The sequence below is a fragment of the Apium graveolens genome, chromosome 1 (assembly GCF_009905375.1).
Source record: "Apium graveolens cultivar Ventura chromosome 1, ASM990537v1, whole genome shotgun sequence".
Lineage (NCBI taxonomy): Eukaryota > Viridiplantae > Streptophyta > Magnoliopsida > Apiales > Apiaceae > Apium > Apium graveolens.
This window is the reverse complement of record NC_133647.1, coordinates 21339077-21411165: the sequence shown is the minus strand read 5'-3', so window position 1 is coordinate 21411165 and position 72089 is coordinate 21339077. Positions and strand designations below refer to the sequence as shown.

The following is a 72089-nucleotide window of genomic DNA, read 5'->3' as shown; positions in this document are numbered from 1 at the left end:
AAATATAAAGTATGTGTGATTGAATGAACTGAATGTTTGAATAAAGTATTTCATCCTAAGTGACGTGTCAATTGATAATGATAATGAGAAGCGTAATCGAAACGCTGAGCATCGGGCCGTCAGGCTGAACGTGACCCGGTACGCGTAAAAGAGGATAAAGATTAAAGAAGGATAAATTCTATGATCAGACCTGAGTCGTTATGTGATTATATATGAGAGATTGTTGTCTGTGTGCATGGCTATGTGTTATGTGACAATTTTTATGAATGTAAAAGGGATTATGTGATTTAAATAAATGTTTAATTAACCTTCGCGCATTTTTATAAAATAATCCGAGTAAAATAAAAACATGGGATTTGTTCTGATATCTTCTTAGTAGTCCCAGAGACTTTTAAAAAAAATGATGAGTGAATTTAATTGTTGGTCCTCGCATTTTTAAATTAATTTTATGTGGAAAATGTTATTATTAAAGCAAGCTTGTGAAATTCATATAAAATCAACCGTCTGCTCAAAAATCTATTATGAGTAATGGTTAAAAAGCTAATTTCGAGGCCTACGTATTAAAATTGTCATTTGCAATAATTTCCGACTTCCCGAGAGAGATATATTTTATATTTAAATTTCATTGCATTTGAGTAAAAAGAAAATGGACAATGAGCAGAAAATGGAATTAGTAAATTACAAGTTTAGCCTTGTTTTTAGTGGTATATAAACCCACTTCCCTTTCCCCTTTTCTTTTTTTCCTCCCGTGCACTCACTCTCCCCTTCCCTTCTCTTTTCTTTTATTTCTCTCGAACACTCTCACTCTCTCTCTCGGCTCTCTCCATCTCTCATCTCCTTCACTTGCATGCGACCCTCGAATCTCATCCAAACTCAAAGATATTGCTACCTTTAGACTTTATTTTCGGTATACTCTTTGATTCCTATTTGCATGTAAGTGTTTATAGAAGTTTTGTTGGTTAATCACTATGGTGGTGTTCAAGGAAAACAATTTCTTGATGCAAAACCATGAGAGTCAATTCAAGCACTTTTGGGGTCATAAACTCGAGAGGAGACCCGTTATGGGCTCTCTCAAGTTCGACCACCACCGGCCATGATCCAAAGGAGAGCCGGTGGAATTTCTATGATATGATAATTTGATTTTAGCTTTGCATGTTATGGTTTCTTGAAAGCTTGAAGAAGGGTTTTGTTTTTTTGTGTTGAAACTCGAATATGTGATTGATAAAATGATTCCATTAATTGTTTTAGGAAGTAAATGGATGTGTGTAAATGATTGTTGCTTAGAAAATCAAAAATTAAGGTTTGCATGTGAGTTTTTACTTCGGATATATGCTAATTAAAAGAGGAATTTGATTTTTGTAAGTTGATCTTGGTGAACACTAAGCTTATATAGCCTAAAGAGTGATTGCATGATAGTTCTAAAGAAGATCAAGTTGTGCATGTCTATGTTTAGTCCTTGAGTTGTAAATCATGTTTTTGCCGAATGGAAAATAAACTTAAAAGGGGATAATTTGGTGATTAAGTGGATGCATGTTGATTGAATGAATTGATTAAAGCTAAAGTCACTAGGTAATGCTTGGATTTGGTGTTTAAGTGAATGGAATGATCTAGTTATGGACTAAAACAAGTGGGAAATGTGATAAATAACCTTGCATGTCAAAATCCATTCTTGCATGTTTGATTTATGGAAAAACCCGAATGGGTTCTAAGGAATAAAAGAGGAATTAAGTTGGTTTTTGTCAATTATATTAACGGCTAGTGAGAACTTGATTGCATGATAAAGATGGGGTAGTGTTTATGTTCGAATTTTGATGATTAAAAGAAGTTGTTGATTTTGACTCTTAATGTGTTTGCGATTCGGATTTTTGATTAAAAAGGATAAGGTTAAAGTGAGTAAATGAATCTTGTAAATTGCATTAGTTGTGCATGATTGTGTGAGATTGAAATTGAATATATGTGGATGTGTTTTGTATGTTTGGTTCGAATTAAGGAGTAAAAGAAAAAGAGAATTAAATCGTTTGATATTAAAAAAGAGCTATAAGGGATAGCTATGGTCGTAAATGTTTGGTTGTGAATAAATCATGTATTCGTAAAGTTATATTAGTGTGATTTGAGAAATAGCTAAGATTAAGCAAGTGCGCTTCGATTATTAAGTATATAAAGATATAAAGGTTACGAGAAGGAATGTGTTATGTGTTATGTGCTTATGTGTATAAGCTATCTTTGTATACTCGAGTCAAGGATATAATCGAGTTATCATATAAAGTGATCGTTCCGAGAACGAGAGTTGAGAATCTGATTAAGGTTTGGTTTTATTATAGATTCGGAGCGTGATGGCATTCAGGCTAGGAAAGGAAAGGGTTTACTAGGTGGCAGTAGTTCAACCTTCAGGAAAGCAAATCCAGGCAAGTAACTCTGATTACTTGTGTAAATGGTTATAAATAGAATGTGTTCATACCATGTAGAGTATCGAACTGTTTAATTATGAAACCCTAATATTGATTTGAAGTACCCTTGTTCTTGATAATCTGTTATTGATAAGCTTATTGATTCCACCCTTTGATAATCTGTCCTTCCTGTTCAAATTATGTATTGAGCCATGAAATATATTGAACCCACTTATTATCCTTGTTAACCCTGTCTAATGATACCCTGTTCTCCCTGATCACCCTATTGATCCATAAACAAATGTTGATCCTTCTAACTTAAGTGCTTTGTTATCCCTGATACAGAATTCTTATGAATTTTTCCTAGCGTATCTTTGAATCACTCCCTGAACTTTGTTTCCTTAAAATCTGATTTAAGAATGAGTTTCGACTTGAAAGAGTCCGAATGATTTCAAATTCTTGGTAATGATAAAATGAGTTTTAGAAAACCTAATTGTTTTTCTAACTCAAGGTTTTCCAAATCAATTCCTGATGGATTGGATTGGGACGTAAGAGGCTAGTGGGAGTAGTCCAGTCATGGTAAAAGGCTAGCGGGGTTAGTCCAATTTAAGGCTGAAATTATACCAATTGGTACCTTAAAGACCGGATGGAGGTCGGTACGGGCTGATCACCCGTATTATAACGAACTGGAAAGAGGAAATGATCCAACCAAGGGTTCTAAATGATTATTTAAAAAGGGAACTGAAACTTCCTGTTCAGTAAATTGATTCTTGAAAATGAAAATGGTTTATATTGCTTTGAAAAGAGTTGATTATGTTAATGTGAAGCTTGAAGCACGAGAACCCTGATTCTTGCATTTGTTGATCATATGATTGATTCCATATAATGAAATATTGTTGCTTTCCTCTATTGAGAGATCTATTCTGATCCTTTAATGATTTGTGATGAATGTCGGCTTTCCTCCTGCTTTGAGCCTTGTTCCTTGAAAGCCCCACATTATTCTTCAAAAAAAAAACCTTTCCTTAACCCAAAAGATGGAAATCTGCCACCTATATCAAATAAAGTAGAATGCCCTGAGTTTGGTAAATCTGCCACCTATATCAGGCTGCATATTGTTTCCAAGAGCATTAGGGCCTAGACTTAGCCATTGAATATTAGGAAGGCTACCCAAATTATATGGTATAGGACCAGTAATATTGTTTTCTGAGATGTCGAACTTTACAAGATTGGACATATTAGTCATTGATGGTGGAAGAGGGCCTGTTAATCTGTTTCCTCCAAAGTAGAATTCTCGCAAGTTTAGAAGGGTGAGGCCCAAATCTGCTGGAAGTGTTCCTTCGAGTTCATTCTTTGCTAGACTGAATTTATAGAGGGATGAAATGTTGTAAAGCGGCAAGGGAACCATGCCCGAGAAATTATTTACAGGCAAATAAAGTTGCTTAAATATGCAAATACATATGTACTTGTTTTTAGAAGAAGAATAGAGAGAAGGAAGAATCGGAAAATCATGCTTGTACAAAAAATAAGTGAAAATGGTGAGAGGGTCAAGTATGGGTACTGAGAATGGGTACTGTTGCACATTCACTCCGCTAAATTCCAGCAAAGACGACTTCTAAGCTGACGGCTCATGTTCGAACTTGCTTACTATCACTCCGCTATAGGAAACGACGACTTCGTAGGTGAAGAAAAGTCATGCAGGTCATCTTCAATGCATATCTATTGCTTGTGAAAGCTGTAATAACTAATAATATCCACCATTCTGCAAACGAAGACTTATATAAATTTATAAGATATTCTGTGGGGTGTTTTGACACCATATGATATTGAATTTTCAACTAAAAAAGATATTTATAATTTTTATTTACTAGAAAGTTGACACTTATTAATGTTCCATATTATGTGTTTTGAGTATTGTGGAAAATGTATTCAAATCTTTGAAATGCTTTTCTTTTCAACAAGGGAGATTGAACAAATTTACTGTAATATATGTGAAAATGTATTAAGGTCTTTGGTATTTAATGTATTCAGAAAGAGAGATTCATCAGATTTTACATTTTAGAATGCTTCAACCAATATCAGATGATACTGACCGTAGACTATATAGACAACACATGTTCCGCTGAACTGAATAAGGCATTGAATCCAAGCTGTGACCATCAAGTTGGCTAGTAACTTGCTGATTACATAGAATCGAGCATTAGTATTGACTATTGAGAGTACAGGTCATGGATTAGACATCAGAAAAATCAAGTGATCTTCGTTTAACTTGTGTTCAATCATCTTGGGGTAGTATGGAATATGCATGATCAGGGCTCATTCAAATTTAATATGATCATATATAAAGGGCTATGTTAAATGTATGAACTTTAGCAAGCTTGGTTTATGTATCATCGTCTCATCGATGGTTTGCACCACATAAAGATATGAATTGTCTTTTAATCGATCTGTTGAGGTGATCTGGGCTATACCAGGGACATAATTAGCTACAGAATATTTGTACACAATGATATGGAAAGGTCAGCTCACCACTGTATTAATGTTCTTTGTCGACCACTATAATTATACCTACAATTCATTTTCATCTTTTTATTATTTATTTCTTACATTCTTTTTTCTTTTTATATATTACTATTAAAATTTCACCAAAATTATCTATTTACAAGTAATCAAGTTCTACTCACAAAATTAAAATATTCTATATCAAGAAAAAAAATATAATTTTTTTATTTTAATAATAAGACGGTACTTGCAAAATAAATTATAATATTATATATTATAAGAAAGGTTACAAATATTATAAATATTATGTTGTTTAACATATATTATATTTTTGAAATAATATTCTCTATCATCATTCTTCTCTATATACCATCCTTCTATCCTCGTATTTTAGAAATCAAAGAGAATAAATATAATGAATGAGATGTTTTAAGTTGGAAAACTACTAAACATGTTCTTTTTTATTTGATCCAAGTTGGGTATTTTTGATTGTGAACACAAATATACTATGATTTTTTTATTAAGACTTATTGTTGATTTCTTGAGACATATAATTTTACTATTTAGTCGGTTATTCTTTATATTATAGTGTTTTGATTAATTTTTATCAATCTTATTTGTTGTGATTTTTATAATGAAATTAATTTTTTTAAGAACTTAATTTAAAAGGTTAAACATCTAATCATATTTAAAATAAACTATACTAGTATTAAAATATAAAATTAAATATATACTACAAGAAAATATATAAAACATAAAAATAAAGATATTTTTATTAAATAATAAAAAGTAAATACTTAGTAATAACTTGTATTAAATAATAAAATTTTAGTAAGTGCATAACAAAAAAATCTGTACAATTTTTAAATAAATAAATGAAAATAAGTATAACAATAATCATGATGACCGACAAAGATCATTAATATAGTGTACACAAGTAATTCCGTACACAATTTTGTACATATAACATTACTCTATGCGACTAAAGGTTGTACATGTGAAACATTTATTGGGCGAGTAGATGAGAGAACATCAAAATTAAAAAAATACGGAGTAACAGCTTGTATAATGCACAGAGTATATTAGGTTGAGAATCACAAATTTGGTTATTTTACAGCAAATCCAAGTTAAGATCATAGTTAAGCTGACCATAAATCGGTTTAATTGTTTAAAGACGGCATAAAATCGAGAACTATACTAACCATACTGTTAGAGATTAGGTAATATACATTCCCAGCTGTGAACAGGGAAATGCTCGTTGATCGGGCTCGTTTCCGAGCAGATTTTTTCATATTCAATATTGACTTATTTTAGTAAACAAAACAAATCGAGTTCATTTAAACCAGCCAATTTCAAGTTTTGTACACGAACGTTCATGTGCAGCCCTAATACTAATATAATACTAAACATTGATTGTATAATAGCAAAATGTTACTACCCCTCCCAATTGTTATCTTTTTGGGATAATATCGATACGCATTTTAAGATGAATATAAAGTATAGTTCTATAATTTTTTTAAAAAATTTTCTTTTTCTGAATAAAAATAGAATGTTTAAATTTTTATTCAGCAAAATAAAATTTTTAAAAATAGTTAAAGAACTATACTTTCTCTTCATCTTAAAATACGTGTGTCAGACACTCTACAAGAAACAATAACAATTGGGAGGTACGAAGGAGGTATAATTTAAGCTTTATACGGAATCAAATATATATATGTTATTATAATTATCGTTTAAGCTTGTCCTAGGTAAATGAATTGATAATGTAATAATGACATGTATTCTTCAAGATTACATAATTAAAATATATATAATTTTGAAACTAGACCGTAGATTACAGATTATATTTTAATATCAAAATTCACGATTTTGTTTCAAAATATATATAATAATAGCTTTACGTTTTTTAGCAGGGCAACTACATGCTTTAACAAAGTACTCCATATCTATTCCTTGTTTACGCTTTCCTTGAGATATCATATCCAATTATTTACATTTCAAAATTTTTCAAAAATAGTAAAATTTTTGTAATTTTTAAAATAACTAAATCTACTATTTCTCTCTAATATATTCACTTTATACATATAATATTAATATTTTTAATTTTATTTCACTACTTTATCATAATGAGGGAGTACAAAGCTAAAAATTGTAAAGCAGGTACATTTAAAGGTTGAAATTTGAAATACAATGGCACAAAAACTGCAGCTACGATCAGAAACTTAAAATGGACTCGACATTTAGAGGGCATTAAAGTTTTATCAACCTTATCGCTATCATATCTCAGGCCCGGGGTGGCCTGCCTGCAGTTGTACTGTTGTTTTATAAACAAAATAAGCATTTGATAATTTTCTTCAGTATGTAGAGGCAGAGACGAATAACAAGAACAAATAAGGAAAGAGCAAGCAATAGCACCCATGCAATTACTGCGAATGCAAGTGCTTTAACTGTGTTGGAAAGCTGTGTCAAATCATGAGTTGGACTGGTGGCTATAACTGCACAAACATAGGCGACTGTCATCGACGACAGAGTTATCCACATAGCCACCCGGATTATCCAAATTTGAAATTTTCGTTTGAGACTAAAACCGCTGACGTACAGAAAGATCACACATAAAGAAGCCATAAGCGAGATGGTGTTAGCTATCCAAAACACGTTACTTATATCTTTGTAGAAGTAAGCTAGAACCGAATCTCCAGGTCTAAGGTCATCAAGACCATCAGGAGAAGGAACTGGAGCTGCGTGGCGTCGACTGAAGCAACGCCACCCGGAGGGCTAAGAGCTGCTTGGTACGCCATGGCAGCTATAACAGTTGCTGCTACCAGTAGATTCTTGTCTTTCTTCTTATCTTGTTTTTTAAATATGCTCAACTTCATCTTTGTAATCTTAATCCTTACCTTTTTTTTTTCTTATCGCTGCGTATACATGCAATATTATGTAGGATGTTAATTATGTACTGACCATTTTTTATAGCATGCTAGGGAAGAATATTATACCATGATAGTTGGAATTTGGAAGCAGCTCTGAAAACGGAAAGAAAGTTCATTTTACAATTCATTGACTCATGCTAGGGAAGAATATTATACCATGATAGTTGGAATTTGGAAGCAGCTCTGAAAACGGAAAGAAAGTTCATTTTACAATTCATTGACTTTTCTAAAGTAGCAAATTCTGACATAATAACATTCTTGTAAATACAATCTACGATTAATATAAATCAAATAAGTGTGTGCGTGAGTAAACAAAATCAAACAGAGAAAGAAAGTGTGTGCCGGAGATCCTCGAGTCCAGTTGAAACTGTATCCTTAAAGTTATTTCGCCTCTCACCGTATGTGCGAGTCGATAGCCTCCGAGGATAAAACGAGGCAGCGGCGGCGTTACGGATAACGAGCACCTTCAGCGAGCTTGGACGGGTACGAAACTATCACCGACAGAGAGAGGTAGGGTTTGTGTTTAGGAGGACGGTTGTTTATTATGAGTGAGTAAACCCTAAACCATATAGCGAAAATATATAGGCTTAGAGAAACGTGTGTACTACTTCTCTTATTTAATTAAACGCGTTAATTAAATTTAATTCGAGAGTCAATTATTATCCGTAATTGAATGGAATTATAACTGTCAAATCAATTCATATTTATAAAAATAAATACCGAATAATTCATATTTATTTAAGAGCCCAAGCCCAGTGGAAATTAAATTAGCAAAACTAGTTTGTGATTATTCGGGCTAATTTTCTACTACATTCGTGTCCGCACGTCGCACACGCGGGCAAGCCCGAAAGCTTCGCAATCCTCGGATTACCCCTCGAAATCCCACAATTTGCACCCCCGCTGCGCGCGCACGTAGGAAATGGAGCAACACCTTACTAACACTTTTAAACACTACTAATGTGTTGTGCTATATAAAGCAATGGAAACCCCTTTTCCATTTCAATGTGGGATACAAGTTTTCACATCTACATTTCCACCTTCAAGGGACCAACTTTGTATGATCATATCTCATTCATCCCTTAACCATTTTGAATGTTTCAAAGTACCTCGGAAAGCTCTCACGGAGGAGAACATACTCCAAGCGTCACCCACTCAAGAACGGCTCAAAATGACTTGACAATGTGGGGTTCAATACCCACAATTTCCAACAATCCCCCACATGGATGAGATTGATATTTCAGTAGCACACACCAGACAGACAGACACGGAGTTTGACTTGGTGATAGTTTCTTCGATCAGATATAGCATACGATAGGTAGAGAATGCTCCTTGAACCTTCGCTCGACTAAGCATACCGACTTTACTGGTAGACAGTAGACGTGCTTGTCCTTGAACTGTTCGACCGTTTGTGTAAACGATGATATACTTATCATTATATCGTTTCTGACTCGTTCAGCTCTCATGAGTATGTCCATTTTGGCCATGGAACATCGTCCTGGTTCTGCAGGAGTTTCTAAAGAATTGTGCCTCGTAATTCTCCTTTGAAGCGGCCCCACTTCTCTCCCACATAGGTGATCTTTATCTTATAGAGTAACTCACGTTTACTCAACTGAATTCCATGCGTTCACTCCTGAACTCCATGTATTCATCAAAGATCATTAAAAGCTCAAAGCTTAACCTCGTACCTTACGGGTCTCACTGTTTCCTCATCATAGGAACAGGCCAGGGGTTACCCCCACAGTGATTTGGTCATCATGATTTAGTTGTCCCATTGAACCAAGTTCTTGGGATCTCTAGTCAGCAATGGTTAGGTGTCCACCATGATGCCGTTAAGCCATAGGCTTAAGTCCCATCCCTCTCGATGATTTCTAAACCACTTCTCTTGATAACCCTTTGGTTAGTGGATCCGCGATATTATCTTTTGACGGTATATAGTCAATAGTGATAATTCCGGTTGAGATTAATTATCTAATGGAACTGTGTCATAATCGTATATGACGAGACTTTCCATTATACATCGTGATCTGTGCTCTGCCAATAGCGGATTGACTATCACAGTGAATCCCTATTGCAGTTATAGGCTTTGGCCATCTTGGAATATCCTCCAGAAACTGACGTAGATATTTAGCCTCTTCAGCGCATTTATCTAGTGCCATAAACTCAGCTTCCATCGTGGAATGAGTTATCACCGTTTGTTTTGAGGATTCCCATGATATTGCCGCTCCAGCTAATGTAAAAACATAGCCACTCGTAGACTTAAGTGCTTTCTTGTTAGATATCTAATTTGCGTCAGTATATCCTTCTAATACTGCTGGGTATCTGCCATAGTGCAGTCCATAGTCTCGAGTTCCCCTCAAGTACCTTAGTACCCTTATGATTGCTTTCCAGTGATCAGCTCCCGGATTACTCGTAAACCTACTCAACTTGCTAATTGGGTATGCAATGTCTGGTCTTGTACAGCTCATGAGGTACATCAGACTACCAATTATCCTCGAGTATTCCAATTGGGAAACAGCTACACCTTTGTTCTTGGATAGGTGCAAAGTCATATTCACAGGTGTCCTACCTTTCTTAAAGTCATCCTTAAGAAACTTCTCAAGGATCTTGTCAACATAATGTGGTTAACTTAATGCGAGACCCTCTGATGTTCTAGAAATTTGAATTCCCAGAATTACATTTTCTAGTCCCATGTCTTTCATGTCGAATCTTGATTTCAACATGTCCTTGGTAGATTTGATCACTTTATCATTGCTTCCGGCAATAAGTAGATCATCTACATATAGTGTCAGCCACTCTCGTTATCCTTGTAATAGGCACAACTATCACATTCATTGATTTTGAAGCCATTGGCCAGCACGACCTCATCAAATTTTTCATGCCATTTCATAGGCGCTTGCTTCAAACCATACAATGATTTTACCAATATACAAACTTTCCTTTCTTGTCCTGGGACAACAAACCCTTTGGGTTGTTCCATATAGGTTTCCTCATCTATGTCTCCATTTAGGAAAGTTGTTTCACATCCATTTGATGTAAATTTAGATTATGCATTGCAACAATAGCAAACATCATCCTCATGGATGTTATTCTCATTACAGGAGAATATGCATCAAAGTAATCAAGACCTTTTTGTTGATTGTATCCTTTAATCACAAGTCTGGCCTTATACTTATCATTAGTGCCATCAGTTTTCAACTTCTTCTTGAAAACCCACTTGCTACCTAATGGTTTGCAACCAGTTGGCAAGTCCACTAGTTCCCAAGTATGATTCTCCATAATTGAATCAACTTCATTCTTGATGGCCTTTTTCCACATAGGCCCATCAGGTGAGGTAACCGCCTCCTTATAGATTTTTGGGTCACCTTCTTCGAGCAAATAGGTCATAAAATCAGACCCATAGGATTTCTCTGTTCATTGTCTTTTGCTCCTTCTCACTACCCCCACATTTTCGTCTTCACTTTCGTCACTCTCATTATCATCATATACAAACTTATGAGATCGTTTAGACGTCGTAGGTTGTTGGTTTCCTGGATTACAGGGAAACATCGTCTCAAAGAATGAGGCATTCCTTGATTCCATAATGGTATTCTTTTGAATATCAGGAATCTTGGATTCATGAACAAGAAACCGATATGCAGTACTGTGTGGAGGATATCCGATAAAGATACAATCCACAGTCTTAGGACCTATCTTCACCTTTTTCGGTGTAGGGATCAGTACCTTTGCAAGGCACCCCCACACTTTCAGGTGTTGGTAACTTGGTTTCTTTTTCTTCCACATTTCATAAGGACTTACATCCTTATTCTTGTGCATCGTAATATTTAAAATATTATTTGCGCTTAAGATGGCTTCTCCCCACATCGATTGTGGAAGCCCAGAGCTTACCAAGATCGCATTCATCATCTCTTTCAGAGTGCAATTTTTCCTTTCAGCCACACTATTTGACTGAGGGGAGTATGGTGCAGTGACCTCATGGATTATACCATGTTGTGAACATAATTCCCCAAATGGTTCAACATATTCACCTCCACGATCACTTTGTATCATTTTGATTTTCTCAGTTTGTTGTGTCTCAACTTTTTCTTTATAGATTTTAAATTTATCTATCATTTTGTCTTTGCTTTTCAACAAATATACATAGCAGTATTTTGTACAATCATCAATGAATGTAATAAAATACTTGTTTTCTCCTCTTGTTGGAGCAAATTTTAAATCACATATATCGTTATGTATTAGGTCTAGCACTTTGGTGTTCCTTTCCACACGTTTAAATGATGATCTCGTTAATTTTGCCTCAACACAAGTACCACACTTATGTTTTGAATCAATAGTAAGTTTTGGTATGTATTCTTTTGCACTTAAACGTCGTAAAGTGTCATAATTTACATGTCCTAATCTAGCATGACATAAATTAGGAGACTCAAGAAAGTAAGCAGAAGAATTCTTCATTTCATTATCGTCCTTAACGGACATCACATTGAGCTTATAAAGCCCATCGGTTACATAACCCTTGCCTACAAACATACCACTCTTAGACAAAATAAATTTATCTGACTCTATTACAATACGAAAGCCATGCTTATTCAATAGAGAACCTGACACAAGGTTCTTGCAAATATCAGGCACATAAAATACAATCTTCAAAGTTAGATTCTTCACAGAGGTCATCTTCAGGATCACCGTGCCTTCACCCTCAATGGTAGAAGTTGCTGAATTCCCCATGTAGAGCTTATCACCAGCATCGGAAGCTTTGAGGCTAGAGAAAACCGCCTTATCTGATCAAACATGCCTAGTAGCACCAGTATCAATCCACCATTCACGCGGATTGTAACCGACCAGGTTCACTTCAGAGATCGTAGCACAGAAGTCTATATCACCCATCTCCTTGGAGATATTATCAACCATGTTTGCTTCTTTCTTCTTGTTGGGCTTCTTGGGCTTCTTGCAGTCAGAAGACCTATGACCAACCTTATCACAGTTGTAGCACTTCCCTTGAAATTTCGACTTCGAAATCTCTCCCTTGGGTGCCAGCTTTGCCCCTTTACCAGAACTAGTCTTCTTGGGCTTGGAGCTTTGAGCATGCTCCACCATGTTTGCCTTCTCAGTGGCAACATTAACTTTCTTCTCGGACCCTCTATTGACTTCTTCAATATGAAGTCTAACAATAAGATCCTCCATAGACATCTCCTTTCGCTTGTGCTTAAGATAGTTCTTGAAATCTTTCCATCCAGGTGGAAACTTTTTAATAACAGCAGCGACTTGGAAAGACTCACTTATGACCATTCCCTCAGCATGAATGTCGTGAATGATCACCTGCAGTTCCTGCACCTGACTGACCACAGTCTTAGAGTCTGCCATCTTATAATTAAGAAAGCGGCCAATAATCCACTTCTTTGCCCCAGCGTCCTCGGTTTTATACTTTTGGTCAAGTGACTCCCATAAGGCCTTAGCTGTTGGCTTCGTACTGTACATGTTATTCAACGAGTCGGATAAACAATTTAGCAAATAGTTCCGACATATATAGTCGGAAAGCTTCAAAGCATCCACAGCATACAAAATCTGCGTGTTACTCTCGCCAGTGAGTAATGGTACCTCTTCCTTCAGGAAGCGATCCAGATGCAACGTGGTCAAATAGAAGTACATCTTTTGCTGCCAACATTTGAAGTTCATTCCGTTGAACTTCTCAGGTTTTTCAGCGTGTGCAGCAGGCACAGTTGGCATAATAGGTGCAGCAGGCACCGCTTGTGGGACAGATGGTATGTGCGTCTGTACTACAGGTGTATGCACACCAGTAGGCATCACAGGTATAATCGGAGGAGTGAATCCAAGAGGAACACTAAACTGCCCAATGACAGTGTGTCCTACAGGCACATGTACCGAAGGCACATGTCCAACAAGTATTTGACCCCCATCAAATTCTACGATATGTGCGTTAGGGTTAATCGCCTGCTGGTGAACCCCATCAGATATAGTGATCTGTGCGTTCGGATCAGCCGTCATGTTCATCGGATCGTTCACAGTTTGGCTCTCCATAGATCTGTTACTCAATAAAACAAGTAGATATAGATGTATCAGTCACAGATGTATAAAAAAATATAGCTTTAAGATTCTGAATACAATCTGCGATTAATACATATAAATCAAATAAGTGTGTGCATGAGTAAACGAAATCAAACAGAGAAAGAAAGTGTGCGCGGGAGATCCTCGAGTCCAGTTGAAACTGTCTCCTTAAAGCTATTTCGCCTCTCACCGTATGTGTGAGTCGATAGCATCCCATGATAAAATGAGGCAGCGGCTGCGTTATGGATAACGGGCACCTTCAACGAGTGTGAAAGGGTACGAAACTATCACCGACAGAGAGAGAGAGAGGTAGGGTTTGTGTTTAGGAGGACGGCTGTGTATTATGAGTGAGTAAACCCTAAACCCTATAGCGAAAATATATAGGTTTAGAGAAACGTGTGTACTACTTCTCTTATTTAATTAAACGCGTTAATTAAATTTAATTCGAGATTCAATTATTATCCGTAATTGAATTGAATTATAACTGTCAAATCAATTCATATTCGTATTTATAAAAATAAATACCGAATAATGAATATTTATTTAAGAGCCCAAGCCCAGTGGAAATTAAATTAGGAAAACTAGTCTGTGATTATTCGGGCCAATTTTCTGCTACATTCGTGTCCGCACGTGGTACACGCGGGCAAACCCGAAGGCTTCGCAAGCCTCGGATTACCCCTCGAAATCCCACAATTTTAACAGGAGCAACACCTTACTAACACTTTTAAACACTACTAAAGTGTTGTGCTATATAGAGCAATGGAAACCCCTTTTCCATTTCAATGTGGGATACAAGTTTTCACATCTATATTTTCACCTTCAAGGGACCAACTTTGTATGATCGTATCTCATTCATCCCTTAACAATTTTGAGTGTTTCAAAGTGCCTCGGAAAGCTCTCACGGAGGAGAACATACTCCAAGCGTCACCCACTCAAGAACGACTCAAAATGACTTGACAAAGTGGGGCTTAATACCCACATTCTCCAACAATTCTTAGTATAAATATTCCACCAACAACTAGACACTATAGGCGTGTAAACACAACATTTGATATTGATTTATATATATATATATATATATTTGGTGTTGATTATGATCAGAGGCGGACTCACCTTGTGACCAGTGGGGGCTTTAGCACCCACTGGGATTTCAGGTGTTTTCCATTTTTTTTCATATATTATACGAGCTTAATACTCCTAAATATGTATTTACCTAAAAAGATACATGTATAATTACATAATTTAATTAAAAAATATTAGATCTATCATTAAATAGAATATATATATATATATATATTCTTTTTTATTTGATTGTATTTATTTATAAATGTATTATCTTTGTACATGGTATAGTTAGTGATGACAATGGGTCACATCGGTTTGAATTTCGTAATATTTAAATCCGATTCGTTATATTTCGGCTCTGTTCAGTTTGGGTTCATATATTAAAAAGAATTCATCAATTTTTTTCGATTTACAGGTCATCAGGTAGGGGTTTAATTCAGATACTTTAAAAATAATAAACTAAAAACAAATAAATTTATATTATCATAACAATATGATAGGTAAATTTTTTTTAATGTTAAAAATATAAAAGTAGTATTTTATACAAGAAAATGTTATTTTCAGAGTAAGATGGGCTGAAAAGACGATAATGAGGGGAATTTTTTTTAACTTAATTTTTCTCTTGTACATGCGAAAAAAAATTTCAATAGCCCCCCTTGAACAAAATTCACGGGTCCGCCTCCTATTATGATTATATATTATCGATAAATTTATTTGACTTTGATATTGTTTAAGTTTTGATGATGACACTAATAATAAACTCACAGTATCGTTGCAATTTTTATATATACTGTATCTTGTTTTACAGACAGATAACTTCATCCGTCAACAAAAAATGAACATATTTGATTTTTGGTCTTTGATTTTGATTTTTTTTCTCCAAACGAGAATAAATATAATTGGTTTTGATTACGATTAATTATATATTATCATATATGATTTGTCCGATAATCATGCATGCATGCCTATTAAATAATTTCATATTAATGAATTAAATATACATTTCGTGTCATATATCAAATAAATAAATTATATTTTGATTAGTTAAAGTATTTTAATATGAATAATCTATTGTGTACTGTATATAGTATTTTCGTTTCGTCATAATCAACAAGTTTAAAGAAGTTACAGAGTGACAATGTCAAAATAAAACAGAGGTCTACGCACGTTATATATACTATGCACAGTGTACTCTTTATTAATATTCTTTAATATTTTATGTATACTTTTAATAAATAAAAATCTAAGTCTTTTAATATTGAAATTACTTAATATAAAATTATAATTTTATTATGAAAATTTCTAGTTAAGATAAAATCATTTAAAATAGTATTTAATTGAGAATATTTGAAAGGTCGATCTTATTTGTATTTTTATAAATTACAACTTAAATAACTTTTTGGATATTCCAAAGACTATACTACCACAAATGAAATGGTGGCATTAGAAGCACATGGACATTTGCCTATACAGAAGAAGCTATTGATAGCTTAACAAAATAAATAAGTCAACCTTTAGTTAGATTGATCAAAATTAGTTCTATTGATTTGTTTGTATAAATACAATTGATATTGTAATATTTCCTTTTATGAAAGATACAATTCAATTATATCTATCTCTCTCCCCCTCCCTCTCCCTTCTCTTAAATCTTTTGTTGTTATATAGTTTCTACAAATCATCAAGTAGAAATACATGAATGCATAGATTATCTTTATTAATATGGTATCAGAGCCACCTGAAAGAGACTAAATGAGCTTCGATTTCGTAATTATGCACTCATTTTGATACTTTCAGCCACATTTTACACAGAAAACACAGGTTTTTCGATTTTCTTCCGTTACTCTGATTAATATTGTTTGTTTTTAGAATCAATCAGTTGTTCCTTATTGATTATGAAAGGATAATTGATTATTTCTCCATACTCTGTGTGTTATCAATCTGATAGATTCACATAATGGCATTTCTGATTACATAATAGATGGGGTTTTATGATTGATTATTTTGAGAAGGTTAGCTTTATAATTAGTTCAATTTTGTGAAGATTATAAAGGAAAATGCGGCGTACTTCTTATGTGAACGTTGTGATGGGAGATACACATCAAAATGATGAATCTCATTCGGATAATAGTAATAATGCTAGTTGATCTGACGAGATTTCTATTAAATCAAATTTACATCCTCTATATCTACAAAATATCGACCATCCAAGTCTTGTTCTCATTTCTAAGAAACTAACTGGAACGGACAATTTTGGTCCTTGCAAGAGGTCAACTACTATTGCACTTTCAGCTAAGAATAAGCTTGGAATGGTAAATGGGACTTATGTAAGGCCTGATGAAGATTCACTATAACGAGCTCAATGGGACAGAGTTAACGATATGGTCATAAGTTGGATCATGAATACCGTCTTAGATGAAATACGCAATGAGATGGATTTTGTAACTTTTGCACAAGATGTTTGGACTGAGTTACATGATCAGTTTTTGAGTGTTAATAGCCATCGAGTGTATCAAGTTTTAAGGGATATTCATGTTTTGGAACAAGGTGATAAATCAGTTGAGATTTATTATCACACGTTGAAGAATTTATGGGATGAATATCCATCTTTGGAAGCAGTTCTTGCTTGCAAATGTGGCTGTAAATGTGGTTTTCATAAACTTCATGAAGACAGGGAGCAAAGAAAGAAGTTAATGCAATTTTTAATGGGTTTAAATGACAGTTTCTCTGTGGCTAGGGGTCAGATTTTGATGATTTCTCCATTACCAACAATTTCACAAACTTTCTCTCTTATTAAACAAGATGAAAAGCAAAAACAAGATTCTCATATGGCTCTTTCTTTTCTTGGAAATGTAAACAATAATTCTGCAACTAATGTCAAGAATATTGGGTTCAATGGGTCTTTTGGTGCTAATAATGCTGGCACTACACCTTCAATCGGTAGTCAAGGCACCAAATCTGTTTTGAAATGTACCTATTGTAATAAAGAAGGTCACGCTAGGGAATTCTGTTTTAAACTTATTGGTTATCCGGATAAGAGGAAAGGTAAAGGCAAGCAATCAATTCAGAATTCTGGTTTTCGACCTTTGCCTCCTACAACTCAAAATGTTGTTAGTAATAATGCTGTCAATGTTGCTTCTCCCAATCAGGGTAACTCTCTTGCTCAGTAATTTTAATGGCATTTCTTTATAACAATTGCAGAACCAGGTCTCTCACATGTATCCATTAATGATCTTAATGATGGATAAAAAAGGGCAAGGAAATTTTTCTTCTCCGGAGGATCAGGTGAATTCTATGGCAGGTATGACTACTTGCTTACTTTCTTCTGTGATCCCTGCCTCACTTACTCACTCTTGAACCATGGATACAGGTGCCACTCATCAAATATTTTGTAATACAGAATTTTTTCTGCTTCTCACTTTCATAACAATACCTTTTACTGTGGCACTTCCTAATAAGCAAGTCATTTTAGTAACTCAAATGGGTGATATACAGCTGACTGAGAATTTACTTTTAACAGATGTGTTTTTTGTTCCTCTCTTTACATGTAATCCTTTTTCCATCTCTAAATTTACACAACTTACCAACTATTTTCATCATTCTATTCCAATCAATGTCTTTTTTAGGGCCAGACTCCAGTGAGAGTTCTAGCTCTTGGTGACCACCTTAGTAGTCTTTACTTCTTCAATCAATCTTCTATCAAACCTGCATCATCTCAATCTGTTCATGGTGCTCAGGCTTCTGTACACACTCTTTTATCATCTTCTTTTGTTTCTAACGTCTCTAATGCCAAAATGTGGCGCCTCAGATTAGGACACTGTTAAGTGGCATTTATATCCACTTAGAACGTCCTATAAAGGCTTGAATTGGTGTTTTGTACTCAAGTTATTTGTGTTTTTGATGTGTTTTGTAGTGTTTTTGCATTTCAGGCATATATAAGGGATCAAGGAGATTTAGCATTTCTTTAGTGCTAAATAAAAATCAGAGCTTTTTGGGAGTTTGCTCGTAGAATGCCATCAAGAAAACAAAAATCAGAGCTTTTTCCAGAAGGTCAGCGCTGTGAAGTGCGCGGCCGCGCCGAAGTTACAGAAGGATAGCGCGCCCGCGCTGATGAAGCGCGCAGCCGCGCCAGGTCGGGATCACAGAATCCTATTTCTACTACAATTTTGATCTCTTGGACTTCTCTTCTGATTGGGCTGCTATATAATGACAACTTAAAGATGTTTTTAATAATAGAGCTTAAGGAGAAGACACCAAAAAGACCTATAGCATAATTCAACCAAGGCGAAGAAGATCTATTTTATTCTTGTGATTCTTTGTTCTAAGTTGTAATCTTGGATGCTCATTTCTTGTTTTGTTGAACCTAATACTCTTGTTTGACGTACTTTGTTTATTATTCGTATTTATAAAGACCTAGTTTATTATACCATGCTTTCATCGGAACCCACGGTGATGATGAGTTCGGTTATGGGCTAATCATTATCGTGGGGTTCTAACGGATTTACTTATAGATTTCTTTAGTTAATTTTTTCGATACCTTAGTGTGTGGTCATTGTATGATATCCTAGTATTGGTTGTGCTTATTCTTCTTATGAGCGTCACGAACTTATAAGATAGTGTGTTAATCTCTAATGAAGCGACATTGAATTTAGAGGTTTAGAACTTGCCATTCTAGCATAGGTTCATGTATTTGTTATGCATGATTCGTAGGTAATTTTAATCATCTTACTTGCCCTATGTAATCATGATAGATAACTTGCACATTAAACCGTTATGTTGTCAAATTCTATTCACATATAGGGTCTTAATATAATTGGTGTCTATTCAGCTTCTATCTCTTTTGTGGATGTCTGGTATTAGGATATTCGTACAATGAAAGTTGGCATTTACTAGTTTCATGTTATCTGATTAGTGTCATCACCATTACATGCTAAGGTTAAGAACAAAAAGGCTATTGAATGAGGTATATAATGAAGTTAGAATCCCATGTTTGTGTTATATAAGTTAATGAACCTTAATTCTCTTAATAATATTAATTAGTATAATCTCGTAGTTAATCATAGTTATAAACACTCTCAATTTGTTATCATCTTAGCATTGAATAATAACCATACCATCGTTGTATAAGTACATTAATTGAAATTAACCTAAACCAGTCTCTATGGGAATGAACTAGAATAAATTTTATATTACTTGCAATCGCGTATACTTGCGTGAATATTAGCGCGTGTTTTTATCCTAACAAGTTTTTGGCGCCGCTACCGGGGACTCGGGGTTAATTTTTAGTTTATGTGCTTGACATCAGTGGTCGTTAAAGTTCATTGCTCGGATATCTTACTTGTTTATTTGTTGCTTTTTCAGGTACTCTAGAGAGCGTGTATGCTAACGCGTTCTCAACTTTGAAAGAGAACACTGGAAATAGCAGAGGAGGAAATAGTAGAAGAAGTTCTTATAGAGGAGAAAGTGGAAGAAGAAATCTTCGTTAGGAAAGAAGAAGAAGCTCTTGTTGTAATGGGTGAACCGGAAGCGAATACAAAGGCTTTGATGGACTATTCTCAGCCGAAGATCAATGATATTCAGTCTAGCATTGTCAGACCAGCCATCGCGGCTAACACGTTTGAAATCAAGGCTAGCACGATTCAGATGGTGTAGAACTCGGTTCAGTTTGGGGGTTCTTCGACAGAAGATCCCAACATGTACATTAGGGATTTCATCGAGATATGTGACACTTTCAAATTTAACAATGTGTCTGAAGATGCTATTAAGCTAAGGTTTTTCCCATTCTCTCTGATGGATAAAGCTAAGTGTTGGTTGCATTCTCTACCACCAGTATCTATCACCAAATGGGAAGATCTTGCTCAAAAGTTCCTTACTAAGTTCTTTCCTATGGCGAAGACAACTGCAATCAGGAATACGCTTACTCAATTTGCGCAGCAGTCTGGAGAGTCTTTGTGTGAGGCTTGGGAGTGATATAAGGAGATGCTTTGAAAGTGTCCTCACCATGGGATGCCTGACTGGATGATCATTAACTGTTTCTACAACGGGTTGGGTGCCACTTCTAGACCCATGCTTGATGCAGCATCAGGTGGAGCCTTGTGGGCTAAAAGCTACGATGAAGCTTATGAGTTGATTGAACTGATGGCTGCTAATGAATACCAGAACACAACTCAGAGACTACTTCAGGGCAAGGTAGCATGAATTCTGGAGGTAGATGTAGCTACTGCTATAGCTGCTAAGCTTAAGGCTTTAATGATGAAGGTGGATTCTTTGGCTAATTATGGAGTTAATCAGATCGCTAGTGTCTGTGAGCTTTGTGCTGGTGTCCGTGAGACAGAGCAGTGTGCTATTTTTATTGAATCATCTCAGTTCGTGAGCAACTTTCAGAGGTCGCAACAACTATTTCCAGCCACCTATCATCCCAATAACCGTAATCATCCTAACTTCAGCTGGAGCAATACTCAGAATGCGGTGCAACAGTCTTATCAACAGTATGCTGCAAAGCAATACAACAATCCTGGTTTTTAGCAACCGCAATATGCACCAAGACAACAACTTCAGCTGCAACAATCTAATGAAAAGTATGGATTAGAGGAGTTGAGGCTCATGTGCAAGAGACAAGCGGTTTCTATTAAGACCTTGGAGAATCAAATTGGGCAGATTGCCAATGCCTTGCTGAATCGACAACCTGGTACACTCCCTAGTGACACTGAACTGCCAGGAAAGAAGGAAGCAAATGATCATGTTAAGGCAATTACATTGAGGTCAGGGAAGGTTGTAGATCCCGAAAAATCCAAAGTTTTGGAAGATGAAGCTGTGGCTGAGGAAGAAGTGCAGAAGTAAGCAGAAGTGGAACCAAGGAAGACTAATGTGGAACACACTCCTCCTGAGGGTAATACATGGGAGAAACAGATCTATCCTCCAACTTCTTTTCCTAAGAGGTTGCAGAAGAAAAAGATAGATAAGCAGTTTGAGAAGTTTCAGGAGGTGTTCAAGAAACTTCATATCAACATACCTTTCGCGGAAGCTCTTGAACAGATGCCTAGTTATGCGAAGTTTATGAAAGATATTATCTCTCGAAAAGTGAAGCTTGATGAAATAGAGACAGTTGCTCTCACAGAGGAATGTAGTGCTGTGCTGCAACAGAAGTTGCCTCCGAAACTTAAAGATCCAGGAAGCTTCACTATTCCTTGTACCACTGGAAAAGTGTCATTTGAAAAATGTTTATGTGACTTGGGGGCTAGCAAAAATTTAATGCCTTCGTCTATCTTCAAGAAGTTGGACTTGATAGGAGTTGTCCCACATCGTTTGTGGGAGGAGCAGTTTGCTAGAATATTAGCAGCCAGGCAACTTCAATTAGTATGAGGCCTTTTGGGAGCTGCCCAAAAACAAACCCGTGCGGGCTCTGCCCAAAGCGGATAATATCATACTAATGTGGAGTTAGGTCTGCTTAGCAAGCCCAACAAGTGGTATCAGAGCTATGGTTGAGACGGTCCATAACAATCTCACGTGGGCTCTAGAAGTGACCTAGGAAGAGGCAGATGGGCTTGCCCCAGAATGGCTCAAGGAAAAGGCAGACTGGCCTTCCAGTATGGGCCTAGGGGGAACAGATAGCCAGATGGACTTTCAGTATGGGTCGAGGGGGAGCCTGGTCACACTGAAGGAGGCAGAATCGACAGGTTTCGGGCCCGATGTATGAAGGGGGAGATTGTTAGGAGTCGTCCCACATCATTTGTGGGAGGGGCAATTTGCTAGAATATAAGCAGCCAGATAACTCCACTAGAATGAGGCCTTTTGAGAGGTGCCAAAAAAAAAACCCGTGAGGGCTCGGCCCAGAACGGACAATATCATACTAATGTGGAGTTAGGCCTGCTCAGCAAGTCCAACAAGTGGTATCAGAGCTTCAGGTTATAAACGGTCCATAACAATCTCAGATGGGCTCCAGAGTGACCTAGGAAGAGGCATATGGGCTTGCCCCAGAATGGGCTCAAGGGAAAGGCAGACGGGCCTTCCAGTATGGGCCTAAGGGGAGCAGATAGCTAGATTGACTTTCAGTATGGGTCGAGGGGGAGCCTGGTCACACTGAAGGAGGCAGAATCGACATGTGTCGGGCCTGATGTGTGAAGGGGGAGATTGTTAGGAGTTATCCCACATCGTTTATGGGAGGAGCAGTTTGCTAGAATATTAGCAGCTAGACAACTTCAATTAGTATGAGGCCTTTTGGGAGGTGCCCAAAAAAAAACCCGTGCGGACTCGGCCCAAAGAGGACCATATCATACTAATGTGGAGTTTAGTCTGCTTAGTGTTAGGCACAAAGCATGCGCTAAATAAATCATGCAAGTATACGCGTTCGCAAGTAATATAGAATGATTTCTAGTTCATTCCCACAGAGACTCTGATTAATTATATTCAATTAACAATTACTCACCAATGTATGATTATTCTTCAATGCTAAGACAAATAACAAATAGTGTTTTGAATAAATTAAGAGATTATACTAAATAACATTAACTAAGAAAAGTTAGATTGAATTTCTATATATGACAAACATGGGATTTTAACTTCATTAAATACTTTATTCAATAGCCTTTTCATTCTTAACCTTAGCATGTGATGGTGATGACACTAATTAGATAACACGAAATGGATAAACGCCAACTTTGCACGAGTACCATTCTACAAAACATCCACAAAAGAGATAGAAGCTGAATAAGCACCAATTATATTGAGACCCTATATGTCTATAGAATTTGACAACATAACGGTTTAAGCACAAGTTATCTATCTTGATTACATAGGGCAAGTAAGATGGTTAAAATTACCTACGAACCATGCATAACAATAACACATGAACCTATGCTAGCATGGCAAGTTCTAAACCTCTATATTCATTGTCACTGCAATAGAGATTAACACGCTATCTTATATGTTAGCTACGCACATAAGACGAATAAGCACAACCAAAACTAGGATATTAATCAATCACCACACACTAAGCTATCGAAACAAATTAACTATAGGAATCCATAAGTAAATCCGTTAAAACCCCAAGATAATGATTAGCCCATAATCGGACTCATCATCAACGTGGGTTCCGATCAAAGCACGATAATAAAAAATATAAGAGTGCTAAGGTTTAAGAACAAATCGAAAACGAGCATCCAAGTGTCAACTATATTGAAGAAAATAAGAGTCTTCTTCTCCATAGCCTTCTTGTGCTCTCTAGGTCTTCTTATTGCTCTCCCCTTGCCTTTGAAAACGTCTTCCCATAAGGGTTATATAGGAGTCCAGTAGTCACCGCGCCAACAGAAGCCCAATTGTACTTGAATTAATAAAATCCAGATTCTGATATTCCGACCACATGCGGTCGCCTGCTGCCTCCATGCGGACGCCTGCTGGCACGCGGTCGCCTGCTCCTAGCGCGCGGCCGCCTGCAACCTTTCTGGAAACTTCCATATTTTGCTTTTATTTTTGTTGATTTCTTCGCTCATCACCCCTAGACTGATTCCAAGCACTTAAGCTTTATTTGATGAAAACCACCTATCTAGGCAAGTTATACCTTGAAATGCAAAAACACTCGAAAATGCGTCAAATACACAAAATACTTGAGTCCAATACACCAATTCAAGCCGTTATGAAACGCTCTAAGTGGTATAAAATGCCACTTATCACACCCCCAAACTTGAATCGATGCTTGTCCTCAAGCATTACAGACTCAAATATAGAATAAAACATGCATGAATGCAACTTAAATGAATGCAGCGATCCCCTCGCGATGACTAAACCAACCAACACATGACATATCAACAAATGCAATTAGGCGACTAAAGATCAATCAAATCACGCAAGCTAACACATAACTAGAAACGTGGTGTGTGCGAATGCTTAACAGATATGCTTCGAAACTAGATCAATCACCATAACTTAATTATCCTCAAGGAAATCACACGCTTATACGAAGAATATATTCTAGACACAAAATGACTTATAACACTTCAAAATTATTGGAATTTATTACGGAATCATGCTTTTATTCAACACATAAAACAAATGCTTATTTGATCGTGCAATGAGTGAGGTCCACAAAAGACTTATGCAATGGTACCCATTTAGCGAGCGTTAGGTCTGCGGATCCCAGACTATAAAAGCCTTAGGTCACTAGGCACAAAGTCCCCAAAGAACTTAATAACTCGAATACTAAAGAGCCCACTCATGATCAATTGTGCATTAAACCATATTTTTTTCTTTCTTTTTTCTTTTTTTTCCTTTTTTTTTAATTTCTGAGCAAGTGCATTTCGCTCCATCTTGCTCAACCCTAGACTACTCATATACAATACGAGCCGGCTACTAGCCATTTGACGCCTAGCCACAACTAGCAATGAATTCCATTTTTTTCCCAACTTTTATCTTTTCATGTCTTTTATCATTAAGAGCCTATCATGCATTCTATGCATAAGCAATAGACTAATCTCAAAAACCATCAAACCATGACAACGATCTAGTCCTTAAGCATACTCTAAGGCTTAGTGAAATTACAAGTGTTTCTAGCATGTATATCAACCTAACAAGATTCAACATCACTCTAATGCTATCACTACACTCGCATCAATATCACATATTAATCGGTAAAGCAGCACAAAGGGATCATGGTATATGCATGAGCTATATGACATAATAAATAAAGTTATAAATAAAAAAAACTATATGGCAAAAATATGCAACTATATGAACTAAACTATCATGAATATGCAACTACATGACACACACACAAACATGTCCCTTAACTACCACCCCCAAACTTAAAATCTTCACTGTCCCCAGTGAAGGTAATAGAAATGAACACAGGGTATACCTACTCAGATGAATCATCATCATCGCCCTCAGAGGGTGGAGTGTCAGGAGGCCAATCAACCTTGCCACCAGTGTCTCGGATAATAGTACCAAAAACGTGTGTCAAATCTTCAGCAAAATATTGGTGGATGTTATGCATGGCCTCCCTACGCTTAGTCAATCTTCTATACTGTGCATCACCAACACCAGTCCTATTAACTACCTGTTGCCCATGAGAAGAACCCTATGTAGGCACTGGAGGATTCGTTCGGCTACCCTCTACATCATCAAAAATATTTCCCAAGCCCCTATCATGTGGTGCACCTAAGAATACATAACTCAAGTGATATGGTAGTGGGTGAAGCTCAAGTGTGGAAACATCTTCAATAGACGGTTCGAGATGCTCCTGAGGAATTTTCAGCTCTGCTAACCCATGAGAATCCAATGGCATATCCAACTTCCTCTCCCACAAAGGTGCATTCAAAACCTGCAGTTGCCCTGCTCCTTCTTCATCTTCAATAATTGATTCCCCTATTAAGGATCTCTCTAAGGTATCTGACTTTAGCATTTGCTCAGGCTCTGAATTTACTGCAGAGTCGACCCACTCTACTTTAAAGCACTCCTCTTTAGCTGTGGGTAACTTTATTTCCTTGAACACATTAAAAGTGACCTTTTCATCGTGAACCTTCATCGTAAGCTCTCCTTTTTGCATATCGATCATAGTTCGGCCTGTAGCCAAGAAAGGTCTTCCCAAGATTACGAGAATCTTCTTATCTTTCTCGAAATTAAGAATGACAAAATCTGCAGGAAAGATGAGCTTGTCCACCTTTACTAGCACGTCCTCCACAATGCCTCGTGGGTATGTAATCGAATGATCAGCCAATTGTAGAGACATGTAGGTGGGCTTTGGATCAAGTAAATTCAGCTTTTTGAAGATAGACAACGGCATCAGATTAATGCTTGCTCCCAAATCGCAAAGGCATTTGTCAAATGACAACTTGCCAATGGTGCAAGGAATGGTGAAGCTACCTAGATCCTTAAGCTTTGGAGGTAACTTTTGTTGCAGCACGACACTACACTCTTCCGTTAGAGCAACGGTATCAAGATCATCCAGTTTCACCTTCCTTGAAAGAATGCCTTTCATGAATTTCGCATAACTAGGCATTTGCTCAAGAGCCTCAGCGAAAGGTATGTTAATATAAAGTTTCTTGAACACCTCCAGAAACTTACCAAATTGCTTGTCCAGTTTTTATTTTTGCAATCGCTTAGGAAAAGGTGGTGGAGGATAGAGTTGTTTCACCCCTATATTACCCTCAGGCAGAGTGTGTTCAACAGTAGTCTTCCTTGGTTCCCCCTCTTTCTCCTTTTACTTTTGTAATAACCCCAATTTTTGGAATTTTTGAAACCCTTATGAATAGTGTTTTGCTGAATAAGAAAACTTTTCATGCCACACTATGTAGGGGTTCTTTTATTGATCTTCTGGGATATTATTAGTACTCTATGTTGTATATAAGTGTATGTAAAGATCGTCAGAATCCAAATCCGAACACTTTGATTTTTCCCAGAAATCTACCAGATACAGAAAGAATTGAGTATAAGGTAATAGAATAAAAAGGATTTAAATTCAAGGATTATAAGAGAGGATCATAAAAAGGAAAATAATGTATTGAGAAAGGTTAAGGAAACCTAAGTAATAAGATTCCGGGTATGATCCCTCAAACGATAAACGAAAACGAAAGTTAAACGAACCGTATAACAGATCAGCGGTCATTAGGCGAATAATTAAAAGCTAATCAAAGAGATTAGAGGGGATGATGTCATCAACCCAATGAGAAGAGGGAAAGTAAGGGATGATGATATAACAAGGTGACATAAGCATGACATAAGGGGAAGGAGGTGTGGTTGATTTAAAACCACACAAAGTTCAAGGTTAAAAAGGTAATTAACCAAAAGCAAATCAGAAGCAACCAAGCTAGGCAAAAAAACTCACAAACACAAAAATCATTTCACTTCTTCATCAAGAAGCTCTCGGCTTTTCTCTTCATTTCAAGGAGGAAAATTCAAAATTCAAGTTCCAAGCTTCCTTAATTAGTAAGGTAATTATCTAATACTCCTTATGCATAGATATGGCTATCCTATAAGTTTAAGCCTCCAATTCATTCTCAATCTCTTCCAAGAAATAAATGAAGAAGATAATGAATAGTGATTTCAAGATTTTTAACATGATTTTCTTTGTTTTTCCTTTAAGATCCAAGCATCCCTAAGATATCTCAAGGCTTCTTAAGGCTTCCTAGCTACTCAAATCACTTCAAGGAAGGTATAACATCTCCAAACCCTAACTTTACTTTGTATATTAGGATGGTTTTGATTGTTATGGTAAAAGAGAAGCTTGATGCTTGTATGTTTAGAGTTTGGGAGGGAGTTGTAGTGAATTGGATGTTGAAATCTTGTTGATTAGTTAAAGGACTTAAGTATAGTTTTAAATTCAAGTTTAAGATAAGTAAAAATTGTTAATGTTGAGTTGTTGGGGTTGTTATGATGTAGTATGGATGGAGTTTTGATTGGGTTGTGATTGTGGATTGATTGTGGGTTGAATTGGAGTGTTTTAAATTTGGGAAATCGCGTAAACATAGTCGTCGTAATGTCCGATTTACTTTAGGCTGTTTTCTTCTTAACATTAGGACCCGAGAACTCCCTGCTAGGTTTTGACCATTGCCATGATTAGATAGTTCATGTTACGAGCTTCGTTTTGATATGTGGTTCGTTTGATTCTGGTGTACGGTTTAGGAGAAACGGCCGTTTTAAGTAACGACGTTTCGCGAACGAACCATTACCCCTCGCCTTACTTTGAAACATAGGTTAAAGACCATAAAGGACTAATTGGAGTATGAAACATTTAAGTAAATTGTAATAGGTAGTTAGTAAGACACTCGCGAAAGAATCGCCTTAAAACTCATAATGGTTAATTTATTAAAAATGGTGGAGCCGAGGGTACTCGAGCGACTTAAGTGAATCCTTAAGCGCAAAGCGAGCGTTAGAGTCTAAATTGGTTAAAGTATAGATTTATAAGTGACTTTGGTTTAATTCCAACTTATATGTTGTTTATAGGTTACCAGACTCGTCCCAAGCCATTTGTAACCCCCAGTCGCTCAGGCAAGTTTTCTACCCGTATAACTGTTGTTGTGATGTATATGTGTATATGCATGATCTTGTGATAAATGCATATTTGTTATTAGCAAATTCTTGCGATATATTGTAGCATGTGATACGGTATATATGCATGCCTGTTTCGTATTCTTGATTTATATATCTGTTGGTTCAAATGCTTATTAGTTGCATAATACCTATGCTAGAGATAAGCGGTATTTGAGTATACCCTTAGTATAGGATCAAAATGTGAACTTTTTCTAAAACCGGGAGGCGAGGCTCCCGTGTATTATATATATATTTATATATATATATGAATAGTTTTTAAAACTATTAATCGAAGAAGGTTTATTCGATAACTTTATATTATTTAATGAATATTACTTGAATATTCATTCGAGGACTTATGACTCACTTTATATTATTTATGAATATTACTTGAATATTCATTCGAGGACAGATGACTCCGCTTATATTATTTAATTGAATATTATTTGAATATTCATATGAGGACCTATGACTCCGATTATTTTCTGAAATGTATTCTTTATTTTACTAAAGAATAAGGTGTCGATAATCAAACTTATTTTTTTGATTATTCAAATAAAGATAGTACTTTCGTATAAGTATATTTTTGGTTATTTAATACTCATTTCAAGTATAAGTTTTACAACTTCTACTTCAATTATTTGTATAAAGATTATTCTTTAAGGGAATATTATTTAAATGATAATATTAAGATATTTTTTAATATATCGGGACTGATTTACTTTATTAAATCAACATTACTCCAAACATTCTTAAAAATGTTTTCGAGTCTTCAAAATGATTTTAAAAGTTAGAGCGGATCCCAAAACTCAATTTTATAGTTAAGATCTTCCTTTCGAAGGGGATTTAAATACTCGCTCAAAACTTGAGGGATCCGGCTCAGTGGTGTATTTTACATTCGCAACGAGGTTGCTGTTTTGATAAATGAATTGATTACTTACCCAACGTTCGGGAAGTAAGTCCATCTATTGAGTCGGCATAAGCAACATGGGCTCAGTGGGCGTCCATGAAAGTGTAAGTGGCTCAGTGGGAGTCCATCAAATGCGTAAGTGGCTGAGTGGCAGTCCAGCATAAGGTCCTATTGCGACCAGGGTGATGACCAGTGGGGAATTCGTCCATCTACTAGTAAAAAAGGTTACTTATTGGTATCTTTGCCTGATCAGCAAGATATCAGGTTTATGCCAAGGTTTTCTCCTTTCCAAAATTCATTGGATATTGCAACTCAGTTTATAATTTTCATAACAGAGGTTTTCAAGGAGTGTATGAAATGTGTATATATAGGTGTATATATATATCGGGACTTAATGAAGTATCTCGTAACTTCATTATTTATAATGATATTTCAAGGATTGAATCTATTCAAGTCTTATCTTGTAGTCTCATCTGGGTGATGAACTTTTGAAACTGATTATAACTTGAACGGTGGTAGTTCAAGTAGTATTCGGATATAAGTATATTGGAGTATCTTGTAACTTCATCTTTTAAACTTATATCTAGTAAATGATTATCTTGTGCATGTCAAAGATTTTCGGAAAAACGTTGAGACAAGGTTAGATATATGAGATCACCTTGCAACGATATTTTATACAGTTATAAATGGGAACTCTGTGTATATTATACATGTCAGAGGACTTCAAAGATTGTGAAAAGTATATATGTACATATATACTGAATATTTTGCGACTTGGTCGTGGTAAGATATCAAACTTGGTTCATGTCTTCTTGACCAAGACTTTCATGAGTACTATGAGAATGCTCATATATTGTAAATCATTATACATATTATTTTGGTGGGCTTGTTGCTCACCCTTTCTTTCTTCTTTCATCACACAACATCAGCTAGACAAGATGAACAGGACCAAGCTTCCAATTCGCAAGCGGTTAGAAAATGTTCCGCAGTTTTCTGGAAGCGTTGATGTCGCCGTAGCTGAGGTAGGAGCTACCAATAGGCTAGGTTTTCAACTATTGAAGAACCAGATTTATGTATATTTATGAATTGTAATAATGGCAAAGAAATGTAAGTTTATTCAGAAACCCTTTTAAGGTGTATTGGCATATAATTGTGGAATAAAACGACTTGTGATTATTTTTGGATATTCATCTCTCAGACTATAACTTGTGGTGTGTGTGTTTATGGTGGGGTCACAGTACTGAATAGTTGATTAATTATTAAGATTGGGTGTTATTAAGGGAAATGGAACTCGTGACAACTCGGATCCCCGACCCCGGATTTGGGGGTGTTACAGAAATGGTATCAGAGCGAAGCGTTATAAACCTCAGAGATGATGTGACGTTAAGATAATAAGTTCACTAAGATAATAAAAACTCTTGCCAAGTTCATAGTCGGACTACCTAACATAGTACTGACAGTTAAAACCCTTATGGGAACCCTTATAAATATCGTGATAGTAACATAGTTCGTTCTCGTATAGGGCAGCGGGGCACCGAACCCTGAGGTTCAGGAGCATCAGCATGAGGATGTTTTATTACATATTGGAGATCAAATTGTGAATCTGATAGAGTACCCTAACGAGGGACCAGATGAGATTCATATTAAGAATGTTGCGGTTGAGGATGTTATCCCAGAAGGAATTGTTGCCGAGGAGGATCTCGTGGAGGATTCTGACGAGAATGAAGAGAGGACCGCTGAGGAATTGATGACCGTAGTCAGGGCGACTACCAGAGCAAGAGTGGCCGCGAGGGTGGCACTAGAGAATGAAGAGTTACCAAGGGCACAAAGGTTAATGAGGGCAGAAGGAGTGGGGCCTTCCACGGCACCAATTATACCAGTATCAGACCCTCTTCCCGAGGCTCCTGATGACATCCATGAGGTTCCACCAATTCCTGTTCCCTCCCCTGTACAGAGCCCAACACCTACTGAGGAAATGCCACCTTTATCTCCTGCACCATTGTCACCTGATACCGTGCTTGGTTATCCATTTGGATCCCCTGGGCCTGCACCACCTACACCCCATGGACTGCTAGATGCAACCACTCAGGCTTCTCTTATCGCCGATTATTATATGACTTTGGGTGGCCTGTCCGAGGCCCGTAATGTTAGGAGTGATCTGTTGGATCGACTTACTGCACCAAGGATTGAGGGCGGGGTACTTCCGGCAGGATTAGCTCATAGCATGGAAAGGATTGAGGCTATCACCCGTGTTACAGCTAGAGGCCATCTTGAGGGTCAGATTGATCCTGCTCTACTTGCCACTATCTTAGACCTCATCACCTCTGTGATGGAGCAGGTTAGGGATGTCGTGTGTGCCCGTATTTCTTGATCCATGGTAGTGTGCAGAGCCAGAGCGATCAGACAAGGGTTTCATGTAGCACCGCTTTTGGAGGATTAGCCTAAGTTATGAATGATTAGTTTTAATGACGAGATGATTATCTATGGTAGTACTTTTGGGATATAAGCGATCAGATCAAATAATGTAATTCTCTTTAATGTGTTCAGTAGTTGTACCCTCGAACAAATGGTTATGTATATATTCGTTAATTTCAGTTCAGATCAGTTGTTTGTGATAAGTTCATATAGTTAATTGCACTATTAACACTTAAGAGAGTGTCATGAAGTTTATAGAACTTGAGAATTCATAATTTGCAATCATGCAAGGACAAAACGAGGGAAAGACTTAAGCAAAGTAAGTAAAATAAATATCCAGAGATTCTTAAAATTTTTCCAAGCATTATGCCCCCATGAGGAATAAGATTAGGGGCAAACCTTGAATGTGATAATTAGGGAGGTCGTAATTAAGATATAAGGAACCCAGAATATAATGAAGTGGAAAATGAAGATTTTTAAATTAAAAGATGACCCCAATTATGGGGAGTAGGAAGAAATATTTAGACTGAGAAAACAGAAGTCGAGCAAGATAGGAAGAACCAGGATGGTACTCCTATTGGGCAATCCATGGACCTGCCTAAAACAAAAATTATACTTTTACCCTAACCACCACCTTGAGGAAACAATGTGGTGTGAAATTCTTTCAGGACCTTTAAGTCGCTAAGCTCTCAGAGTTCCAAGGGAATAGCTGACCCAGCCGAGGCAAGAGCCTGGCTAAAGGAAATTCAGGAATCATTTGAGATTCTAAATGATTGACGAATCAGAAAATAGTGTTTTTGTCACTTACCCTCCTAAGACAGAGACCACCCACTGGTGAAAGACCAAGAAAGGCACGGAGCAAGAGGTTATGATAAACTGATTACAGTTCAGTCAATTGTTTTCAGGAAAGTACTTCCCAAGGTTATCGAGATAGTGTAAAAGCTTTAGAGCCAGAACAAGGCGGACGAGTATGATGAATTATGGATCTAAGTTGTAAAAGTTGTCAAGATTCGTTCTGAGGAAACGAATCCAGAATGACGGGATGTTTGAAATCAATGCTTATGTTGTGTTAGTTCAGGAAATAATGATAATAGAAAGGAAAATAAAAAGAAACTGAAATGGAAAGGAATATAAAGGCAATAGAGTTTGAGGAATAATAAGGAATTTGGGTATGAGGAAACCCTAAAGACTCGTAGCAATAGAAATAGAAAAGTAAGTAATCGTCAAGATGAGGATGATTCACCATGAGTTAAATTGATGGTTGAAGGCATAAGAGATACATATATGTTGTACCCCCTTCAAGTTGGAAGGATTCGGGAAACCTTGAGATAGTTCGAAGGATAAATAATGAGACGTGGATTGACCGAGGAGACAAGAAAGTAAGAAATTAGGAAAATTGGATGCAGGAAGTGACCTTCAAGAAGGTGGAGTGTGAGATCGGTGGCTTGATACCCAGGAAGGAAGACGCTAGGAATGAGAGATATCCCAACATTGAGATGACTGTTGAAATAAACAACAAAAGTAAATACGGAATTATTAAGAAGAAGTTCACGTTGAACATGACCAATATCTTCCAGGACATCCTTGTTATCATTACCGAATCAGGCAAGAAAAGTGGATAACCGTTATTTATCGAGGTGGGAATGATTGAATAAAGACACCCTCATCAGGGATATATGACTTGATTTATCCATGGAAGGATGCATGTACCTTTTTAAAGGTCGAATTAAGGATAGAACATCGGTAACTTAAAACGAATCCTAGGGGAATGCATAAAGGTTGGCATTTCACCCTTAATAGGGACAACATGAGTTTTGACAAGTATGAATTGGAAAGGATCAAGGTAACAACAACCTTTAAAGATCAGTAAAGAAATTTTTCAGAAGTACATAGACAATGGTTCTAGTATTAGTAAATGGTATTTTGATATGCCCTGTATCTAGGGAATACAGGAGGAACGATTCATGGATAACCTTAGAGGTTTTACAAGGAGAAAGGTAATATTCAAAATTCTCAAGAATAGAAATATTGATAAAGGAAATATGACGTAATTATAATGATGCCAAGTGGGGCACGTGTTAAACCACGAGAAAGTATGGATCGAACCAGTAAAGGTCGAAATTGTTCAGGGAAATTAGGACCTAAGATAAAAGATGTTCTAAGTATGATTGAGAGTCAGTCGTAACAGTGATTAACCTCTAAAGACTGAGGCAATAACTTATGGAAAAATGGTGATATTTTTTTTTCTCATCAGATTTTAAGGAAAACATCTTCACATAAGCAGTGATTGAAATGAGGTAGAAAATTTATTTGGAGGTGGTTAAAATGACATTGACTGTAAGGAAATTTTACTATCAGGAAAGGCCAAAGAGGTGGCCGACACTTTAAAGGTAAGAGGATAATTATAGGCGCTTGTGCCAAAGGAATACAGTGATGATGGTTAAAGTGTGAAGGATGTATTATGGTTTGGAAGATTGACATTCCTTCTGATGACTGTGCAATACCCAACCGTAATAGTAGTTGGTAAAGGTTTAATTCGTGTATTCGCCATGAGCGGGCTATCTATCTCAGAAGGTACTATCTTGAGATAAGCCAGGACCATGTTTCAAAAAGGACTAGATGAACCTTTGAGTTAAGTCTTCTATTGAAGGCATATGATTAAGAATGGTATTAACCTGCTATCGTTGCTTTGATTGAAACTCTTCTGCAATTTATCTGCTTCATGTCATGAAAGTATGTCAGGATCTGGAGTGTTCTTCATGAATTATGAATGGTAATTATGTTAACTCCTTAGAAGAATTTGATACGACAGGTATGGACTCCGTATGGTTAGCTATTAAGATTCCAAGGAAAATGAATGACGACAGTAGGTCAGTGGTGAATCATAGTAATGCAGCAACGATTCTTTGAATAATGAGCCGATTACAACCGTGAGAGTTGTAGTGATGGATGTTGAGATTGGGTACCCCTAATCGGGTTGTGGTGATGTATAAGTTATCGTTGAATAGACTGGTTAAGTAGATTATCTACCTATTGAATATTTATTCCTTCTTATCAATAGAGAGTTGTATTACTATACGAGGAAGGTTGCGATGCAATCATAGAATTCTAGTAACGATGGTGTCTAGAATGAGATCCCAGATTCGATTTTCGATGTCGAGGGAGTTTCAAAGGTGATTATGTATAAGCTCGAGGAAGAGCATGGGTCCATAGAATGATGGACGGAATAGCAAAAAATATTTAGGCATGTGAAATACGATGCTATAATACTTGATGTTGATATAAATACATTTATGTTTTGTTCTCCTATGACAAACCTCTATAGTTCAGAGGTAGATTCCAAGCCAGATATTTTATGGCAATATTTTTTACATATATACCATTCTCTTCAGTTCGTTCTTTTCTCTTCTTTTCATTTCATGTAAGCTGAGAAGAACAACCCTTCCAGAAGGGGAGGTATTGTCGAATGACTATCTATCTGTGTGATAGAAGCCTAGTAGGATACCACATGTCATTTAATTGCTTGTCAAGTGCTAAAGGCTGGCCACCTTCTGTACTAACTATGCAATAGAACAAGTGTTCATGATCATAGTGATCTCTCAACAAATTCCTTTACTTCTATATGATGGATCAAGCTTTCGAAGATGGAAGCAGCTAAAGGAAGTAGTATCAGTACGATGGTATTCCGATTCTAACGCGTTAGTGATACTAAGGTTGACGTGGTTATTAAAAGGTTATAGAACGCTAACGAGCAAAAGTATAACCAGTATAATATTAGGAATGGAAGGTAGTAGCGATTACGAACTGGAAAAGAATGGGTATTGAGAAGCAAAAGCTCTAATGCTAAAAGCTATAATGAGAGTCTGTGCAATAGACTTGAGAGAATTTGGAATGATCACTTAACGCGGATTGAATTTTCTCACGATAATAGATCGTATGTCAGGTATCGAGATGTCGTCTTATGAGATCTTTGAGGGAAGAAAATGTCGATCTCCCTTATTTTAGGATGAAATTGTAGAGCGCAAGATGCTCGGACCAGCAGTGGTCCAAATGACCAAGGATTTGATAGATCTAATTAGAGGACGGCTGGTAGTAGCCCAAGATGGACATGAGAAATATGTTAATTTGACACGAAAGGACAAAGAATAGGAAATAGGGGACCTAGTAATGTTAAAGGTATCCCTTGGAAAGGATTGATGAAGTTCAAAAAGAAAGGAAAGCTAAGCCTCGAATTGTTGGACCCTTTGAGGTATTAAGACGTATTGGGAAGTTAGCATATGAGCTAGCCCTACCCCCGAACATGTAGTAAGTTCATAACGTGTTCCACATATCAATGTTAAGGAAGTGTAATTTGGATGCCAGACAAATAGGGGCATATGAGTGCATAGATATGCAACCAGACGTAACCTACATAGAGCAACCAGGAAGGGTTATAGATCAAAAATGGACAAATGCTTAGGAGAAGAATTATCAAACTAGTCAGAGTTTGATAGTAGAACCACAATGTGGGAAAATTACCTAAGAGTTAGAAAGTGCAATGCTAAGAAAGTATCCGTACTCATTTTCTATCTGATTCTGGGACGGAATCCTTTTAAGGAGGGGAGACTGTAATAACCCCAATTTTTGGAATTTTTGAAACCCTTATGAATAGTGTTTTGCTGAATAAGAAAACTTTTCATGCCACACTATGTAGGGGGTCTTTTATTAATCTTTTGGGATATTATTAGTACTCTATGTTGTATATAAGTGTATGTAAAGATCGTCAGAATCCAAATCCGAACACTTTGATTTTTCCCAGAAATCTACCAGATACAGAAATAATTGAGTATAAGGTAACAGAATAAAAAGGATTTAAATTCAAGGATTATAAGAGAGGATCATAAAAAGGAAAATAATGTATTGAGAAAGGTTAAGGAAACCTAAGTAATAAGATCCCGGGTATGATCCCTCAAACGATAAACGAAAACGAAAGTTAAGCGAACCGTATAACAGATCAGCGGTCATTAGCCAAATAATTAAAAGCTAATCAAAGAGATTAGAGGGGATGATGTCATCAAACCAATGAGAAGAGGGCAAGTAAGGGATGATGACATAACAAGGTGACATAAGCATGACATAAGGGGAAGGAGGTGTGGTTGATTTAAAACCACACAAAGTTCAAGGTTAAAAAGGTAATTAACCAAAAACAAATCAAAAGCAACCAAGCTAGGCAAAACAACTCATAAACACAAAAATCATTTCACTTCTTCATCAAGAAGCTCTCGGCTTTTCTCTTCATTTCAAGGAGGAAAATTCAAAATTCAAGTTCCAAGCTTCCTTAATTAGTAAGGTAATTATCTAATACTCCTTATGCATAGATATGGCTATCCTATAAGTTTAAGCCTCCAATTCATTCTCAATCTCTTCCAAAAAATCAATGAAGAAGATAATGAATAGTTATTTCAAGATTTTTAACATGATTTTCTTTGTTTTTCCTTTAAGATCCAAGCATCCCTAAGATATCTCAAGGCTTCTTAAGGCTTCCTAGCTACTCAAATCACTTCAAGGAAGGTATAACATCTCCAAACCCTAACTTTACTTTGTATATTAGGATGGTTTTGATTGTTATGGTAAAAGAGAAGCTTGATGCTTGTATGTTTAGAGTTTGGGAGGGAGTTATAGTGAATTGGATGTTGAAATCTTGTTGATTAGTTAAAGGACTTAAGTATAGTTTTAAATTCAAGTTTAAGATAAGTAAAAATTGTTAATGTTGAGTTGTTGGGGCTGTTATGATGTAGTATGGATGGAGTTTTTATTGGGTTGTGATTGTGGATTGATTTTGGGTTGAATTGGAGTGTTTTAAATTTGGGAAATCGCGTAATCATAGTCGTCGTAATGTCTGATTTACTTTAGGCTGTTTTGTTCTTAACATTAGGACCCGAAAAATCCCTTCTAGATTTTTACTATTGGCATGATTAGATAGTTCATGTTACGAGCTTCGTTTTGATATGTGGTTCGTTTAATTCCGATGTACGGTTTAGGAGAAACGGCCATTTTAAGTAACGACGTTTCGTGAACGAACCATTACCCCTCACCTTACTTTGAAACATAGGTTAAAGACCTTAAAGGACTAATTGGAGTATGAAACATTTAAGTAAAGTGTAATAGGCAGTTGGTAAGACACTCGCGAAAGAATCGTCTTAAAACTCGTAATGGTTAATTTATTAAAAATGGTGGAGCCGAGGGTACTCGAGCGACTTAAGTGAATCGTTAAGCGCAAAGCGAGCGTTAGAGTCTAAATTGGTTAAAGTATAGATTTATAAGTGACTTTGGTTTAATTCCAACGTATATGTTGTTTATAGGTTACCAGACTCGTCCCAAGACATTTGTAACCCCCAGTTGCTCAGGCAAGTTTTCTACCCGTATAACTGTTGTTGTGATGTATATGTGTATATGCATGATCTTGTGATAAATGCATATTTGTTATTAGCAAATTCTTGCGATATATTGTAGCATGTGATATGGTATATATGCATGCTTGTTTCGTATTCTTGATTTATATATCTGTTGGTTCAAATGCTTATTAGTTGCATAATACCTATGCTAGAGATAAGCGGTATTTGAGTATTCTCTTAGTATAGGGGATCAAAAGGTGAACTTTTTCTAAAACCGGAAGGCGAGGCTCCCGAGTATTATATATATATATATATATGAATAGTTTTTAAAACTATTAATCGAAGAAGGTTTATTCGATAACTTTATATTATTTAATGAATATTACTTGAATATTCATTCGAGGACTTATGACTCACTTTATATTATTTAATGAATATTACTTGAATATTCATTCGAGGACAGATGACTCCGCTTATATTATTTAATTGAATATTATTTGAATATTCATATGAGGACCTATGACTCCGATTATTTTCTAAAATGTATTCTTTATTTTACTAAAGAATAAGGTGTCGATAATCAAACTTATTTTTTTGATTATTCAAATAAAGATAGTACTTTCGTATAAGTATATCTTTGGTTATTTAATACTCATTTCAAGTATAAGTTTTACAACTTCTACTTCAATTATTTGTATAAAGATTATTCTTTAAGGGAATATTATTTAAATGATAATATTCAGATATTTTCTAATATATCGGGACTGATTTACTTTATTAAATCAACATTACTCCAAACATTCTTAAAAATATTTTTGAGTCTTCAAAATAATTTTAAAAGTTAGAGCGGATCCCAAAACTCATTTTTATAGTTAAGATCTTCCTTTCGAAGGGGATTTAAATACTCGCTCAAAACTTGAGGGATCCGGCTCAGTGGTGTATTTTACATTCGCAACGAGGTTGCTGTTTTGATAAATGAATTGATTAGTTACCCAACGTTCGGGAAGTAAGTCCATCTATTGAGTCGGCATAAGCAACATGGGCTCAGTGGGCGTCAATGAAAGTGTAAGTGGCTCAGTGGGAGTCCATCAAATGCATAAGTGGCTGAGTGGCAGTCCAGCATAAGGTCCTATTGCGACCAGGGTGATGACCAGTGGGGAATTCGTCCATCTACTAGTAGAAAAGGTTACTTATTGGTATCTTTGCCTGATCAGCTAGATATCAGGTTTATGCCAAGGTTTTCTCCTTTCCAAAATTCATTGGATATTGCAACTCTGTTTATAATTTTCATAACAGAGGTTTTCAAGGAGTGTATGAAATGTATATATATAGGTGTATATATATATATCGGGACTTAATGAAGTATCTCGTAACTTCATTATTTATAATGATATTTCAAGGATTGAATCTATTCAAGTCTTATCTTGTAGTCTCATCTGGGTGATAAACTTTTGAAACTGATTATAACTTGAACGGTGGTAGTTCAAGTAGTATTCGGATATAAGTATATTGGAGTATCTTGTAACTTCATCTTTTAAACTTATATCTAGTAAATGATTATCTTGTGCATGTCAAAGATTTTCGGAAAAATGTTGAGACAAGGTTAGATATATGAGATCACCTTGCAACGATATTTTATACAGTTATAAACGGGAACTCTGTGTATATTATACATGTCAGAGGATTTCAAAGATTGTGAAAAGTATATATGTACATATATACTGAATATTTTGCGACTTGGTCGCGGTAAGATATCAAACTTGGTTCATTTCTTCTTGACCAAGACTTTCATGAGTACTATGAGAATGCTCATATATTGTAAATCATTATACATATTATTTTGATGGGCTTTTTGCTCACCCTTGCTTTCTTCTTTCATCACACAACATCAGCTAGACAAGATGAACAGGACCAAGCTTCCAATTCGCAAGCGGTTAGAAAATGTTCCGCAGTTTTCTGGAAGCGTTGATGCCGCCGTAGCTGAGGTAGGAGCTACCAATAGGCTAGGTTTTCAACTATTGATGAACCAGATTTATGTATATTTATGAATTGTAATAATGGAAAAGAAATGTAAATTTATTCAGAAACCCTTTTAAGGTGTATTGGCATATAATTGTGGAATAAAACGACTTGTGATTATTTTTGGATATTCATCTCTGTGACTACAACTTGTGGTGTGTGTGTTTATGGTGGGGTCACAGTACATAATAGTTGATTAATTATTAAGATTGGGTGTTATTAAGGGAAATGGAACTCGTGACAACCCGGATCCCCGACCCCGGATTTGGGGGTGTTACAACTTTCCTTCTTCATCTACAACTTCAACTTCTACATCTTTTGCTTTTTTAGCATCAGCAACTTTTCCAAACCTTAAGGTGACAGCTTTGACTTGCTCTTTGACTTCCTTCCTGCCTGGCACTTTAGTATCGCTGGGAAGTGTGCCAGTTTGATGATTGAACAAGGCATTGGCTATTTGTCCAATTTCATTTTCCAAGGTCTTGATAGAAACATCCTGACTTTTGCACAACAACTTTAACTCCTCGAAATCAGCACTAGAAGGTGGAGCAATACCTCCTTGTTGAGGATATCGTTGCCCTTGAGCAAATTACTGAGGTTGCTGGAATCCAGGTGGATTAAACTGTTTAATTGCAGCTTGCTGATATGATTACTGAACATCATTTTGATTATTCCTCCAGCTGAAATTGGGATGATTTCTGTTATTAGGATGATAAGTAGTGGGCACAGACTGCTGCGGTCTTTGAAAATTGTTCACATACTGAACAAATTCATTAACAAGAGAACACTGATCCGTAGCATGAGAACCGGCACACATCTCACAGACATTAGCTATTTGATTTACACTATAGTTGGTTTAAGAATCGACCTTCATAGACAGCGCCTTGAGCTGCGCTACAATAGCTGTAGCTGCATCGACTTCCAGAATACCTGCTACTTTCCCAGATATCATCCTTTGAGTTGGGTTTTGATACTCATTTGCAGCCATATTTTCAATGAGATTATAGGCCTCAGTATAGTTTTTGGCCCACAAGGCGCCTCCAGAAGCTGCATCGAGCATGGGTCGAGATTTGACCCCCAAACTATTGTAGAGACCATTGATCACCATCCAGTCAGGCATTCCATGATGTGGACACTTTCTCAACATCTGCTTGTAGCGCTCCCAAGCTTCGCACAAAGATTCTCCTGGTTGCTGCGCAAACTGAGTAAGAGCACTCCTCATAGATGCAGTTTTGGCCATTGGATAAAACTTCACCAGAAACTTTTGTGCAAGATCTTCCCAAGTAGTGATGGACCCAGCCGGTAAAGAATATAATCAGTCCTTAGTTTTGTCCCTCAAAGAGAATGGAAAAAGCCTCAGCTTGATAGCCTCATCAGTGACACCATTATATTTGAAAGTACTACAGATCTCGACAAAATTCCTGATATGCATGTTGGGATCTTCAGTCGCAGCCAATCCGAAAGAAATAGAATTCTGCACCATCTGAATAGTACCCGGCTTGATTTCAAAAGTATTGGCCTGAATAGCCGGATGAATGATGCTTGACTGAATGTCATCAATTTTAGGCCGAGAAAAGTCCATAAGAGCTTGATCAGCTTGAGCTAGACGATCACCCATTGTTTTAAGTTCTTTCTTTTCACTTTCTTTATCTGAATCTTCAAAAACTATCTTCTCCGGAAAGTCAAGAGCTTTATCTGTTTCCTTAGCTTTATCCAAATTTCTCTTGCGAGTGCGAGAACGTGTTTGCATAAACGCTCGCTAGAGCACCTGAAACACTACCGGAAGCAGTAAGTAACAAGTCTTAATCAATGAATCCTAATGACCACTGATGGCAAGTACATAAACTAAACAAATTAACACCGAGTCCCCGGTAGAGGCGCCAAAAACTTGTTAGGCACAAAGCATGCACTAAATAAATCACGCAAGTATACGCGTTCACAAGTAATATAGAATGATTTCTAGTTCATTCCTACAGAGACTCTGATTAATTATAATTAATTAACACTTACTCACCAATATATGATTATTCTTCAATGCTAAGACAAATAACAAATAGGGTTTTGATTAAACTAAGAGATTATACTAAATAACATTAATCAAGAAAAGTGAGATTGAATTTCTATATATGACAAACATGGAATTCTAACTTCATTAAATACCTCATTCAATAGCCTTTTCATTCTTAACCTTAGCATGTGATGGTGATGACACTAATTAGATAACATGAAACTGATAAACGCCAACTTTCGTTGCATGAGTACCGTTCTACCAGACATCCACAAAAGAGATAGAAGCTGAATAGGCACCAATTATATTGAGACCCTATATGTCTATAGAATTTGACAACATAATGGTTTAAGCACAAGTTATCTATCTTGATTACATAGAGAAAGTAAGATGGTTAAAATTACCTACGAATCATCCATAACAATAACACATGAACCTATACTAGCATGGCAAGTTCTAAACCTCTATATTCATTATCGCTTCAATAGAGATTAACACGATAATGATTAACACCAAAACTAGGATATCAATCAATCACCAAACACTAAGGTATCGAAATAAATTAACTTTAGAAATCCATAAGTAAATCCGTTAAAACCCCACGATAATGATTAGCCTATAATCGGACTCATCATCAACGTGGGTTCTGATGAAAGCATGATAATAAATAATATAAGAGTGCTAAGGTTCTAGAACAAATCGAAAATGAGCATCCAAGTATCAACTATGTTGAAGAAAATAAGAGTCTTTTTCTCCATAGCCTTGTCGTGCTCTCTAGGCCTTCTTATTGCTCTCCCCTTGCCTTTGAAAACGTCTTCCCATAAGGGTTATATAGGAGTCCAGGAGTCACCGTGCCAATAGAAGCCCAATTGTACTTGAATTAATAAAATCCAGATTCTGAAATTCCGACCACAGGCGGTCGCCTGCTGCCTCCACGCGGGCATCTGCTGGCACGTGGTCGCCTGCTCCTAGCGCGCGGCCGCCTGCAACCTTTCTGGAAAATTCCTTATTTTGCTTCGGTTTTTGCTGATTTCTTCGCTAATCACCCCTAGACTAATTCCAAGCACTTCCTTAAGCTTTATTTGATGAAAACCACCTATCTAAGTAAGTTATACCTTGAAATGCAAAAACACTCAAAAATGCGTCAAATACACAAAATACTTGAGTCCAAGACACTAATTCAAGCCGTTATGAAACGCTCTAAGTGGTATAAAATGCCACTTATCACTTAGCAAGTCCAATAGGACTTACCTGATCCAAAGCCTACCTATATAACTTTGCAGTTGGCTAATCGCTCTATTACATATCCATGAGGCATTGTGGAGGATCTCTTGGTCAAGGTGGATGTTGAGTGGCATTTATGACACTCTATAATGCTCTAATAAGCTTTGAATTGATGCATTTCAGGCATTACCTAGGTAATAAGGTGCATTAGCATTATTTTGGTGCTAATTTGGTGTCAAGGTGGTGTTGGAATAAAAGCTCGTTGAAATCCGGCTCGAAGCTGCAAGAAAAATGAAGAAAATAAATTCTGGCAGAAGCCCAGCGCGCCCGCGCTGATCAAGCGTGCGCCCGCGCTTGAAGTACAGAAAGCCAGCGCGCCCGCGCTGATCGAGCGCGCGCCTGCGCCGTGTCGTGATGATAGATTCCTTTTCTACTTGGTTTCTGAGAGAAAGAATTCTACACTGCATGGGGCTGCTATATAAATATCTCTAGGTCCTTTTTAATAAAAATCATCAAGCTATATCAAGCCAGAGACATATCAAGGAGAGCCATAAGAAGACCGTTTAACACGATTCCACGAAGATGAAGAAGACCTTATTTTTACTTGTGAACCTTTGTTTTAAGTTGTATTTGGATGCTAGTTTTCTTACTTGTGAACCTTAATCTTGTTTTGTACTTGGTTTTATTTATTCGTTATAAAGACTACATTTGTTATACCATGCTTTCATCGGAACCTACATTGACGATGAGTCCGGTTATGGGCTAATCATTATCATGGGGTTCTAGCGGATTTATTTATGGATTTCTTTAGTTAAATTGTTTTGATGCCTTATTATGTGGTGATTGATTGATATCCTAGTATTGGTTGTGTGTATTCGTCTTATGAGCGTCGCGAACTTATAAGATAGCGTGTTAATTCTTAATGAAGCGAAAGTGAATATAAGGATTCAGAACTTGCCATGCTAGCATAGGTTCATGTATTTGTTATGCATGATTCATAAGTAATTTTAACCATCTTACTTTTCTTATGTAATCAAGATAGATAACTTGTGCTTAAACCATTATGTTGTCAAATTCTATAGACATATAGGGTCTCAATATAATTGGTGTCTATTCAACTTCTATCTCTTTTGTCGATGTCTGGTAGTATGGTACTCGTGCAACGAAAGTTGGCGTTTATCAGTTTCGTGTTGTCTGATTAGTGTCATCACCATTGCATGCTAAGGTTAAGAATAATAAGGCTATTGAATGAAGTATTTAATGAAGTTAGAATCCCATGTTTGTCATATATATTAATTCAGAAAATTTTATTCTCTTCGTTATTATTGTTAGTTAATTTCTAGTTATATACAACCTCAACTTGTTATTGTCTTAGCATTGAATAATAACCATACATTGTTGCTTAAGTGCGTGAATTAATTAGTTAACCAATACAGTCTCTATGGGAACGAACTAGAAAAGATTTTATACTACTTGCGAACTCGTATACTTGCGTGTATTATTAGCGCGTGTTTAGCGACTAACAAATTTTTGGCGCCGCTGCCGGGGACTGCACTGTTAATTTATAGTTTATGTGCTTTCCATCAGTGGTTGTTAAAGTTCATTGACTCGGACATTGTTACTTATTTGTTTCCTTGCATTGTTTCAGGTACTCTAGCGAGGGTGTATGTATACGCGTTCGCGTACTCGTAAGAGAACACTAGATAAAGCAGAGGAAGAAGTTGTAGTAGTTTGTAAGGAAGTTTTCGGGGAAGAAAAGAAGGTAGAAGAAGAAGAGAAAGTTGAAGAACCAGCTTTAGTAGAGATGGGTGATCAAGCAGAAAATCCAAAGGCTTTGATGGATTATTCTCAACCTAAGATTAATGACATTCAGTCAAGCATCATCAGGCCAGCCATCAGGGCTAACACTTTTGAGATCAAGTCAAGCACGATTCAAATAATTCAGAACATAGTTCAGTTTGGGGGCTCTCCTACTGAAGACCCCAATATGCACATAAGGGATTTCATCGAGATCTGCGACACCTTCAAGTTTAATGATGTGACTGAAGATGCTATCAAGCTACACCTGTTCCTATTCTCTCTGAGGGACAAGGCTAAGTACTGGTTTTACTTTCTATCAGCAGGGTCTATCACCACTTGGGAGGATCTTGCCCAAAAGTTTCTCACTAAATTCTTCCCTATGGTGAAGACTGCTCCAATCAGGAGTGCTCTTACTCAGTTTGCTCAGAAAACTGGGGAATCTCTGTGTGAGGTTTGGGATCGATATAAGGAGATGCTAAGGAAGTGCCCACACCATGGCATGCCTGATTGGATGATTATTAACTGCTTCTACAATGGATTGGGTGCTACTTCTAGACCCATGCTTGATGCAACATCAGGAGGAGCCTTATGGGCTAAGAGCTACGATGAAGCTTATGAACTTATTGAACTGATGGCTGCTAATGAGTACTAGAATCCTTCCCAGAGACTGACTCTGGGAAAAGTCGCAAGAATTCTAGAGTTGGACGCAGCAACTGCTATAGCTTCCCAACTTAAGGCTTTGACGATGAAGGTGCACACTTTGGCTAATTATGGAGTTAATCAAATCATCAGTGTCTGCGAGCTTTGTGCTGGTGCCCATGAGACTGATCAGTGTGCAATTTCTAGTGAATCAGCTCAGTTCGTGAGCAACTTTTAACGATCGCAACAACCAGTGCCAGCCTCATATCATCCCAACAACCGCAATCATCCTAATTTCAGCTGGAGCAACACTCAAAATACGGTTCAACAACCTTATCGGCAATATCCAGCTAAGCAGTACAACCCCCCTGGTTTCCAGCAACCACAATATGCACCGAGATAACAACTCCAGCTGTAACAAGCTAATGAAAAATCTGAATTAGAGGAGTTGAAGCTTATGTGCAAGAGTCAAGTTGTTTTCTTTAAGACCTTGGAAAATCAAATTGGGCAAATTGCCAATGCCTTGCTAAATCGTCAGCCTGGTACACAACCTAGTGACACTGAAGTGCCAGGAAAGAGGGAAGCTAAGGAGCAGGTAAAGGCAATCACTTTAAAGTCTGGAAAGGTTGCGAATCCCGAACAAACTGAAGTGTTGACTAAAGAAGTTGAGGCTGAGAAAGAAGTAGAGAAGCAGGAAGTAGAGGTGGAACCAAGGAAGACTACTGTTGAGCACACTCCTCCTGAGGGTAATATAGGGGAGAAATAAATCTATCCTCCACCGCCTGTTCATAATCGGCTGCGGAAGAAAAAGCCGGACAAGCAATTTGAGAAGTTTCTGGAGGTGTTCAAGAAACTTCATATCAACATACCTTTCGCTGAGGCTTTTGAGCAGATGCCTAGTTATGCAAAGTTTATGAAAGATATTCTCTCTTGGAAAGTGAAGATAGATAATTTAGAGATAGTCGCTCTTACGGAGGAATGCAGTGATGTGCTATAACATAAGTTGCCTCTGAAGCTTAAAGATCCAGGCGGATTCACTATTCCGTGTACTATTGGAAAAATGTCTTTTGACAAATGCTTATGTGACTTGGGAGCTAGCATCAATCTGATGCCCTTGTCAATCTTCAAGCAGTTGGACTTCCCTGATCCAAAACCGACTTATATGACCTTGCAGTTGGCCGACCGTTCAATTACATATCCGCGAGGTATTATGGAGGATGTCTTAGTCAAGGTTGATAAACTCATCTTCCCTGCTAATTTCGTAATTCTTGATTTCGAGGAGGATAAGAAGATTCTCATAATCTTGGGAAGACCTTTCTTGGCGACTAGCCGAACCTTGATAGATGTGCAGAAGGGTGAGCTCACAATGCGAGTGCTGGATCAGGATGTAACTTTTAATGTGTTCAATGCTATGAAATTACCTATGGAAAATGAGGAGTGCTTAAAGGTGGAGTTGGTTGATTCTGTAGTTACTTCAGAACTTGATCAATTGTTAAGGTCCGATGCCTTAGAGAAAGCCTTGTTTGGGAATTCAGATAGTGAAGATGACGAAGGTGAAGAATAATTGCAATATTTGAATGCTTCTCCATGAAAAAGGAAGATTGATATGCCTTTTAAATCTCTTAGAGTGGGGGAATTGAACAAAGCTCCTAAACGCCTCAAGCCATCTATTGAGGGAGCTCCCACTCTTGAGCATAAGCCTTTAAATGGGCATTTGAGGTATGCATTTCTAGGTGATGCATCTACTCTTCCTGTTATTATTGCGTCTGACCTTTCAGGTAGTGGCGAGGAAAAACTTCTGAGGATTCTGAGAGAGTTCAAATCGACAATTGGCTGGACTATAGCAGATATCAAGGGAATCAGCCCTTCTTATTGCATGCACAAAATTCTGCTAGAGGAAGGTAGCAAGCTTATGGTCTAGCAGCAAAGAAGACTTAATCTAATCGTGAAGGAAGTAGTGAAAAAGGAAATTCTTAAGTGGGTAGATGCAGGGATCATCTACCCTATTTCTGACAGTTCATGGGTAAGCCCGATTTAATGTGTGCCAAAGAAAGGTGGTATTACTGTGGTAGCAAATGAGAAGAATGAGCTTATTCCTACAAGGACAGTTATAGGGTGGCGAGTTTGCATGAACTACAGGAAGCTGAATAAAGTCACTAGAAAGGATCACTTCCCCTTGCCCTTCATTGATCAGATGCTTGATAGGTTGGATGGTCATGAGTACCACTGTCTTCTGGATGGTTATTCGGGTTATAATCAAATTTGTATTGCTCCTGAAGATCAGGAGAAAACAACCTTCACTTGTCCATTTGGTACTTTCGCCTTCAGACGAGTTTCTTTTGGTCTGTGTGGTGCACCAGCCACATTTCATAGATGTATGATGGCCATCTTTTCCGACACGATTGGCCAGAATGTGGAGGTATTCATGGACAACTTCTCAGTCTTTGGCGATTCTTTTGATGAATGCTTGTAAAATCTTGGACATGTTCTCAAGAGGTGTGTTGAGACCAATCTGGTTTTTAATTGGGAGAAATGTCACTTTATGGTGCATCAGGGCATTATTCTCGGGCACAAGGTTTCTAGTAAGGGTCTAGAGGTGGACAAGGCCAAGGTGGGGGTCATTGAGAATCTTCCTCCACCCATTTCTGTTAAGGGAATTCATAGTTTTCTTGGACATGCGAGTTTCTACAGGCATTTCATCAAAGACTTCTCGAAAATTTCAAAGCCATTGTGTAGTTTGCTAGAAAAAGATGTTCCTTTCAAGTTTGATGAGGAGTGCCTTGTAGCTTTTGAGACATTGAAGAAGAATTTAATCACGGCACCGGTCATAACTGCGCCTAATTGGAATGAACCTTTTGAGATGATGTGCGATGTAAGCGACTATGCAGTTGGAGCAGTTCTTGGGCAGAGGAAGAACAACATATTTCATATGGTCTACTACGCTAGTAAGACCCTAAACGGTGCTCAACCGAATTATACTAATACGGAGAAAGAACTTTTGGCTATTGTCTATGGTTTTAAGAAATTTCGATCTTATCTCCTTGGGACGAAGGTGACAGTTTTCACTGATCACACTGCAATTCAAAAATCAAGTCGCTGATCATCTCTCGCGTTCAGAGAATCCTAATGCCAATTTATTGGATAAGACATTAATAAATGAATCTTTTCCCGACGAGCAGCTGTTTGGAGTGCAAGAAGAAGAACCTTGGTTTGCAGACATTGTGAACTACCTTGTGAGTAATATCATGCCTCCCGACTTATCTTATGCTCAAAAGAAGAAGTTTCTACATGAAGTAAATTGGTATATGTGGGATGAGCCGTTTCTTTTTCGACAAGGAGCTGACCAAATCATCCGGAGATGTATTCCTTACAGCGAAACGGGGGGGGGATCTTACGAGATTACCACTCAACGGATTATGGAGGACATTATAGTGGAGAAAAGACAACAGCTCGTGTTCTTCAAGCAGGTTTCTTTTGGCCGAAATTATTTAAAGATGCTCACCAGTTCGTTTTGAAATATGATTGATGTCAACATATGGGTAATATGTCTAAAAGGGTTGAGATGCCTCTTAATGTGCTTCTCGAGGTTGAGGTCTTCGATGTTTGGGGAATTGACTTCATGGGGCCATTTGTCTCATCTTGTAACAATCAGTATATCTTGTTGGTGGTTGACTACGTGTTGAAATGGGTTAAAGTTAAGTCGTTGCCAACGAACGATGCGAAAATGGTGCTTAATTTTCTTCACAAGCAGATATTCACTAGGTTTGGAACTCCAAGAGTCATAATCAGTAATGAGGGGTCGCATTTATGTAATCGCAAGTTCAATGCTATAATGAAAAAGTATAATGTGAACCATCACATTGCCACGACTTATCATCCTTAGATAAATGGTCAAGCTGAGGTATCTAATAGAGAGATCAAGCACATCTTAGAGAAAGTCATGTGTCCATCAAGGAAAGATTGGGGTCTAGTGCTCAAGTCATTTATGCCGGGGCAACAAGTTCTTTTGTTCAACTCTCGTCTCCGTCTTTTTCCTGGAAAGTTAAAGTCAAGGTGGTCAGGGCCCTTCATAATCAAAACTGTGTTTCCACATGGAACGGTGGAAATTTTTGAGAATGATCCGGGACAAGCATTCAAGGTAAATGGTCAGAGTTTGAAGCATTATTATGGTGACACGGCGAACGACGATATGGTTAGTGTCGTTCTATTATCCGTTTGAGCTCAAGGTTCTACGTCGAGCTAGCGACGTAAAAGAAGCGCTTCTTGGGAGGCAACCCAAGTATGTTATACATTAGTAGATGGAGGAAATAAGAAGAAAGGAGAAAAACACAAAAAAAATCAGAAAAAGGAAAAAATTCAGGGCCAACTACAGAAGCTGGGGGCGCCCGCACTGACCAAGCGCGCGGCCGCGCCGTTTTTCCAGTAGCCAAGCGCTCCCGCGCTGTTCAAGCGCGCACCCGCGCCGGTTTTTCAGAGAGTGAGCGCAGCCGCGCGCTTCCGCGCTGTCCAAGCGCGCGGCTGCGCCGGGTCCCTGTTCGAAAAAAATAGAAGATTTATAAGGTAATTTTAGGACTTCTAATCAAAAACCAATTCCAACCCGATTTTTACTCTTCCACATCCCATAATTCCCTCTCTTGATCAATTCCATTATTCCCACAATCCCCACAATCAATTCCCACTTCTATTCCTTATCAATTTCACACCTCTCCACTTATAATTACATACACTTACACAACTTCTCCACCACATCACAAATTCTCAAACACAAATCTCTCTCAAATACTTAAAATTTTATTCTCTTTTCGTCAATCCCAATGGGACCCAAGAGACAAAAAATGTAAGTTGGCAGCAGCACCACCGATTCTTCATCTGTGGGTGGTATGAGGCCCAGGTTTTCTACTCCTGAGGCTGAGGAGGAGTAAACGAGGCTTCTATCGAAGCCTATTGCTAAGGAGCGGGGTTTTCTGCCATCAGGAAAGGATGGTAAGCTGTTAGAGATGATTCTCGAGATGGGTTGGGTTTCTTTTTATGAGGCGCCCGCTGCTGTACCCATGAGTGTGGTGCGGGAGTTCTATGTGAATGCCAAGGTGAAGAAGAATGGTTTCACGATGGTGAGGGGGAGGACTGTAGAGTACATTGTTGATGATATTAGGACGGTGATTGAGCAGCCTGCGAGGAAGGTAGGTCAGTACACTTGGAACGATAAGACTCCGGAAGACTTTGATTTGGATCTCATCGTTGCTACTTTGCGTGTGCCTGAGACTCATCGGAAGTTCAAGAGGGGCACTACTGATTACTCAACATTACATGTTTCATGCATGAACAGGTTTGCACGGGCTTGAAACTCATTTATTTGTGCTAACATCATGCCATCTTCGCATGTGCAAGAGATTACTGTGAAGCGTGCTCATCTGCTTTTGGGGATTCTGCAAGGTGATTACATTGATTTGGGGATGGTGATATATCAGGAATTCTGAGATTCTTGAGAGGAGGTACTACAGGTGCTATTCCGTATGCGTCCGTTGTGACGAAGTTGTGCGTGGCAGTTGGTGTTCATTGACCCGCACATAAGCAGCTACAGCTTCCCAACGCTCCTATCGACAGTTCTACACTGTTGAGCATGCAGGAGTGGTATGGAGGGAAGTCCGATCCTAAGGGGCTTGGGTACTCATATGATCATCTACTAGGTGGTAGGCCCATGAAGGCAGCTACTGCGGGAGGTTCTCAGCATGCCCGTCGAGCAGCTTGGAGAGCTCAGTTAGGAGAGGAGGCTGGACCGTCAGGATCGCAGTAGCAGCAGGAGGTAGCAGAGGTTGGAGCTGGTTTGATTTCGACGCAGTATTGGCGTCTCGCGAGGAGGATGGATGCTATGCACGACATCCATAGTCGGTTTGCACACGATCTCACCTAGGCACTTGGGAGAGCATTTAGAGCCACCGAAGTTGACATCCAGTGGCCCGTTTTTGGTGAAGATTCCGTGTATCTGCCTCCAGACACGCCTGACACTCCACCCATTGAGGGTGAGGATTCTGATTCACAGTAGGTATGCCTGAATTCCTTACTATTACCTTCACTGAGGATAGTGAATAATTTAAGTTTGGGGGTAGTAGTTAAAAGAATATAGTTTTGTGTGAGTCACATATAGTTGTATATTGCATAATAGTTTAGTTCACATAGTTGCATATTTTTCCATGTAGTTTTTTTTGTAGTTATATGATATTTTGTTCATGTAGTTTCATGCATTTGTATTATAACATGATCCCATAGATAATTTTCAGATTAATTGATGATATTGATGCTAGTGTAGTGATGTCGCATTTAGTGATGTTGAGTCTTATTGGATTGATTTGCATGCTGGATACACTTGTATTTCACTAAGTCTTATAGGTTGCTAGAGTGCTAGATCATGATCATGGTTTGTTTGTTTGTCAAGGTTAATCGCTTGTTTATATTTAGAATTTAGGATATTCTCTTAATAATAAAAGACATGGACATTTAGAAATTGGAGAAATTTTGATTTCATTGCTAGTTGTGGGGCTAGGTGTCAAATGGCTAGTAGCGGGCTCATATTTATATGAGTAGTCTAGGGTTGAGCGAGATGGAGCAAAACGCACTCGTTTAGAAATTCGTTGAAAAAAAAGAGAAATAGAAAAATAAAAAAAATAAAAAAAGAAGAATAAGTGTTATGTATAATTGATCACGAGTGGGCTTTTTAGCACTCGAGTTATTAAGTTCTTAGGGGACTTTGTGCCTAGTGACCTAAGGCTTTTATAGTCTGGGATCCGCTAACCTAACGCTCGCTACATGGGTACTATTGTATAAGTCTTTTATGGACCTCACTCATTGCACGATCAAATAAGCATACTTGTGTTGTTTTATTGTGAATAAAAGCATGAATCCATGTTAAACTTCGATATAAGAATTGAAGTGTTATAAGTTATGAGTCTAGCTTTTATTTTATTTATAAACTTGTGATTATTTTGATAAGTAGTGAGTCATGATTATCGATCTAGTTGTGATAGTATATCTGTAAGCATGTGCACACACGCACGTCTCTGGTTTATAGGTTCATTTGTGAGATTTGATTGATCTTTATGCGAATAATTGCATTTGCTGAGGTGTTTCTTATTGATTGGTTTAGTTATTTTATGGGGATCGTTGCATTTATTTAGTTGGATTCATGCATTTTATTTTCTTGTTCTTTGAGTTTGTTTATGCTTGAGGACAAGCATCGATTCAAGTTTGGGGGTATTTTGAGTGACATTTATGACACTTTATAATGCTATAATAAGCTTTGAATTGATGTGTTTGTACTCAAGTTGTTAAGTTTTTTAGCTTCTTTTCGAGTGTTTTTGCATTTCAGGCATTATCTAGGTAATCAGGTGAATTAGCGTTGTTTTGGTGCTAATTTGGTGTCAAGGTGGTGTTGGAATAAAAGCTCATTAAAAGCCGGCTCGAAGCTGCAATAAAAATGAAGAAAATAAATTCTGGCAGAAGCCCAGCGCGACTGCGCTAATTAAGCGCGCGGCCGCGCTAATTAAGCGCACGGCCGCGCTTGAAGTACAGAAAGCCAGCGCGCCCGCGCTGATCAAGCACGTGCCCTCGCTGTGTCGGGATGACAGATTCCTATTTCTACTTGGTTTCTGAGAGAAAGAATTATACACTGCATGGGGCTGCTATATAAACATCTCTAGGTCATTTTTAATAAAAATCATCAAGTTATATCAGGCCAGAGATATATCAAGGAGAGCCGTAAGAAGACCGTTTAGCACGATTCAACGAAGACGAAGAAGACCTTGTTTTTACTTGTGAACCTTTGTTTTAAGTTGTATTTGGATGCTAGTTTTCTTACTTGTGAACCTTAATCTTGTTTTGTACTTGGTTTTATTTATTCGTTATAAAGACTACGTTTGTTATACCATGCTTTCATCGGAACCCACATAGATGATGAGTCCGATTATGGGCTAATCGTTATCGTGGGGTTCTAATGGATTTATTTATAGATTTCTTTAGTTAAATTGTTTTGATGCCTTAGTATATGGTGATTGATTGATATCCTAGTATTGGTTGTGCGTATTCGTCTTATAAGCGTCGCGAACTTATAAGATAGTGTGTTAATTCTTAATGAAGCGAAAGTGAATTTAAGGATTCAGAACTTGCCATGCTAGCATAAGTTCATGTATTTATTATGCATGATTCGTAGGTAATTTTAACCTTATTACTTTCCCTATGTAATTATGATAGATAACTTGCACATTAAACTGTTATGTTGTCAATTTCTATAGACATATAAGATCTCAATATAATTGGTGTCTATTTAGCTTCAATCTTTTTTGTCGATGTCTGGTTGTATGGTATTTGTACAACGAAAGTTGGCATTTACTAGTTTCGTGTTATCTGATTAGTGTCATCACTATTGCATGCTAAGTTTAAGAACAAAAAGGCTATTGAATGAAGTATTTAATGAAGTTAGAATCCCGTGTTTGTGTTATATAAGTTAATCAATCTTAGTTCTCTTAGTAATATTAATTATTATTATCTCTTAGTTAATCGTAGTTATAAACGCTCTTAATTTGTTATCATCTTAACATTGAATAATAACCACACCATCATTGCATAAGTACGTTAATTGAAATTAACCTAAACCATTCTCTATGGGAACGAACTAGAATTAATTCTATATTACTTGCGATCGTGTATACTTGCGTGAATATTAGCACATATTTTCGTCCTAACAGACACCCATCAGGCGTTGTTATAAAGCACATTTATTGCATTTCTTCATCTTGTTCTAGTAATGATTTCAATATATGTCCATTTTCTGAATAATGTAAAATCCCTTTTCCAAAACATAGTAAATCTCGTGCAAATTCTAAATTTGAGTTGATTCATATGGATGTTTGGGTCCCTAACCATGTTAATTCTAGCACTGGTGCTAGATATTTTTTGACTTTAATCGACGACTACACTAGAGCCGCTTCGGCTTTCCTCATGCCTACAAAATAACATGTATTTTCTATTTTGACATCTTTTCTTCATTATAATGTCAAACAATTTAATACATCTGTGCAGTCAATTCAAATTGATAATGGTGTAGAATTCATCAATTCTTCTTTAAAATCTCTTTTGGAACTTAATGGTATTATTCATCAACTATCTTTCCCGTACACACCCAAACAGAATTCTCGTGTTGAACGTAAGCATAGACACTTATTTGACATGGCTAGGTACTTCATTTTTAATTGGGTTTACCTCTCAAGTATTGGGTCGAATGTATTCTTACTGCAGCTTACCGTATTAATAAATTTCCCACACTTGTTCTTGACTATAAATCACCTTTCGAGCTTTTACATTATAATCCACCTGATTATTCACAACTTAAAATTTTTGGATGCTTATGCTTTGTTTCGATCCATGTTAATGATAAGTTTTCTTCTCGAGCTATTAGATCAGTGTTCATTGGATATCCAGCTGATCAAAAAGGGTATAAACTCCTTAATCTCGCAAATCATTCTATTTTCACTAGCCGTCATGTGATTTTCCGTGAACACGTATTTCCATGTCATGTTAATACCCAGAATGTTCCTTCTTCCACTACTTTTCTTGATTGGTTATCTTCATTATCAATCTAGTCCTTTTATGAACCCTATGACTAATCATATGCTTCCACACACTTCTAATTCTTAAATAAATAAGTCTGCTGATTCCTTACTTACTTCTCCACAATATGTTCAGTGTCATATTCCAGCCTCTACTTTGATTAGTGGTGAGCTTGTCACTCAACCAGTTATTTCACAGACTACTGTTTCACAGCCCATTGAGCCTCACTTTAAGAGTAACATATCTGTTCCTAAAAGATCTTCGGTGAGGTCTATCAATCGTCTGCAATGGTAGGCAGATTATCATATGCCCTCCAAAAAAGCTTTGGTGAATACAATAAAGCAATATGTTCCCAATTCTATTGTTTCTTCTCAAGTGATCTTAGAACCACAACATTTTTATCAAGCTGTTACTCAACCTCAGTGGATAGAGGCTATGCAGAAAGAGCTCATAGCTCTTGAACAGAATAATACTTGGATTTTAGTACCTTTACTTCCTGGAAAGAAAATGATAGGATGCAAATGGGTCTATAAAGTTAAATATCATTCCAATGATGAAATTGAACGTTACTAGGCTCGCTTGGTTGCAAGAGGTTACACTCACTTCGAAGGTATAAATTATCATGATACTTTTGCCCAAAAATGGAATGGTGGCATTAGCGGCACATGGACATTTGCCAATATAGAAGATGCTATTGATAGCTTATCAAAATAAACAAGTCAACCTTTAGTTAGATTGTCAAAGTTAGTTACATTGATCTGTTTGTATAGATATAATTGACATTGTAATATTTCTTTTTATGCAAGATATAATTCAATTAGATATCCCCCCCCCCCTTCTGTTAAATTTTTTGTTGTTACTCAGTTTCTACAAATCATCATGTGGAAACACATGAACGCATAGATTATCTTTGTTAATATATTCAAATATGAGAAATTGGTCGGTGCATTATTCTTTAATAATTAGATTTAAGACGAATCATGTTACTAGTATGAGGGGACAACCACCATATTATTTTTTCTTGGTTTATATTTATATTTACATGATGTATATCTTTCAGTGACCCCTTTCAAATCTATTTTTGCATTAATGAAAATGAATGTATAATTGGGAAAAATGATAAGTAATGCACTAGTTTCTTGACTTATTTTAATAAAAAAAAATGATTTTTGATTTATTTTAGCATAATTGAGTTCATAATTTAACATTCAATGACTAATCACCAATTTTGAACATTATTTATGACCCCACTAAACTTTAGAGCTCGATCTACCATAAAATTTAAAAATTCTGATTGTTTGATTAAGAAGATTTGACCATCGTGATTGAAAGAGAATATATCATTCCGATTATTATAGTTGGTTATTATATTTCGTTATCAAGAGTTTGCATATCCTTTCAATGTTAATGTCGATTATATATTTCTTGTTTCTGATTTTTTTTATTTTATAAAAAAACTAGCTTATAACCCGTTGATGCACATATTGCTTTTAACACTCCAATAATTTTTAATAATAAATTTTAGCTTAAATTTATTTATATTTTAATATATATATTTTTAATAGTTGGAAAATAAATTAAAAACATAATAATTTATAATAATATATGTTTGAAAATAAATAATATAATATAATATGTCATGACTGAATACATATAATAAAATATAATATGTTATTGACGGGACTCGAACCCTGAAATTGTAGAAATTATTTAAAAAATAGAGAATATACAAATATAGAATGTAAAAGCTTAAATATAACACGTTGTTGATCTGATTTAAACCCTAAACCTATGAGAGAAGTTTAGATAATAACATAATAAATATTATTATATTATTACATCTAACGGTTCTCATCAAATTGAATTATGATCTTACAATTGTTATTTATCATACCAAACAAACGACTAACAACTGCTTTCTACTTATAATAATATAGTTTAAAATCCGTGCGATGCACGAACTTTCTTTAATATTGTAAATTTTTTAATTTAGCTTGAATTGAAATTCTTAAATATTATATCATTAATTTTAATTAAATTAACAGAATTTCAGTTGAGAGGGGTAATTGTTTACTTGTTAATAATTATAGCATTATTATTATATTTTATTAAATAAACTTTGTCGTATTTTTCTTGAAAATGAGGTGTTTTATTTGAAAAACTAATATATTTGAAGTGATAATTTAATTTTTTTCAAAGAGGCGAGTGCTTGGTTTTTTAACAACGGTGGCGTAATTTGGACCCGGTATATAAATTGAAAGAATAAGTTTGTAAAAGACTTCTTCAACGTAATCGGGATGGAGGCCAAAATTTTACGTTAAACACATGAATTCTGTAATCATTGAGCTGATCTAACCACTCTAACTCAACTTATAAAATATTCGAATTCAACTCATAATCAAGATTGTGTTATTATTATTTTTATCTATTATATATGTTATTATATATGTTATTATGTATTATTATTATTATTATTATTTAAATATTTAATATATATATAGTACATATTTAATCGATTCGAACTCAAGTCAATTGAGCTCTTCTCCATGAAGTCAAGTCAAGCTTTCGAACCGAGTTTGAACATATTGATCTATCGAACTGAACTTTAAGTTTAAAAATTTATGTCTCGGGCGATCTTGAGCTCGAACCCGAACTATTTAGTCGGGATGGAACTCAAAGCTGACAATGTTCAACTCATTCAGGTCATTTATAGTTGAAGACATATATAATTCCAATAATTATAAAATTTATTGAGAATAATGAATTTAATATATATTTTCTCACATATTGAATAAAACCATTGTATTTTGATAGGTATAGTATTTTGATATGTTTATTTTAATCTTTTTTGTGATAGGGATTAAAAAATACATTCAATATACATTAAAGATGTAATTAATATTATATTAGTTAGATTTTGGGTTACATCGCCTTTTAGGCCTTTGTCACTCTTTGTCTAGTGTTTGGGTATTAAGTACCCGTTTAGAGTCGTGTGTAAGTCTTGTCATATAACATGGTCAGAAAGTATAGAGTGTCCCTCTGGTAACGTTTGTGTTTTTGTTTTTTGCTGTTTCGTTTATTGTTCAATTACTTTATCAATATGGATAATCATAATAGAGATATTCAAAAAATGGAAGACAAATTTGCAATTATAACCATCGAGGATGAAGAGAAAGGTGGCCTAGTTTATGAAAAAAAAACTCGGAAGATCTCAGTGAAATAGCTACTTTGTGGTGCTTGGTAGGAAATTTCCTTACAAAATCGACTATCGACTTCCAAGCAATGCAACATAAAATGGCCTCATTGTGGAGTCCTTGTTGAGTATATAAAAATGAAAATAAAACTCAAAGCGAATAAACAAAAAGAAAATAATAAACGACAATTACACAAGACAAAGATTTACGTGGTTCGAAAATTCCTACTCCACAAGCCGCACTAATTTTGTACTGATCTCTCACAATTTATTGTGTTATGATTTTACAATTACATGAGTATTTATAAGAGAAGAAACTAGGCCTAAATCAAAATTAAACTCTAAATCTAAAAAGTAGACTAATCCACAAATTAATCTGAATCTGAATAGTCTATTTTCATGGGATTATTTAATAGACTCCACAAACCCAACAATATCCCACATTGAGTCTGGACAATCTTCACTTTACTCTTGTAAGTCTAGTAAAATCAATTCATCAATCAATTCTGAAAGCCAGTTAAAGCTACGCAAAGCTTTAACTTTTCATTCATAACCACGTTAGTCAACATATCTGCAGGATTTTTTGAACGAAGAATTTTTTTCAAGGACAAAGAACCATTGCTTATCAACTCTCTTGTAACGTTATATCTCAGCTGAATATGCTTCGTCCTAGTATGAAACACGGGATTCTTTACAAGATGAATAACACTCTGACTGTCGATATACATAGAACTGTCCGCCTATTTTTTTCCCAACTCCTCAAGAAAATTCTTCAACCAAATCATCTCCTTGCTAGCTTCAAATATAACCACATATTCTTCTTCTGTGATTAAAAGAGAAACACTCTTTTGAAGTCGAGACATCCAACTAACTACGGTCCTATCCAAACTGAAATTATAACCCGTTGTACTTTTTCTTGTATCCAAACATCCACCCAAAAATGTATCAGAGAATCCTTCCAAGATAACATATTTTTTACTGAAATATAGTGCAACCTTGAATATGCCCTTCAAGTAGCATAACAACAACTTGACTGTTTCCCAATGCTCTCTTCCTGGATTAGACATAAATCTACTAACAACTCCCACTGCATGAGCAATGTCTGGCCTTGTACACACCATAACATACACTAAACTGCCAACTGATAATGCATATGGAACTTTAGCCATATCTTTCTTGCCTTCATTCATTTTAGGTGATTTCTTCTTTGTGAGATTAAAGTGAGTCACTAACGGTGTACTTCTGGTCTTCGCATCCTGGACACTGAATATTTGCAACAATTTCTCAACATACTTCTCTTGAGATAATTTTATAGTACCTTCAACTCTATCCCTTATGATGCTCATGCCAAGTATTTGTTTTGATGCACCCAGATCCTTCATCTCAAATTCCTCAAACATCTGTCTCTTTAACTTGTTGATTTCCCTCATGTTTGATCCTTCTATCAACATGTCATCAACATTTTCCGAACTCCCACTATTTCCTACAAGATCTGTTTCTGTAGTATCTTCAGGCACTGCTTCCTCTTTCTCAGGTTATTTCTTTGTAAACTCAGAATCGACTACCAAAAACTTTTGGATCAAGCTTGTCCCTGTCGGAATCTTTAACATGCACATAAGAAACACTACCAAAAACTCGCAAGTGTGAAAGATTTAACTCTTTTTCTTTCCACTCTTCTTCAGGAATCTTGAACCCCAAAGGACTTGAAGGTCCTCTATTTATGAGATACACCGTTGTGCTAACTGTATCAGCCCAAAACATCTTTGGAAACCCTGCATGTAATCTCATACTCTTGGCCCTCGCATTCAAGGTTCTATTCATGTTCTCTACAAGACCATTCTTTTATGGTGTCTCTGGAATAATTTTAATTATTCGAATTCTAAATTCCGCGTAATAGCTTTTAAACTCATCACTATTGTTTTCACCTCCATTATCTGACATCACACTCTTTACCATTAAACCGGTCTGATTTTCAACTTCAGTTTTCCACTTCTTGAAAGTAGCAAACACATTTGATCAATTCTGTAAAAAATAAACCCATACCTTTCTAGTGGAATCATCAATGAAAGTGACATAGTGTCGAGATCCGCCCAATGATGCAACTGTTGTTGGTCCATATACATTTATATGAACTAGCTCTAACTTCTTAGCTTTGGGGGTCCTCCCTGATTTTGCAAAAATAACACATTTCTGATTTCCAAGAACATATGGCTCACATAATCCAACTTCCACATTCTTCAACCATGGAATCTTCCCCTTCGAAGTTAACAACTTCATACCTTTTTCACTTATATGATCAAGCCTTTGGTGCCATAAATTTGAAGACTCAATCTCATGAGCAACTGCATTTGTTTAATAGCTAGATTGTTCAACAATGTACGAAGTTTCCTTTTTCTCTCCACGAGCAATAACTAGATTCCCCTTTATAAACCTCACTCGATACCCTTCCTTATCTAACTGACCCAAAGATAACAACATCTTCTTTAGTCCAGGAATGTACCTTACATCTTTCAACTTCCAGCTAGTTCCCAAAGAGGTTCTGAGATCAATATATCTCATGCCCGCAATATCCAAAGTCTCATCATCAGAAAGGCGAACTTTACCAAAATTTCCAACTCTGAAATTTAACATCAAGTCCTTGCAAGGGGTAGCATGGAATGATGGACCAGAATCCATAACCCATGATTTAACTAAATATTCAATACAATATATCAAAGCATCGTCATCCACCACTTCTTCAACTACATTAGCTTAATTAACCTCTTTACCCTTTCCTTTGGGAGCCGCGGGACCCGTGCATTGATTTTTGAAGTGACCCTTCTTCTAAAAATTACAACAAACAATATCCTTGTAATTTTGGGATTGTACTCTCTTCTGTGACTTCAATCTGCTACGCCTCTTATTCTGCCCATTTTCAACCTTTCTACCTCTACTCTCAGCACTCAACAAGGAACCTGACGACTGTCCTGAGTTTCTCCTATGACTAACTTCTCCAAGAATTGAATCTCGAACTCCATCAAAAGTCATCTTACCGCTCCTTGATGAATTACTTATAGCAGTGAGAAATCCTGGCTAACTATTTGGTAATAAGGATGCCAATAACAAGGCTTGTAATTCATCATCGAATTTAATATCCACTGATGCTGATCTTTCTAGGATAGAATTAAATTCATTCACATGATTAGATACATAATTGACTTCATTCAATCTAGTAGAAACTAACAAGCGAATCAAATACACCTTATTTGAAGGAGACGACTTCTCATACATATTTGAAAAATCCTTGATCAAGCTATAAGTTATCATTTTCTTAACGATATTATAAGCAACATTCTTTGCCAAAGTCAACCTGACAACAACCAGAGCCTGCCTGTCCAATAGATTCCATGCTTTCTCATTCATTTAATCTGGCTTCTTCCCTTCCAGCGGTTCGTGTAGTTTTTTCTGATATAAACAATCTTCAATTTGCATCTTCCAAAATCCATAATCTTTGCCATCAAATTTGTCGATCTTTACCTTCCCGTCTTCTGCCACCGCTCCCACTCGCCTAAAAAACTAGGCTCTTGATACCAGTTGTTGAGTATACAATAATGAAATCAAAACCCAAAGCGAATAAATAAAAATAAGAAAATAAATTATCTCAAATAGTGTGATAACTGACAATGTGGATAATGCTGAATTATTGGTTACATTGGATCTTTTATTGGATCGAATGCTAACAATTTTGTAGAAGTTTGGAGGGAATTTCTACGTGTTCGTGTTTCAATATCACTGGACGGCCCGTTGAAATAAAGAATGAAATTAAGGAAATCTGCAGATAATTGGTTTAGGGTAAATTTTAAATATGAAGGTAACCTAATTTTTTGCTTTATATGTGGTATGGTAGGTTATAGGGAAAAGTTTTATGAAAAATAATTTGACACGCCATTAGAAGGATTAGAAAAACCCTATGGTTCATGGATAAAAGCGGATTCTAGGCATAAAGCTCATACGATATGTTCAAAATGGCTCCGTCCAGGTGGTTTAAGTCTGATAACAAATATAGTGGTTGAAGGTGGTTTCAGACAAGGAAAGGGGAGTAGCACATATAGGGGGAAGATATTTATCTCTATAAAAAATCAGGAAAAGGTGGTGAGGATATTCTGTAGTCTAGTGTATCTGTAGAGGAAGAGAATCAAGGTAAGATATTGGATAGAGATAAATCAGCGCCAGGTCAAATTAAGAAAATAAATTATCTCAAATGGCGGGATAACTGACAATGTGGATAATGCTGAATTATTGGTTATGGACCCAAAATGGTGCATAACAAATCAACCCATTAATAGTGGACTAAAAGTTGTAACAACCCAAGAAAATGATAGAATTATGGATTTACTAAAAACTGACGAGGAGAACCAAAAAAACTTGTAAATGGCGGGTGCTACATGGTAGACCCGCCAAGGATTATGAGCACCTTCAGTTGGAACTGCCAGGGTCTTGGCCAGTCTTAGAAAGTTCAGTTCCTATCTGACATGATTCTTCAGGAAAGGTCCACGTTTTTTTTCTTATATGAGACCATTAGTTGTAGAGAGAAAATGGATTGGTTGTGTATAAAGCTAGGTTTTAAAGGTCTGATAACAGTGGAGCCTCAAGGAAGGAGTGGGGGTCTGGCTCTTCTATAGCGAGAGGCTGATCAAGCAAAGTTATTAAGTTTCTCAACAAATCACACTGGTTTTGTAATATGAATACTAGGAGATTAACGGGGTTTTACGGGGAACCTAACAAGACCAAATGAAAAAAACTTGGGAGCTCTTGAGAAACCTAACAAGGGATTCAAACCTTCCATTGGCAATAATAGGCGATAGGAAAAATATTGTGTCGAATATAGATAAAAAGGGTGGAGCTAGCTATGCTCATTATCTTGTGAATGGGTTCAATGATACTTTGCATGACACGATGTTAACTGATATGGATTTGGTAGGGCACCAATATGCTTGGGAAAGAGGAAGAGGTGGAGATGAGTGGGTGGAGGTTCGGCTGCATAGAGCGTTAGCTAATAGCTGTTGGTTGTCGATATTTTCTTTTACTAAGCTTTACAATATGAATGGATCACCATCAGACCGCAGCTTGTTATTCTTAGACCTGAGAAAAAAAGGAGAGGGGATAGGAAGGAGGCACTTTCGTTTTGAAACTGTGTGGACGTCAGAACCTCAATGTCATAAGGTTGTGGAAGATGTATGGGAGAGTAACATTGAGGCTGATTGTTATGTGTAAAATCAAACCATGTGGGGAACGATTGGAAGTCTGGGGAAAGGAGGTGATGGGAAGTTTTGGTAAGTGGATAGAGCAGTGTAAAACACAGCTCAAACAACTTCGTTGCAAAAGTGGTGCATAGTCTATGGTGAAGTTTAAAAATATTAAATAAAAGCTATTTTTCATCCTTGACCAGCGTGAAATATTCTGGAGACAATGCTCCAAGCAGCTGTGTCTTCAGTCGGGAGATAAAAATACAAAGTTCAAGCTGCAGCTACCACTCGAAGACGTACAAATCAAATAAGTTATTTGAAGAATGAAGAAGGAACCTGGTTTGATTAGGAAAATCATACATTTAAGAATGAGGTTATTAGATATATTACTAAGGGGTCATTTGTTAAATCTGAATGACATTTTCTGAATGACAAAAATTTCTGGATGATCTGGACGAAGAGATAATAGGAAAATCTGAACGGATGATGCGGTTTGTTAAAAAAAATTCTAAATTATCTGGATGATGATAATTTTTTATATTAACCTGCTATTGTATAATTTTGTTTAAAAATTTATTCTAACAAGATATTTTTGATAATAATAATAGAAAAGAATGTCTATGTCATTAATAAATTTTATTACAAAACACAATCAATAGAGAATTATAAACTTATTAAGAATACTTTCAAAAATTGAAAGCAATATGATCCCAAAGATTATTCATGTATTGAGTGGCTTGAGATCCCCATTGGGTTTCATTTATTGGTCCCTCCAAATCTTCGTCATTTTCTTCTCCATCACTGGTTCGATCGCACCAATCAAACAACTCATCTGCTAATTTTTTTTTCTTATAAAATTGTGAACAACAATACAAGCAATCACAATATCTCGATGCGTAGAAAATGAATATGGAGCCATCCGTTTTAAGATTGGAAATCTTGCTTTTAGCACACCATAAGCACGCTCGATAACATTTCTTAATTTTGTGTGGGCATGATTAAATTTTTTCTCCTTAATTAACGCACGTTGACGATTAAAATCTGCTAACCAATATCTTGTGTTATGGTACGGGGTTAAATAACCACGGGTGTTTGTATATGCTGCATCACAAAGATAATATTTATCTGCAATAAAAAGTTAGAAAAAATTATTCTTTACTTTACCCTATTAAGTATTCTCGTCTAAAAATAGTAAGAGATACATACTTGGTGGAGGTACTCGAAATCCAGAATCGGGATCGAGGGCGACCTCTGTCAATATTCTTGAATCATGTGCTACTCCCTCCCACCCAGCCCAGACAAATGTGAATATCATATTAAAATCACATATACCTAAAACATTTTGGTAACACTCGCCCCTTCATCGTCCTCTATATCGAGCTTATTGGCCAATTGGAATAACATCATGAATAAGTGTACCATCAAGTGCACTAATTGCTCCATGTAGCACAATAATAAGAACATTTGAAAGCATAATAAAAAATGTTTATATTACATCGACATGCTAATAAATATAAATTAGAGAATACAAATAAAAAAAATGTCATTACTTACATGAAATATTTTTAGCAGCTCTCTTTGTCTCCTTGAAATATTTGAGTTTTGTTTGGATGGTGTAGGAACTATCATTTCTTTTACAAACTCCATCATCCTGTCTAGGACCTCATTAAAATATTTGTGTATTGTTTGTGTAGAATGTTGAAACCTACGTTTGACCTTTATAAACGATCATTATGGCTTATAACATGTAAAAATATAGACATTTTTTCTTCAACTGTTGAATATCGACTATCTTCCAGCCAACCACGTTATTTAAAGTGTTTACAAAGTTGAATATATGAAACACGAGAAAGACGCATCATTTCTTGACATTGAGTATTAGAACCTTCCAGCAACTCTAATGTATAAGCAAATTCGGGCAATGTTGAATTATTATATCTTATTCTTGGAACAGTTCTTGGACGAAGTTTTCTCATATAACAATACATAATAGTAACTGATCCTGAATTTCCATTATCACCCTGTAAAGTACTTTCAAATTATAAATACATAAAAAAAACTATTAAAAAATCATAACAACTAAAAAACATTTGTTAAAACCATTAAATATAAATTATAATTGAAAAGTACGAAATTTGAAACCCAACCAATTTGTAAGTTCAACAAAGCTATAGACACACCAAGTCCTAAGCCAAATCAAATTTGAAACAGAAAAAAAGTAGGAAATGAACAGATATAGATGAAAAACTAAATATCAAATCCTAATTTAGTTGACACCATTTTAACCTAATGCTCATTCTCCTCTGCATCAAGAAACATCCATTGTTCTCTATACTTTGCACTATCACAAAAAATCCCAAGAGCCTTTCGATGCAAGGGATTTGTTGCTCCCCATCCAAGACTATTCAATTTATCTTTACATTCTTTGTAGTTTTTGTAAGTTTTGGTGTTGTTTTAGCTTTTTTCTTTGAATTTTCTTCAACAATTTGATTCAAAGTATTTGGCTGACTTTCTTCGGTTATTGGAATCTCTATGTCATCATTTAGATCAATAGTCATGTTCTTCTTAGAGTTAGGCCCCAATCCACTAACTCCAGTGGCAGCAGTTCCATCATAAAGTTGGGTGTAAAGTTCAGGATAGCTCAAAGGTGTGGTTTTTAATGTGTCCACGATCTTATTACCCTGTGGACAACATAATAGAGTAAATTTCATTTATGATGTAGTTTTTAAAATTGATTGAATATAAATTAAAAAGTTACCTTTTTAAGTTGATCCCATTCTTCTTCTGTGAAGTTGAATGTATTAGTTGTCGGATCATAATGATTCCCAGTTTTGGATTTGAGTCGACACCAAGCAACATATCGGGATCTTAGATAATCATATCGGTTTCTCATCTGTCTAGCATCAACCTCAAAGTTATGGGTTTTCTTAAGAATTTCTCCCACTTTTATCCATGAATGCGGCTTAAGGTTACTACTGAGCCTACCACTAGCGGTAACTTCCTCAATGCATGCTTCCAGAAAAGTTTTAGTTATAAGTCCACACCTCCACAATACTTTTTTCTTTTTTTGAGTTTCACTACCTTGATTTTGGGTCTCACTAACTTGAGTTTGGGTTTCACTAGCTTTGTCCATACCTACAAACCAGATTTAATTTCAAAATAAGCAATATATTAATATTTGTAAAATGCAGAATCAAAGTTTGTTTTTAAATAAAATGTGTAGACAGAAGCTTATACTGGTTCAGTGTCATTAACCATAAATAATAAAATTCAAAGGTTGTATTATAAATTTAATACAAGATAAACTTTTAGGTTAAAATCCTGTAATTCTTGTGCTTGTCAAGTACATTCCACAAAAATCTATAGTAGACAACAAATTTATAATAAATATTGGATAGCCCTTTAGCAAGTTTATAGCAAGTTTTCAATTGCAAAATATAAAATCTTGAATGGAAAATTAGTGGTGCATGACTGGAAGCTTGGAATAAAGACAATATCAAGAGAGCAAGTATCAGTAAACATTTCCAACCTTATGAACTAAATTTCATATTTCAGGTTAATCAAAATAGAATATATCTGAAGCAACAAATGTTTAGAATAGTTATATTATTATGATAACTATTACCCATTGGCCACTAGTATTTAAATGCGTTAGAAACTTGAAAATTGTAAGAATAAAGGAGGGGAATGCATTGCAAAGGACACAAACGTGGGGGAGGATGCAGAAAGCAGACATAATTAACAATTGGGAAATAATAAGTTAGGGGTACTTGACTAGTACAAAACAGGAGAAGGGGGGATGGAGCCAGGGTGCATATGATATATGGTCCAAAAATCATATCACATGGTTGAACCTTATTGATTGACCTTTACATATCATTACTTTTCCTAGAGATGTGCTACTTGAAAGGAAAAGATAAAAATGGTTTTGCTTGCTAGGCTAACAAAGACTGTGGTCATTTGGTTGTCTGATGAACATGAGTTTTGGGGTGTTTTAGAAGACAAGTCAGCTCGTCTTCAGTCAATATGGTTACAGCAGGTACATTTTGTGATTACATTTATCACTCGTATGTACAAAAATACCTGACACCTAAAAAAGTTTAATATTTATTATAAAATTACTGATTATTCAATCTAAGAATACAAGATGAAGATGGATGATAAAGTGGTTGCAGGAAGGGCATGGATTCGTGAACTTTTTGCAAATTTAATCAGGCCCTACATATCTCATAAATTCAAATTTTCAGTGGTTTATACATAATGAAACTGAATTTAAATAAAATGTATGTATAATTAAAGGAAGGTTGAGTAGGGAGATTCACTTCATATTTATAAACTAATATTCCTCTAGGCTGGTAAGACAACCTATGAACATTTCACTTCATATTTTGAAAACTGAGCTAAGAGCTGTGGGAATATATATATAAAAGGAGCAAATTGGTTTGAGTTTATTAGTTCGCATCCTACATATTTTCTATACCACAAACCAGCCTTGGAATTGTTAGGTGTAATATATGCCAAAAATATTACAAAGTTATTAGCTAAGATGAGATTTTTACTAAAGCATAGCCACATGATATCTATTTGTCGATAAAGATTATACTTAAAATCCTATCAGATTCATTCACATTTACTAATTTATTAGATGGTCTAGTATGCGCAACATTGTATCCGGCATGTTAATATGAACTTAGAATATTGACTAGATATCTCAGGTACTTACAGTATTCTGTCCTCTTTGTGAAACTGGAAAAATAGTAGAATTTGATGTTAGGCATATAATCTTCAACTACCTGTATGGATCACCAATGCGTAGCTCAGAGAGGCCAACTTCCAAATTCGATACTCTGGAAACACACTAATCAGATCTAATGTACAAAAAAACCTCACTCCGAAAACCTTAACAGACAGTTGTATAACTTAATATATTTGCAAAAACAATACCAAGGGGGCAGTTTCCTAACACTAAAGTCAGTGACCAAGGTGTATCCCATCCTATAATATGTGCCTACAATTCGTTCATCACACTCCCTTCTATAAAATATTAAATAGGTACCCATGGCCGTGGACTAAACCAGCTACGCCTAACAAATCAAATACGCACAGAATCTAGTAGTAGTTTTACCAAATGTTAACAAATCAATTAAAAGCATAATCAATCCCTATTCACAACACATAACCAATTAAAATAAAAACAAAAGATATACAAAAGACAAACACATACACAAATAGAAAGCAATACTAGTATAATCAATTAACATTAACTTTATTGGAGGAGAAGCTTACATGATGAAAGTAGAAGATATGAAAAGAAGAGAGTAGATAACCCCTTAAATAGATGAATAACAGAAGCGATAAGAACATGCGCCAAATAATCCTAAAAATCCTGAAAAAATTGTGTATGGGATAGTAGTAGTTACGTGAATTGGAATGGTTTCTGGACGATTGAGTGAGAAAGATAAGGATCTGTCATCCAACAGTGTTTTTTGTTTCGTCCAGCATGAGTAATCCAAATAAAAAGTAATCAAACATTCTGGACGAGGCCCATAAAATTTCCCATTCAGCTGTTATCAAACGAGCCCTAAGTCTATCTCGGATCAGCAGAACGATGAGTTATTAAAGCCAATAACGAAGGAAGAAATAAAAAATGTTATGTTTAGTATGCACCCGGATAAGTCCCCTGAGCCGGACGTGATGACTGCAGTGTTTTACCAAAAATTCTAGGTTGTTGTGGGTAATGATGTGGTCGAAAGAGAGGATAAAGTTTTCAGAGATGGCACAATTGAGGCTGAGCTAAATGAAACAAATATTTTACTCATTTCATAGAATAAAAACCCGACAATTATGGGAGAACTAAGACCAATTTCTTTGTGTAATATGATCATGAGAATTATAACGAAGGTCTTGGCAATCTGAATAAAAGTTCTATTGAATAATATTATTTCGAAAAATCAAAGTGCATTCATTCTGGGCGCTTGATTTCTGACAATATCATGGTATCTTATTAAATCATGCATTACTTGAAAAAAAAAGAACGGGAAATGATGGTTTTATAGGATTAAAACTTGACATGAGTAAGGCCTATGACCGTACTGAGTGTGAATTTTTTAAGAGAAATTTTTATTGAAAATGAGTTTTAGCTGGTGGGTTAATCTGGTAATGCAATGTGTGATCTTTGTCTCTTACTCCATCATTCATGGAAATATGGAAATGGGTCCTCTAGTTTTAAGTCGGGAAATACGCCGAGGGGATCCACTATCGCCTTACATGTTTATAATTTGTGTGGAGGGCCTTTCTTCTTTGATTAAAAAGTATGAAGAGAAGCAATGGAGTCATAAAATAAAAATTTTGTAGAAATGCTCCTTGTGTATCACACATGTTATTTGCTGATGATAGTTATGTTTACTGCAAGCAACTACAAATGTAGTTTTGAAAGTAATGGAGTTGCTCAATACTTATGAGGTTGCATCAGATCGAAAGGTAAAAACGAGTAAATCTTCAGTTTTTTTAGATCCAATGTTATACAGTATAATAGAGAAAATGTGTACCATACATTGTCTATGACGGAGGCTAATGATCGAAGTAAATACCTGGGGCTTCCGAATTTTCTGGGAAGAAGTTAGTCGATGATTCCGGGATTCTTGAAAGATAAAGTACATAACAGAATTTAAAGCTGGAAAGATAAAAAAAATTTGAAGCCAAGGAAAGAAGTGTTAATAAAGGCAGTGGTTCAATCAATTCCAACATTTGCTATAAGTGTTTTCCTTCTACCCCAAGAAATAAACAAAGACATTGAACGAAGTTTAGCAAAATTTAGGTGGGATGACATGAGTACAGGAAAAGGAATCCACTAGTTGAGTTGGGAACGACTCAGTAAACATAAATCTGTAAGGGGTATGGAATTTCAGAATTTTCAGGATTTTAATGTGGCAATCTTAGGTAAACAAACATGGAGAATGATTACAATGCCTGATACTTTGGCCACAATGATGTACAGAGCTCGATATTTTCCTGATGTTAGTTTCTTCCATGCTAATTTAGGAAATAACCTGAGCTTCATATGGCGTAACATCTATAGGTCTAGAGATTTGATCATGGCTGAAATTAGATGGATGGTGGGTTTAGGTGAGCGGATCGATATTTAGGGTGAATCTTGGCTAAATGATAAGTCAAATTCGTATGCTGAAAATGAAAACCAAGGTCTGGAGAACCAAACATAAGCTCTCATTTATGTGTGGATCATAGAGAATGGGATTTGGAGGTTATAAGGGATATGTTTAATGTCAGAGATCAGAACTGCATTCTCAACACAAAGTAGGAAACAAATTCTAATTGAGATATGGTCTACTGGGACAAGGAGAACACATGTTTGTATTTTGTTAAAAGTGCCTATAACCTTATACAATTGTTGAAAGGTCACTAGCACATGAGTGACAATGAGAAGCTATGGAATAAAATATGGAGAATTAGAGCTCCCCCAAAAGCTCTAAACCTGGTTTGGAGAGCTCTAAGCAACTGCCTCCCAACAATAATGCAGCTTCAACAGAAACATGTTCAAGTTACTCAAACATGTCCAATTTATTAAGTGGGAGAAGAGACTATATTACATAGTCTTGTGTCTTGTAATTTTTCTTCGAGTTGCTCGAGAGTTTTGTTTTCAGATAGTCATAGGGGCATAGAGAGTACTTTTGCGGAGTGGTTAGACAATATTCTGAGCATAAATAA

At 36.3% G+C, this 72089-nt stretch overlaps 2 protein-coding genes and 3 non-coding genes across 5 annotated transcripts; 3 read left to right on the top strand and 2 right to left on the bottom strand.

The window, feature by feature from the left end:
* The first annotated feature begins 16572 nt into the window (after positions 1-16572).
* On the top strand, positions 16573-19339 carry LOC141719541 (uncharacterized). Its single transcript, XM_074521920.1, has 2 exons — positions 16573-18239; positions 18868-19339. The coding sequence occupies exon 1, from the start codon at positions 17320-17322 to the stop codon at positions 18106-18108; it is 789 nt and encodes a 262-aa protein (XP_074378021.1). The 5' UTR covers positions 16573-17319; the 3' UTR covers positions 18109-18239; positions 18868-19339.
* Positions 19340-20839: 1500 nt separating this feature from the next.
* Positions 20840-20946, bottom strand: LOC141682236 (small nucleolar RNA R71). Its single transcript, XR_012559643.1, has one exon. It is a non-coding gene; the product is annotated as a small nucleolar RNA R71 (small nucleolar RNA).
* A 20847-nt stretch (positions 20947-41793) lies between these two features.
* On the top strand, positions 41794-41900 carry LOC141680343 (small nucleolar RNA R71). The gene has a single exon (XR_012558313.1). It is a non-coding gene; the product is annotated as a small nucleolar RNA R71 (small nucleolar RNA).
* A 4201-nt stretch (positions 41901-46101) lies between these two features.
* Positions 46102-46208, bottom strand: LOC141683768 (small nucleolar RNA R71). The gene has a single exon (XR_012560432.1). It is a non-coding gene; the product is annotated as a small nucleolar RNA R71 (small nucleolar RNA).
* A 17701-nt stretch (positions 46209-63909) lies between these two features.
* On the top strand, positions 63910-64392 carry LOC141722515 (uncharacterized). Its single transcript, XM_074525045.1, has one exon. The coding sequence runs from the start codon at positions 63910-63912 to the stop codon at positions 64390-64392; it is 483 nt and encodes a 160-aa protein (XP_074381146.1).
* Positions 64393-72089: the final 7697 nt, after the last annotated feature.

What these genes read in the sequence shown, in the direction of transcription:
- LOC141719541 (XM_074521920.1), top strand. Translation starts at nt 17,320, where the DNA reads ATGGTCATAAGTTGGATCATGAATACCGTCTTAGATGAAATACGCAAT.
- LOC141722515 (XM_074525045.1), top strand. Translation starts at nt 63,910, where the DNA reads ATGAAAAAAACTTGGGAGCTCTTGAGAAACCTAACAAGGGATTCAAAC.